Genomic DNA, 72089 nt, shown 5'->3' with positions numbered 1-72089 from the left:
ATCTGATAAGTCGGGAAAAAGGTCCTCTTCTTCAAGTGCATAATCGGAGCCATTAAAAAAGTTGTCTAAAGTTTCATCTCCGGATCCGAAGGTGGTTGGGCCCGAGAAACCTGCTACCTCTGCTTCTACTGTGTTGGGGCCAATGGAAATTTATTTGTGGAGTCAGTCCCCAGAATTGGAACTGGTTTCTCCAACTTTGAGATCTCCTTTACTACAGTCTACTAGATCTCCTGCTCTCTCCTCTCGATCCTCCAGAAGCCTGTCTGATGATGATGTGGATTGTGTGTGGTACAGAGGCTATTAAGGACACCAGCACTCACCAAACTGTTGTTGGATCCAACCCAGAGGGCTTCGGAACCAACCAAGCCTACCCCTTCACCATCAATTCTTCCTCCAATCCGATCTCCCACTTCAGAGCCAGAATGTCTAGAACTGATCATAGTGGAACCGTCGCAACTGAGACCCATCCCAGGATCTTAGGGTCCGACTTCTGCTTCAAAATCCTCAGTTCCTTCCTTCAAGGAGTCTAGGAGCCAATGCTGTCTGGTCGGGTCAGGGGAGGAGAGTCGGACTGGACAATTGTTGGATCCAAATGTGCTTCTCGGGGCTTTGGCACGGATGAGCTCAGCTGCTACATCAGTCTTGGAGCCACCCCCTTGGTTCCAGGGATGCCCTCTGGTTCTTTAGAGCAGGGCATTTCCTCAAATCAGGGGAGGGGGGCATTCGAGGTAATGAGGAGAGTGCTGTCTCCACAGACAGGTCCACTGTCAGGTCCGGACATTCTTCCCCCAAAGGCACAGGTGTCTGTCTCGGCACCACAGCATCCACAGAGACGCAGAGACCCTAGGCCTCAGGATGCCAAAACCTCTCCAGAATACCCTTATGAAGAGGTCCCTCAGAAGAGAATATGCAAGAGGAAGCATTTAGACTCCCCAGAGGAGTCCATCACATCCGATACAGACCTTGATGAGCTGGAAGGGTCCCCATGGTTGCCCTTTGAGGATGCCTCCTCCGCAGATATCCTGAAAATACTTAAACAGAGTGGCAGCTGGAAGCCCATCAGTGCTTCTGAGGAAGAGTCTGTATATCTGAAGGCTTTTGGGTCTCACCCTTATGCCACTCTCCGCCTTTCTACAAACTGATGGACCTAGTTTGTCAAAAGGAGTGGGAGTCTCCAGACTCAGTGGAGCCTGTTCCTCAGAGGCCAAACAAATTCATCATGTCTCCTACAGACAAGACTTTTCTTACAAAAGGGGTCCCAGTAGATGCTTTGGTGGTGGCAGTGGCCACCAAAAAGGAACTTTCAGAGACATCCTTTTCTGTCCATCCGCCGAACAGGGAGTCTTGTATGACGGACAGATTACGAAAAGTATATCTTTTCTTCAGCGACTTTTCCACTTAGATGGCTGAATTTCCCCCACCCACTTTACCAGACTTCAGAGAGCTCTCCTAAAGGAACTAGGAGATACTCTCCAAGTTCAGTAGCTTAAGGGGTATCAAAGAAAGGTTTCCTCTCAGCTCGCCACCTTAAATTCAGTGGTCAACTCCTGCATGAGACTCATTTCTTATGCAGCAGATGGAGCAAGTAGGGCAGCAGGTTCAGGAATTTCCCTAAGGAGACATTCCTGGATGCCCCTGTGTGATTTTGCGGAGCCCTTTAAATCTTCTTTTGTTAACGCTCCTTTCGACAGCTCGTCCCTGTTTGGGCCAAAAGTCAAGGATACACTAACCAGTTGTGAACAAGAAGAAAAAGCTCTCTCTGCTGTAGGAGTCTGTTTTTCCCTACCTTCTAGACTTTATCCAAAAGGTCAAAAGGGAGGAAAAATGTGGTTCCGAAAAATTCCTGCGAGTTTTCCAGGGCACACATGGTGATTCTTCTCCCAGGGGCAGAGGGGGGAAGCAAAATTGGAAGACGCTGGCCACACAGCAGATGGTGTCCTCAAAATCAGGGTGACAGGGAATCTTTCCTTGGTAAGTCCTTCCAGAACTCCTGAAAGGAGGCCCACCTGTCTGTCTCTGGAGGCAATTGGTGGTCACTTATCTTTGTACCCAGAAGCCTGGCTAAACATAACAAAAGACAGGTGGGTACAAAGCATCATTTCCAGAGGTTACTCCATACCCTTTTCTTTCCCTGTCGCAAACATAAAAAACATCCCGGATGTTCCACCCAGTCAAAGGGAACAGGCAACTTTAGAAATTCAAAAGTTGCTAGAAAAAAAGAGTCATCCAGATAGTCCCTGCAGACCAAATAGGATCTGGAACTTAGTCAAGGTTCTTTTTATTTCTAAAGAAAACAGAGGACTGGAGACCCATCCTGGAGCTCTGCAAATTAAACGAGTCAGTAAGAAAGTCAAAGTTCCAGATGGTAACACTGCAGTTGATACTCCCTTTTCTGGGACAAGATGTGCTCTATAGACCTCCATGATGAGTACTACCACATGAAGTTGAACAGGCAATCCAGGAGTCATTTGTGCTTTCAGCTGGGAGCCAGTCACTACCAGTTTTGAGCTCTGCCCTTTGGTCTCACTACAGCCCCCAGAGTGTTCATTAAGTGTATGGAAGTAGTCATGGCTCACTTGAGATGCCTAGGATTCCAAATGTTTCTGTACTTAGACAACTTGCTCCTCACTGCCACCACCAAGCATCTACTAACAAAAGTGAGAGACACCACCTTGCAGCTCTGCTCTCACCTAGGAATCACAATAAATTACAAAATATGTGCCTTGTTGCCATCTCAGTGTATTATTTTTATAAGAGCAGATCTAGATACAACAAAAATGATGGCAAAACATCCCCCCGAAAGAGTTCAAGTCCTGCAACATCAAGTCAAAAACCTATTTTCTGTGAATTGAAATTCTTGACCTGGAAAACAGCCTTCTTAACAGCAATCACTTTAGCAAGGCGAGTTTCAGAAATTCAAGCCCTCTCTATCAAACCTCCATACTTAAATCTTCGACCAAACCCTTCTTTTCTTCCTAAAGTGGCTTCCGTGACTAATCTTAATCAATCCATTGAGTTGCCTGTATTCTTTCCTCAATTTTCAAACAAGGCAGAATTTAAATTTCATCAATTGGATGTACACAGACAGTTAAGTTTCTATCTGCACAGAACAAAAGATATCCGGAAGTCTGATCAAATATTTGTCTCCTTTTCAGAAAACAAAATTGGGTCCCCGGTCTCCAAGATCACCATATCCAGATGGATATCTAGTTGCATCTCTTTCACCTACCAAGCAGGAGGAAAAGATCTGCCATTTCCGGTCAAGGCGGACTCTACTCGGGCTGTTTCTACATCTACAGCTTATCAAGCCAGATTGTCAATGGATGATATATGTGCTGCAGCTACTTGGGCTTCTCCTCACACATTTGTTTCTCATTACAAATTGGACGTGGTTTCTAGGGGCAGGTCATCCTTTGGCTCCACAGTACTCAGGAGTATTTTCCTATGAGCCACCCAGGATGTAGGTGCTAGGGACGCTGTCCCACAGGTAAGAATGTAGGCAAGATAGGACTACATAACATCAGGAAGTTATGTACTCACCATAACGTTCAATGTATGTAGTCCATCTCGCCTCACATTCTTACTTACCCTCCCATCTTCCCCCCTTCCTGGAGGATCTGGAGGTTAGGTTTTTATTTACAGAGTTCCCTTTACTTTAGCTTATTCTTTTTATCTGGATGTTGTGTATGCATGGGGTATGAATGAGTATTGCAGAAAACTAGATCTGGGAATATGGAGCAGTGCACCATGGGATACCTGCTTAGCCCAGCCAATAGAAGACTTCAAGCTAGAAAAGTTTGGCCGAGTCGGAGCCGATATTCGGCTCCGAACCCACGGGTAAGAATGTGAGGCGAGATGGACTACATACATCGAACGTTATGGTGAGTACATAACTTCCTGTTTTGTTGGGGTTCAAAATAAGTTGAGAATTATTTACTTAAGCTTCTACTGCAGTGAAAGATTGTCGAGTAAATGATTGTGGATGGCATAGAGAAGTAATTGCAACAGATAAATAGACAAAATATATTAGAGGTCAGAAAATCTCACAAAGTCTCAGGTAAAAGGAAAAATAAAATGCAGCTGAGTCAAGAGGAAATTCAGTAAATACAGTCCCTTAAGACATACTTATAAATGTTACTGCAAATCACAAAAAGTAATAAAAACATAAAATTAGTAGCAATTATGGTACCATCCGGACACAAGGTTAAAAGCTGCAAATCTTTCAGACGACAGGTATCTCTTTTCCACTTCCTTGTCAGAGCCTTCATGTTTAAGTTCTTAGAAGCAATCTACCCTCCTCTCCCGCATCTCTGGTCCTTCAAGTATTAAATATGATATCAGCCATAATTACTGTAGTCTCTCATCCCAGATTTCAGATGAGAGTATAGCAGTGGATCTTCAACATCCAATTATCTCACGTTCTATGCCCTGTTAATCTTCTTATGTCTGTTGTCAGTGTGCAGGCAATATCCACTTTGGTAAATTTATTTGCCCTTTGTACCAGCAGGATGACCTTTCATTCTACCCCTCCTGTTTGGACACAGTTACTACAGCACCTCCTTTTTGGGGTGGGAGGGAATTTTGAGGGGAGAACAGTCCAACAGATTTGGTCTCAACAAGAGGCCCATCTTCACACCAGTGTACTTGAGGTTAATACAGTCCTCCTACCATTGCATGATCTACAGGAATTACAAAATATTACAAAATTAATATTTACTATGTTTATTATGACTTATAAAATACAGTTTAAGCTCTGTAATCTAATGAACACTACCACTGTAAAGATCTGGCGGTGCTGAACAGTTTGCATTTACATTTCTTTAGTAACCATTATAGGCTTCAGAGATATAAGCATTTGTATGAAATGTGAGGCTGTAACTTGATTATCAAAAGCTGCAGATGCCATCATCGGAATTAAGAGTACAAATCTCCAGGGCTCCACTGGAGTGAACAAGTTAAAGTACCTCTTCTGGAAAACATTGATGTGATGTTGTCCTGTCTCGCCTTCATTCTAAAATGGGTTGGTTTCAGAACCGATCCTCGGTTCCGACTCAGCCTTATACAAAAGCTTGAGGTCTTCTAATAGCTCATGTCCTAGGAAAGTTCCCAGATCTCATTTGGCGCTAAACAAGATTGGGTGCTCTCCTACTGGCTCTGGCTAAGTAGAATTTTCTTACTATACTTTTCTCAAATTTGGTAGTGTTTTCTGATTATCCTTTTGTAATTAATATTTGAGTGAATTGTCTGCATTTCCATTTCTCCCTTGAGTTATTGTTGCTGTTGGGTGTCGTTTTTTCTCGCAAGGCCCTTTTTTTCCCTATCCCTGCTTTAGAAACCATTTTAGTTAGAGGGCTTTCCCCTTCGTACTTTCTCCTTCCTCCTTAACTCTAGGCAGATTTGTTTAATTTAGAGAACTGACTTTGCCCGTTTTAATTAGAGGGCTTTTTTCCACGAGTGTTTTTGGCTGTTTATTACTTTAAAAAAAAAGTTAAATTAATGCTAGTATATATATATATATTATATATATATATATACACACACACACACACACACACACACACACACACACACACACTCACATATATATATATATATATATATATATATATATATATATATATATATATATATACACACACACACACACACACACACACACACACACACACATATATATATATACTTTTCTGTAGTTATTAGCTACTGTTGTTATTTATAGTTAGAATGTCTAAGGATCCCAAGAAAACTAAATCCTCTGGGTTCAAGAGATGTTTGAAATGTAGTCAGAAAATGTCGCTGACTGATGGTTACACCATTTGTATGTACTGTCTCGGAGCAGTTCACTTCCAGGAGTGATGTGCCATCTGTCACTCCTTTAGCCATAGGGTTCTGCTTGAAAGAAAGAATAAACTTTTATTGAGAGGTTTGTTGAAGACCACCTTTGCTGAAGCAATTAAGGAAGCTCAGGGTACTTCAAAATTGGCCAGATCCCCTTCTCTAAGATCTGATAAGTTGGGAAAAAGGTCCTCTTCTTCAAGTGCATAATCGGAGCCATTAAAAAAGTTGTCTAAAGTTTCATCTCCGGACCACGAAGGCGAAACCTGCTACCTGTGCTTCTACTGTGTCGGGGCCGATGGAAATTTATTTGTGGAGTCAGTACCCAGAATTGGAACTGCTTTCTCCAACTTTGAGATCTCCTTTACTACAGTCTACTAGATCTCCTGCTCTCTCCTCTTGATCCTCCACGAGCCTGTCTGATGATGATGTGGATTGTGTGTGGTACAGAGGCTATTAAGGACACCAGTGCTCAGTAAACTGTTGTTGGATCCAACCCAGAGGGCTTCAGAACCAACCAAGCCTACCCTTTCACCATCAATTCTTCCTCCAATCTGATCTCGGACTTCAGAGCCAGAATGTCTAGAACTGATCATAGTGGAACCATCGTAACTGAGACCCATCCCAGGATCTTAGGGTCTGACATCTGCTTCGACATCCTCGGTTCCTTCTGAACTCGAGGAGTCTAGGAGCCAATGCTGTCCAGTCGGGTCAGGGGAGGAGAGTTGGATTGGACAGTTGTTGGATCCAAACGTGCTTCCCGGGGCATTGGCATGGATGAGCTCAGCTCCGACATCAGTCTTGGAGCCACCCCCTTGGTTCTGGGGATGCCCTCTGGTTCTTTAGAGCCAGGAGTTTCCTCAAATCAGGGGAGGGGGGCATTTGAGGTGATGAGGAGAGTGCTGTCTCCACAGACAGGTCCACTGTCAGGTCCGGACATTCTTCCCCCAAAGGCACCGGTGTCTGTCTCGGCACCACAGCATCCACAGAGACGCAGAGGCCCTAGGCCTCAGGATGCCCCTTGCCCAACCCCCTTCTTCCAAAACCTCTCCAGAATACCCTTCTGAAGAGGTCCCTCGGAAGAGACTATACAAGAGGAAGCATTTAGACTCCTCAGAGGAGTCCATCACATCCGATACAGATCTTGATGAGCTGGAAGGGTCCCCACGGTTGCCCTCTGAGGATGCCTCCTTCGCAGACATCCTGGAAATACTTAAACAGAGAGGCAGCTGGAAGCCCATCAACCCTTCTGAGGAAGAGTCTGTATATCTGAGGGCTTTTGGGTCTCACCCTTATGCCACTCTCCACCTTTCTACAAACTGATGGACCTAGTTTGTCGAAAGGAGTGGGAGTCTCCAGACTCAGTGGAGCCTGTTCCTCGGAGGTGAAACAAATTCATCATGTCTCCTACAGACAAGACTTTTCTTACAAAAGGGGTCTGAGTAGATGCTTTGGTGGTGGCAGTGGCCACCAAAAAGGAACTTTCAGAGACATCCTCTTCTGTCCATCTGCCGAACAAGGAGTCTTGTATGATGGACAGATTACGAAAAGTATATCTTTTCTTCAGCTACTTTTCCACTTAGATGGCTGAATTTCCCTCACCCATTTTACCAGACTTCAGAGAGATCTCCTAAAGGAGCTAGGAGATACTCTCCAAGTTCAGTAGCTTAATGGGTATCAAAGAAAGGTTTCCTCTCAGCTCTCCACCTTAAATTCAAGGGTCAACTCCTGCATGAGACTCATTTTTTTATGCAGCAGATGGAGCAAGTAGGGCAGCAGGTTCAGGAATTTCCCTAAGGAGACATTTCTGGATGCCCCTGTGTGACTTTGTGGAGCCCTTTAAATCTTCTTTTGTTAATGCTCCTTTCGACAGCTCGTCCCTGTTTGGGCCAAAAGTCAAGGACACACTAACCAGGTGTGAACAAGAAGAAAAAGCTCTCTCTGCCATAGGAGTCCATTTTTCCCTACCTTCTAGATTTTATCCAAAAGGTCAAAAGGGAGGAAAAATGTGGTTCTGAAAAATCCCAGAGAGTTTTCCAGGACACACATGGTGATTCTTCTCCAAGGGGCAGAGGGGGAAGCAATAATGGAAGACGCTGGCCACACGGCAGATGGTGTCCTCAAAATCAGGGTGACAGGGAATCTTTCCTTGGTAAGTCCTTCCAGAACTCCTGAAAGGAGGCCCACCTGTCTGTCTCTGGAGGCAGTTGGGAGTTGCTTATCTTTGTACCCAGAAGCCTGGCTAAAAATAACAAAAGACAGGTGGGTTTAAAGCATCATTTCCAGAGGTTACTCCATACCCTTTTCTTTCCTTGTCGCAAACATAAAAAACATTCCGGGTGTTCCACCCAGTCAAAGTGAACAGGCAAGTCTAGATAGTCAAAGTTGCTAGAAAAAAAGAGTCATCCAGACTGTCCCCGCAGACCAAAATAAGATCTGGAACTTACTCAGGGTTCTTTTTATTTCTAAAGAAAACAGAGGACTGGAGACCCATCCTGGAGCTCTGCAAATTAAATGAGTCAGTAAGAAAGTCAAAGTTCTGGATGGTAACACTGCAGTTGATACTCCCTTTTCTGGGACAAGATGTGCTCTATAAACCTCCATGATGCGTACTACCACATGATGTTGAACAGGCAATCCAGGAGTCATTTGTGCTTTCATCTGGGAGCCAGTCACTACCAGTTTCGAGCTCTGCCCTTTGGTCTCACTACAGCCCTCAGAGTGTTCATTAAGTGTATGGAAGTAGTCACGGCTCACTTGAGATGCCTAGGATTCCAAATGTTTCTGTACTTAGATGACTTGCTCCTCACCGCCACCACCAAGCATCTACTAACAAAAGTGAGAGACACCACCTTGCAGCTCTGCTCTCACCTAGGAATCACAATAAATTACAAAAGATGTGCCTTGTTGCCATCTCAGTGTATTATTTTTATAAGAGCAGATCTAGATACAACAAAAATGATGGCAAAACATCCCCCCGAAAGAGTTCAAGTCCTACAACATCAAGTCAAAAACCTATTTTCTAAGAAAAAAGTACAAGCGAGAACAGTCCTCAAAATCTTGGGGACCATGGCAGCAGCAATAAACTTGATTCCATTAATGCATCTGCATGTGAGAATGCTGCAGTGGCTAGTGTTCACTTAGTGGTCCATGCAGGAACTACCCATGTCCTACCAAATTATGATAACAGAATCTTGCAAGATAGACCTTCGTTGGTGGCATCATTCCACTCATGTGACATTATGTCAACCCGTTGTTCTTCCACAATGTTTAGCCACAGTGACCACAGATGCTTCACAGATAGGGTGGGGGGCATTATCTGGGAAGCACACTCCAAAACACTTAGCAGGATCAAGAGGCCCATTTGCACATCAGTGTACTAGAAATGAGGGTGGTGCTTCTAGCGTTGCAAGCATTCCAAGACTCTCTTCTGCTAGGAAGTATTGCAATACAGACAGACAACATGTCAGTTGTGTGGTACATAAACAAACAAGGAGGAACCAGGTCTTACTCCCTTTGTCTGGAGGCCCTGAGTGTATGGCAGTGGGCAACTTCCTCCCAACGCTTTCTGGTAGCAACACACATCCTGGGAAAATCCAACATGATAATAGACAAACTCAGCAGAACGATTCTGATGCCTCATGAGTGGTCCCTAAAACAAGATGTAGCGGAGATGATATTCACCAAATGAAGCCAGCCTTGCTGTGACCTTTTAGCCATGTCCATGAATGCCAAATGCAGCAGCTATCTTGCCCTTATCCCCCCTCCGGGGGAGTCACCAAGGGATGCACTTGTACACGATTGGCCCTCGGGTCTCCTCTACTCCTTCCTTCCATTTTCGTTGATACCGAAAGTTCTTCAGAAAGCCAGTTCCTTGGGAAGGAATTTGATACTCGTCGCCCCATACTGGCCTCATCATATCTGGTTCCCCCTTTTTTGGCCTCATCTCCAGAAGGAGCCGTGGATTCTAGACCCAGTTCCAGATCTTCTGACTCATGTATCAAGGATGCTCCACCCCTCCCTTCAAGCACTCAAATTGACAGTTTGGCTTCTTCAATTCCAAACATAGCCAGGCTCCCTGACCTTTCTCCATCAGTGAAACATATCATGATCTTGTCTTATAAGGCTTCAACTAGGAAGTTATATATGAGTAAATGGAAAAGATTTTCTTCTTGGGCTTTGAATAATCACATTGACCCCTTCTCTGTCCCAGTACCTTCCATTCTTAGCAAAGCTATTTAATGAAGGCACAGCTGCAGCCACCATTCAAGTTCAGTTAGTAGCGGTATCTAATTTCCATCTAGGTGAATCAGGGCCAAATGTGATGTCCCACAGATTTTGCAAGGCTTTTCTTAAAGGCACTATTTTATTAAGACCACCTATTAAAGCCCCTCCAGCAGCATGGGACCTGAATTTTGTTTTACCCCATTTGATTCTTTCCCCATTTGAAACTGCATCATCCTGTGACCTAAAGTATTTGACTTGGAAGACGATTCTTTTGATAGCCATCACTTCTGTTAGAAGAGTTTCAGAGCTACAAGCATTATCTATAAAGCCCTCTACATGCTTTTCCACAAAGAGAGTATCCCTAAGAACAAACCCATCCTTCCTACACAAAGTATGCTCAGAGTCTAATTTTTATCAATCCATAGAACTACCATTTTTTTCCCAACTGTGGCAAAAAGGTAGAATATATGCTACACCAACTAGATGTACATAGACAATTATGTTTCTACTTACATAGGATAAAAGACTTCAGAAAATCTGACCAATTATTTGTATCATTTTCAGACTCTAAGAAAGGTGCTTCTGTGTCAAAAGTCACAATTTCAAAATGGCTGCCAGATTGTATTACCTTTACTTACAAATCTCAAAACAAAGAACTCTGCTATAAAGTAAAAGGTCATTTTACAAGAGCCATAACAACCTCTTCTGCCTTTCGGGCTAGACTACCAATTGACGCCATTTGTGTGGCAGCAACATGGGCAAGAATTCATACCTTTATCACTCATTACAAAGTGGATTTGGTCTCCAGGAAGAGGGCCTCTTTTGGGTCCACTGTTCTTAAGAATTTTTTCCCTTGAGCCCCCCAAGAAAGATGGTGCTAGGGGCAGTTAAGTATGAAGGCGAGATAGAACAAGATCACATAAAGAAGTTATGTACTCACAATAACGTTCCATGTGTGTTGTCCATCTCGCCTTTATTCTTACATCCCACCTTCCTTCCTCCAACCTTGGGCTCCTGGAGGACCCAGTGGATACAATTAGTAATTAACTGCAGACCTTCTTCATTGCTCCATTAGGTATGCCATAGTTTTTATTTGGTACCTATTGTTATATCAGCAAACAAGATCTGGGGAGCTTTCCTAGGGCATGATGGGACAGGGTTTTCAGCCACTGGCTAGTAGAAGACCTCAAGCTTTTGTATAAGGCCGAGTCGGAACCAAGGATCGTTTCTGAACCAAGCCAGTTAAGAATGAAGGAGAGATGGTCAACACACATGGTGAGTACATAACTTCTTTTTTCTGGTCTTCATAATGTTGGCAAGGAGGATTCCAGAATTACATGCTCTCTCCTGAAACCCCCCCTGGCCATTTTTTTTCACAATGATAAAAGTTTTCTCAGATCCAACATTTCCTTTTTACCCAAGGCCACTTCTGAATCAGCCTTGAATCAGAATATCCACCTTCCAGTATTTTTCCTAACTATTCCAATGAAAGAGAGTTTCTACTTCACTCTTTAGATGTTGCTAGACAACTTCACTTTTACCTACACTGTACTAAGGTCCACTGCACAAACATCCATTTACATCCTACTCCTCCATTAAGTTGGAATCCAAGCTTTCCAAGATTACTGTGCTCAGATGACTTTTAGATTACATTACACACGTTTATTCCATCAGCAACAAAAAATCCTGTTTTCAAACCCTACAATGCTTTCTGTGAGGTCCATTTCAACTTCCATGGCTTTCTTCAAAAATTCCTCAATTGACATTTGTGCTGCAGCAGCATGGTCATCAATGCATGCTATTACATCTCATTTGGCTCCACCATCCTCAAGGGCATTCTGTCATGATGCTACAGTGTAAGGAAGTTATGTACTTACCATAATGCTGGATCTTCTTTGACCTACTCCATTCACCATGACATTCCTCCCACCTTCCCCCTCCCAGCTGTCACTTCCAGACTTCTAGACAGATCTGATACACATAAGCCTGAAGGCTACACTCCTGTTATTTCTATGGCTAATCTGTCACCAGCATATTATTATTCAGGGGTCAGACAGTTTGAGGGGCTTAGTGGACTTAGGTGCATTGTGGGAAACAGAAGATCAAATATTGGACTGAGCGAAAATAGCTGAAGATGTTGCTGGTTTGGAGTGAGATAATAAAGGTCCTGTATTATGTTAAGTACATAATTTGCATTTCTTTTGTATGAGTCTCTTAGATCACAGTAAACAAACATTTAGCATGTTCTGTCTCAGTAAGAGTTAAGATCTTCCTACACAAGACATATGCATTCTGTCCACAATCACATCCTCATGTGAAGATGCTGTTTTGTGTATCCCTGTGGCTAGAGTTTGGAGCAAGTTACCAGATTTTAGGATATTATTTAACTGATTACATCTGAGTGACACTTCCAGGTGCACCTGCAGTTAATTCCTACTGACGTCTCTAGGCGTCAAATATTACTTGTTTATATATGCATCAATAATTCTAAAACCATGCTATGTACAAGATTTTTAAAAAATCATCTTAAAAGTTGCACAATGGCAAACGCAACTGCATTAATATTTGACCTCTGCCTAGTGCAAGTAAATAAATATTAACTGTTGTTTTATGATATTAATTTACATAAATATAATTTTCACATTTTTCTAAATATCTCAACAACCAAGTAACACAGACATAATTCCTTAGCCTCCTATAAATGCTCTCAGTTAGAGGAATAAAATGCTGCTGACAGTATGTGTGTAATTTGAGGGGTTGCTGAGATATTGTAAGTTGTTTATAAAATATTGCAAATGTAATAGTTACTTTGTTTACTGTGGCTTATAAAATTCAGTTTAAGACCCAGAACCTAAAGAATGCTACTACTATAAAGGTAGTTTGCTGCAGAGTTTGTCGTTTATACTTCTTTCATAACCACTATGATTCCAGAGATATGAACATTTGTTTGAAATGTGAGGGCATAATTTGATTTGGCCAAAAGGCTCCACCCATTTGGAGGTTACAGGGCAAATTTCCTGAGCTTCACTGGAGTGAATGAGTTAAGCCAAAACAAGTTGTTTTAGATGTGTACTTAGTAGTTAACTAGTTAAAGTTCACCTTACTGTGCAGAGATGCCGTGAGTTCACTCTGTTACATGAGAAATATTTTATCAGCTGAATCCACTAAACTCCCAGACCTCCAAATGTTGTGGTATCTTAACATTTCCTCCATATTTCTCATTAGAGTAGGATTCCTTGATCACTTACCTGTTTTTTTTTTCTGCTCATCTGGTCAGAGTATATTGGGAAAAATATGCTAAGGATGAAGCTACCAGGTAGCAGGAAAAGAGAAAGGCCTAAGATAAGGTTTATGGATGTGGTGAGAGAGGACATGCAGGTGGTTGGTGTGACAGAGAAAGATGCAGAGGACAGGAAGAAATGGAAACAGATGATCCGCTGTGATGACCTATAATGGGAACAGCTGAAAGAAGATGATGATCTGGTCATTACTGCAGCTATCCACACAAGTTGAACCTGCTGTCTTGTTATGTGATATGGTAACTTTATCTGAGTATTTGTTAGCCTTTTTTTCTGTACAGTCCTACTTCTAGCACTTTACCTTTATATATGTCTTAATGCACATGTTATCTAGTGCATACTACATATTGTCCAGCTGTATATAGTACAGATGGTTTGTCTTAGTCTGTAATAAAGTAATTAACTTTGTCTTCATCAGTAGATTAACTTGTCATTGTGATGTACTGCCCTTCACTATTAACTGAACTTATCTGTTATATGGAATATGTTATATGGAAAATAAATGTTATCTGTAATTTTATCTAATTTATATATTCTAATTGTAACAGTGGTGCCTTTCTCCCAAGGCATCTCCTGAAAATGGTCTTATAGCTCAGCTGGCCAACCTGGTACCAAAGTGTAAGTAAGCATAAAACAGTAGTATACTGTAATAACATTCAGAGCAGGATTGGCAATACTTAGATTAAGAGCTGAAATAGATTTTTCACCTTGTCCATACGTGTTGTGTACCTTAACTTTTTAAAAGTGCTCTAGAATTACTGTAATTTCGGCTTCATTATTGCCTCATACTTATTCATTTGCTGGCTGTATATCTTAATGCTGTTTTCCTCCTTCACAGGTCACTGTTCATCTTTAACTTTAACTGATGATGTTAAGTTGTTCTATCATGCCGTTCATTCTTACTGATGGGTTTGGAGCCGATCCTCGGCTCCAACTCAGTCAACTGCAAAAGCTTGAGGTCTTCAACCAGCTCGAGGCCAACTCCCTATCCCATGATGCACCTTGATATTCCCCCAAATCTCATTTGCTGCTGCAACTTGATCGGACCACCAGCACTGGCCAGTGAATAACTTTACATCTGATGTTGTTAATCTTCATTCATTCCTTACTGATGGGTTATCGGTTCCATCCTCAGAACTGAGCCAGCCTTATACCAAGCTCATGTCAGCCAAAAACTCTCAAGCCAAGATCCTACCCACAATGCTCTGCTCACTGTTACCTCAGATCTTGTTTGCCCCATTGCTGTACAGCCATGTCAAGCCATTCTCTCTCATCTAAATGAACAATTTTTTGAAGTCTTTCTATTATTAGTGTTTAGAAAGTTTTCAGTTTGTTACTATCTCTATCCTCCTACCCTATTGCAACTGTGAGACACTCTCCCTATAGTATTTTTCCTTTTCTTACCTTTGTTTTACCTTTCAGGTAATTCTCCATTACCATCATTGGTAATTCTTCTTCTCTCCCTTTCTTACCCTTCTGGGTAGTTTTCTTAACCTCTTAGTATTGTCATACTTCTTCTTCATACACAATGTCAGATAAGAAAAGTAGTGTTGGTTTCAAACAATGTACGGAATGCGGCCGTAAGTTGCCACTTTCTGATGGCCATGATTTATGTGTTTATTGCCTGAATGTTTCCCACCTCACAGTGGACCCCCCGTGTGGGATTTGTAGAAATTGTTCGACTAGAACTCTCAATGAAAGGAAAACTCCTTTCTGCAAGGCTATGTCTGGGTTGGAGGGCTCACCCTTTCCTTCTAAACCCCATAAGAGGCGCTCTTTTTCTTCCTCCTCAAGGTCGCTCACTTCATCTCCCTCTGGAGATTGCAAGGAGTTGACTCACAAAAAGGTAAACATTTTGAGCGGGCGCTGCCATCTGTGGTCCTTTTGGCCCCAGTCTCGGCACCGCCCCGGTTGATTCTCACTCCAGCTATGTCTTCCTTATCACCACCGGCACCGGAGTTCCCGGTGTACACACTTATGGCTCCAAAAGTTTCATTGCAGCCCTTTTCGGCACCGCTGACATTGGTGCAGACCCTCTTGGCACCGTCTCTATAGGTACAGTCTCCTTCAGCACCATTGATGCAGACTCCTTCTGCTCTGTCCTTGCTGATGCTGTCAGCTTCTGGGATACTGCCCTCTATGGTGCAGACACCTTCGGCACTGACATGCTGCTCGGTGCAGTCACTTTCGGCACCATCGTTACCAGTGCAGACACCTTCTTCAATGGCACCGTATTCTTCATTTGCCACACTGCCCTTCACGGTGCAGACACCCTCAATGCCTATGGTGCTGCCAACACCATTCTCCTCGGTGCAGACACCCTCGATTCCGGGCTTTGCACCACACAAACTTACAAGGACTAAGTACTCTCCTTCCTTTAATCCATTTGTGTGAAGCCAGTACAGCCCCTTTTTAGACAGGCCAGAATCGCCATTAGGTCTCTCTATGAGGTTGACCAGGAGCCTCTCAGAACAGGATGTGTTGCAATTTGTCGACCAGTTGCTTGTAGCCAGGGGACTCTCTCAACTGTCTAAAGCTGTGCTGCCTCTTGCAGGTGACTGTATTTCTCCACAGACTCCAACTTACACTCCTCCTTCGACTTCCAGGGAAGCATTGAAGCCCCTTACTCCGACAGCAGCTTCCCTTCCTTTGACACCAACAGTGGATCTCACTTTGGAGCCGGAGTGGTCCTTATGGCCCTCAGTGCACTGGACACTGGGCCCTTCCCAGGCTAGTGGCTGTGTCATGGGGGTAGGTATTCTTGGTTCCACGCCAATTTTTTCTATGTCACCCTCCAGGAATCCTCCTTCCCTCATGCTCCACAGTCCTCTTGAGACTCCTGGTCTGGGGGTTGGCTCGTTGGAGCTGGGTGTGACCCTGGTTCTGAGGTTGGCATGCTCATTTCCAGGCTCCCATCCCTCTTCGGGTGGTCCGGCTTTCCAGGCCATGGAGAGGGCACTTGCCTCTGCTGGCAAAACCTCCTGGTTGGAGTCCTTGCCCTCCCCCCCATGCCGCAACTGTTACAAGCCACAACTACCTCAGGTTACTCCCCCTCAGGAGATCCCTCCTTGCAATCTTCCCCAGAGATCCCCACTGAGGAAGTCCCTTGTAAGGCTTCATGCAAAAGGAATCACATGGACTCCATTGAGGAGTCTCTGACCGAAGATACAGACTTTGATGATGGGGAAGGGTCCCCATGGTCACCCTCTGATGAGGTGTCCGGTGACATCCTTGAGATTCTAAGACAGAGGGGTGAATGGAAGTCCTCCAACCCTTCCTCAGAGGAATCCGTATTCCTACAGGTCTTTCATGCCTGGCCCCCCCTACCTCCTGGGTTACCCCACCGGCCAATGAGCTTGTCCTGCTCATCGTCCAGCATGCATGGAAGGCTCCTGACACCTTGGAAGCTATACCTCAGAGGCCTGACAAGATTTTATCTCCCCCTGCTGAACATCTTCATTAGTCCAAATGTCTTCCAGTAGATGCCATGGTGGTGGCAGTTGCAACCAAAAATGACTTGGCAGAAGAGAGCCAGACTGTCCATCTTCCCAACAAGGAGTCCTGAGTGATAGACAGACATGGGAAGCATGTGTTTGCTTCATTGACCTTCGCTGTAAGGTCCTTGAACTACTTGGCACACTTTATAAGGCTCCAGAGGAACCTTATCAACCAACTCTCTGAAACCTTGGCAGGAGCTGTTTCTGATGAGGTGTACAACAATGTAGCTTCTCAGATAGCGACCATGAAATAGATATCCAATTCTTCCATGTGCCTCATTTCACACGCAATGGAAGGAGCATCTAGAGTGGCAGGCGCAGGCATAGTCATGAGACGTCATGCCTGGATGCGCCTTTGTGACTTTGCAGACTCCTTTAAGGCTTCCTTTATGAACACCCCTATCGAGGCCAGTTCATTGTTTGGTCCTAAGGCTAAAGATATGCTGGCAAAGTGTGAACAAGATGGTAAGACCCTGTCTGCCATTGGTGTCTAGCACTCCATCTCTGAACGATTCTACTCCAGAAATTAGAGGAGTGGGAAGATGTGGCACAGAAAATCACAGGGCTCTTTCCATGATGCACATGCTGAGTTCTCCTCTAGGGGCAGAGGGGGAAACTCTAATTCTTTCTCTGGGCAACCCTGCCAGCGCTCCTGAAGCGTTGCCTGACTGCTCACCTCTAGAAGTGGTCGGGGGTTGTTTTTCCTTGTACCCCACTGCCTGACGAACCATGACCACTGATTCTTGGGTACAACAGATAATATCCAGAGGCTACTGCATTCCCTTACATCTCTGTCCAACTTCATCCAGAGACTTACCCGACATTCCACCCAGTCAAAGGGAAGCATCAGCACACGAAATCCAAAAGCTGCTACAAAAAAGAGTCATCCAAATGGTCCCCCCAGACCAGATAAGATCTGTTTTTTACTCAAGGTTCTTGTTAGTGCCAAAAAAGACAGGGGACTGGAGACCAATTCTGGATCTCAGCACACTAAACAAATTTGTAAAAACAGAGAAATTCTGGATGGTCACGGTTCAGTCTATCCTTCCTCTTCTGGAAGAAGACAATTGGATGTGCTCTGTAGATCTTCAAGAAGTGTATTACCATATAAAATTGGCCAAGCGCTCAAGAAGATACCTCCACTTCCACATAGGAGCCAGTCACTACCAATTTTGAGCATTGCCCTTCGGTCTCTCTACAGCCCCCAGAGTGTTCACCAAATGCACGGCAGTGGTTATCACTCACCTGCGACTTCAAGGATTCTGGGTGTTTCCATACCTAGACGACTGGCTCCTGACCACCCCCACCAAGCATCTACTGGAAGAAGCCCTAGACTACACTCTTCTCACAGCTCAGCACCTGGAAATCACTGTAAACTACCCTGGCACAATCTTTAGAATTCATTAGAGTTCTGTTTAACACGAGGAATTATACAGCATCTATTCCGGATCACAGACTTCAAAGAATAAGACAACAGGTTCAGCCGCTGAGCTGTCACCACAAATCCTCTGCTCGGTCCATACTCCAACTCTTGGAGTAGATGGCAGCCTCAATTAGCATTGTTCCTCTGGCCAGGTTCCACTAGAGTCTTCTTCAGTGGCTACTTTTCACTCAGTGGTACTCTCTACAACATCCTTTGTATTTTCAGATAAGTGTAACTCAGAGATGCAAGCAAGATTTGTTCCGGTGGACATCTCATATCCCCAACAATGGTCTCGCTCCTTCAGTCCCCATCAGCCAAAAGCCACAGTGACGATGGACACCTTCCTGATGGTGTGGGGGGGGGCTATGTCAGGGAAACTCAGTCCAAGGCAACTGGTCAGAGAAAGAGGACAATTTGCATATCAATGTCCTGGGACTGAGGGCGGTGCTATTAGCATTGCAAGCATTCCACTCAATCCTTCCATCAGGGACTATTGCAATCAAATCAGACAACATGTCAGTAGTCTGGTACATCAACAAGCAAGGGAGCACCAGATCATATCTGTTATGCTGAGAGGCCTTGAGAATTTGGCAATGGGCAATAGCTTCCAAGTGCTTTCTAATTACACCGCACATTCCCGGGAGCTCCAACGTGATAGCGGAAAAATTGAGGAGGTGCATTTTACAACCTCACAAGTGGTCCCTCAATCCTGTGATAGCGGCAAAACTTTTAACCACTGGGGCCAGCCTTGCTGCGATCTATTCGCCTCCCCAATCAACTACAAGTGCAGCAACTACTTTGCCCTGATCCCCCCTCGGGGACAGTCACAGAGAGATGCTCTAGTCCATGCTTGACCCTCAGGTCTGCTTTATGCTTATCCTTCTCTACCCCTCATCTCCCAATTTCTGAAGAAAGCACAGCAGTTGAAGAGCAAAGTGATCCTCATTGCTCCATATTGGCCTCATCAAGTTTGGTTCCCCTTCATCTGACCTCACCTGCTAGATCAAGCATGGATTCTCAATCCAACTCCGATGTTAATCTCCTATCTGCAGGGTCTGACCCACCCCAATCTAACAAACCTGAAGCTGACAGCTTGGTTTCTCCACTTCCAATGATTGCCAGGCAGGATAACCTCTCCTCCCCAGTGCACAATATTCTTATTGCATCTCATAAATCATCCACCAGGCTAATCTATCTCAACAAATGGAAAAGGTTTACATTATGGGCAGCAAACAAACAATTGGACCCCTTCTCAGCCCCAGTTTCAGTGGTATTAGATTACTTATCAGATCTTTTTCAATCTGGGGTATCAGCCTCTACTATTCATGTTCATTTAGCTGCCATTTCTAATTTCCACATTGGCTTCCAGGACTCCTCACTTATGTCACACAGACTCTGTAAGACTTTCTTGAAGGAAGTTTTTCACCTAAAACCTCACTTTAGAGAACCAGTACAACCTTGGGATTTGGCCTTGGTTTTACAAGCCATAACAGCTCCCCCCTTTGAACCTGCATCTTCATGTGATTTAAAATACCTCTCTTTGAAAACTTTGTTTCTGGTTACAATCACATCGGCCAGACATCTGTCAGAGCTTCAAGCTTTATGCATCAAACGCACCTACCTTATTTTCCATAAGGATAGAGTCTCACTGAGAACTAATGCTTCCTTTTTACCGAAAATGGTGTCAGAGCAGTCTATCAACCAGTCTTTTGACCTCCCAGTATTTCTTCCTAATCATTCTAACAAGGGAGAGTATTGCCTGCACTCCCTAGATGTTCACAGGCAAATACATTTTTATTTGGACAGAGCAAAATCTACCCGTAAATCAGACCAACTATTTCTGGCCTTTTCTGGACCAAGGCTAGGTTGTCATGTCTCAAAAGTTACATTGGGGTCATGGTTGAGAAACTGCATTACTTTCATCTACAACAAGAATATCATCACCTTGCCTCACAAAGTGAAAGCCCATTCTACCAGATCAATGGCAACTTCAGCAGCTTTCCATGCTAGGGCTTCCCTCAATGACATTTGCTCAGCTGTGACTTGGGCCAAACCCCATACTTTTATTCTTCATTACAAATTGGATTTGGCCTCCAGAGGAAGAGCTTCTTTTGGTTCCATGGTGCTCAGGAATGTCCTTCCATGAGGGCTGCCCAGGGATACAGGTAGCTGGGGACTCTGTCCCATCAGTAAGGAATGAATGAAGATTAACATCAGATAAAGAAGTTATGTCTTACCTTAACGTTCCATCTGTGTTGTTGATCATTCATTCATTACTCCCCACCCTCCGTTCCCCTCTAAATGTTCCTGGTGGATCTCATATGCTCCTTTTTCCATTATTGTAGGTCTGCTATGACCAGAGGTAGCCTCTACTTATATCTATCAACTTGCAAACTAGATCTGAGGTAACAGGAAGGAGGATATTGGCTCGAGAGTTTTTGGCTGATGTGAGTTTGGTATAAGGCCTGCTTGGTTCTGAGGATGGAACCAATAACCCATCAGTAATGAATGAACGAAGATCAACAACACAGATGGAACATTATGGTAAGACATAACTTCTTTTTTTTCTCATAAACAACTGTTAAAATAGCTTAGTTTGTTACTTAGTGATTTAGAAATATAGTTAGATTAGAGTGTTAAGTCTATACTTACATTATATAGATAATATAGTTAGTTATTAGGGCCATCATTTTTAGTCTTTTTTTCTCCCTATCTCTATCTCAGTTAGTTAAATTGCTGAGAAATTAGTGGCCATGTTTTATGCCTTTTTTCCTCTTTATCTTTAGTATCATACTGAAAGTGTGTTTGTATTAAATTACAGCCCTTCTTTTTCACAGGGCACATAGTTATCTTATACTAATATTAAAATTAGATGTTAGTGGCCGTGTTATGTCTCCGTACCTATAGCATTACATTGTGTGTGTGTGTGTGTGTGTGTGTGTGTGTGTGTGTGTGTGTGTGTGTGTGTGTGTGTGTGTGTGTTATCTATTAAATTACAGCCCTTCTTTTTTTACAGAGCAGATAGTTTCTCTTGGCTAAAAATTTACATTAGTAGCTAATTTTCTCAGAGCCTTTTTTGTCTCAAGGCTTTACTAGTTGGTTTAGTGTGCATATTACTGTTAGAGCCCTCTTATTTATAGGGCATGTTTGCTGTGATTTAGTATAGTTAGTATTTGCCTTTTGTACCTTTAAAAATATGTCTCAGCAGGAGAAGGAAAAAGCCAAGTCTGGCTTCAAAAAATGCCCAAGATGTGGGCAAACGATGTCTATAACCGATGGACATACTGAATGTGTCTACTGTTTGGGTGAGGTACACCTGCAGGAAAGCTGTGCTATATGCCACTCCTTTAGCTCCAGAGTGCTGTATGAGAGGAAAAGAAAACTCATGGATAAGGGTCTGTTGAAATCCTCTTTCCAAGAGTCGCTGGATAAGTCAGACTAGCACTCCAAAAAGCCTTCGGAACCAACAGAGTCCATCTACTTTGAAATCAGCTTCTAGTAAAGCTTCAACATTAGTTCCACAGCCTTCAGAACCGACTGTCGTTATGGCTAGGAGCCAGTCCCTGACCTTGGTGCCGGTATCTCCTACATTATAGTCTCCCATATTACAATCGGTGGCTTTGTCACATTCTTCACGGGCCTCAGGTAGACTGTCTGATTTGGATGTGGACCGTGTGGTGAGGAAGCTTCTACAGATACCAGCGCTGGCAAAAATTTTATCTGCACTGTCCCTGGGGGCTTTGGAGCTGACCTTAGTTCCTCCAACATCTTCCATTCCTCCTCTGATCTGCATGGAAGTTTCGGAGGTGGAGAGCGCGGAACTGATGATTGTGAAACTCTCGGGACTGACACCACTGATTTCTTCGGCGCCGAACCGAAGGATTTCAGAGCTGTCACTCACTGGTTGGGTCTGGGGAGGATAGTAGGACTGACTTGTCAGTGCTGACTTTACCTCTTGGGCGTTCGTCTCGAGTGAGTTCGGCCCTGACCTCTGGCTCAGAGCCCTCTGTACTGGCACAGACAGTTTCCATCAAATCTTCGGATCCAAGGGATTCCTCTCATCGGGACCGGGGGGCCTTCGAGGCTATGAGGAGGGGTTTGTCTGCCCGATGACCACTCCATCAGTTCAAACAACTCCATCCCTGAAAACACTGGTGTCTGCCTCTTCATCACATGCTCCATTGAAGCGTAGAGATCTTGAGCCTCAGGAAGCCCCATTGGGTGAGCCATGTTATTCCGAGACCTCTCCAGAAGCTCCCACTGAAGAAGTGCCTAGGAAGAGACTTTGCAAGAAGAAGCATCTGGACTCCCCACAGGAGTCAGTCACTTCAGATACTGACTTGGATGAGTCAGAAGGGTTCCCCACGGTCCCCCACAGAAGATATCTCCTTTGCAGATATTTTAGAAATTCTTAAACAGAGGGCTGTCTGGAAATCCCTTAACCCTTCTGATGATGAGTCAGTCCTCCTGAAGGCTTTTGGATCTCAGCCCTCCACCTGTTGGGTGTCACCACCCTTTGATGAGTTGCTTGAATTACTCACTCAAAGGGCATGGGAGTCCCCAGACACCATGGAGCCTGTACTCAGGATGCCTAACAAATTTATAACTAGCCTTCAAGACAGACCTTATCTTACTAAAGCAGAACCTGTTGATGCTATGGTGGTAGCAGCAGCCACCGAGAAGGAATTATCAGAGACTTCTTCATCTGTTCATCCTTCTAATAGAGAATCCAGGATTATGGACAGATACAGGAAGCATATGTTTAGTTCAGCGGCCTTTGTCCTTCGATCACTGAACTACCTCACACATTTTGCTAGATTACAAAGGGATCTCCTGAAGGAGCTATGAGACACCCTGCAGGGTTCAGTAGCTGTGGAGGTTTTGGACAAGGTAACTTCCCAGCTCTCCACTCTTAATTCGATAGTGAACTCATCCATGCATCTCTGTTGTCATATGCAGCAGATGGTATGAGCAGAGCAGCAGGTACAGGAATCGTTCTCAGGAGACATTCCTGGATGCGCTTATGTTCCTTTGTGGAACCCTTTAAGTCTTCCTTCATTAACACCCCATTTTATGGTTCGTCCCTTTTTGTACCAAAGGTAAAGGAAACACTTACCAGGAGTGAAAAAGATGGAAAGACCTTGTCTGCCGTTGGAGTATGTTTTTCTACCCTGAATAGACCTTACCCCAAAGGGAGGGGAGGTGGAAAGATATGGTTCCATAAATCTCAAGGATCTTTCCAGAACACTCATGGTGAAACCCCCTCTAGAGGCAGAGGAGGAGGTAATAATGGAAGACGTCACCCACACGGCAGAGGGGGTCCGCAGAACCAGGGGGACAGAGATCAGTTCTTTGGCAAGTCCTATCAGCACTCCTGAAAGGAGGCCCAACTGTTCATCTCTGGAGGCAGTTGGGGGATGCCTATCTTTGTACCTAATATGCCTGGCTAAAAATAACAAAAGACAGCTGGGTACAAAGCATAATATCCAGAGGATACTCAATTCCCTTTACCACTCCACCCACCTCTCGTAAAGAAAATCCCAGACATTCCACCCAGTCATAGGGACAAGCAGCCTTAGAGGTCCAAAGGTTGCTGAAGAAAAGAGTCATCCAGGCAGTCCCAGCAGACCAGAGAGGTTCCTCACTGCCACCACCAAGCATCAACTTATTCAGACGAGAGACACAACCTTAAATCTCTGCAATCAATTGGGGATTGCCATCAACTCAAAAAAATCTGCCTTATCGCCATCGCAACAGACCATCTTTATAGCAGCAGAACTAAACACAGTTTCAATGATATTAAGTCTGCCTCCAGAAAGAGTTTGTCTCTTACAAAAACAAATATTAGACCTGCTTCCAGGAAAAAAAACCCAGTCTCAATGGTACTCAAATTGCTAGGATCAATGGCGGCAGCAATCATTGCCATTCCCCTCGCTCGAATGCACATGCAAGTTCTACAGTGGCTGCTAGTCTCTCAATGGTCCTTTCAGGAACTCCCAGTGTCACACCAAATCATCATAATGAATACGTGCAAGAAGGACCTTCAATGGTGGCTGACATCTGAACAGGTAACTCGTGGCCGTCCATTCGTTCTACCTAATCCCATAGCCACGGTGACCACGGACGCTTCCTCCATAGTTTGTGGGGTATTATCAGGGGGGATCAGCCCAAGGCACGTGGAAAAAACATGACACTCATCTGCATATAAATGTTCTAGAGATGAGAGTGGTACTTCTAGCATTGCAGTCCTTTCAAGGCTCTCTATCTCCGGGAACAATTCTAATTCAGACAGACAACATGTCAGTGGCCTGGTACATAAACAAACAAGGAGGATCTAAATCTTACCCCCTGTGTCGAGAGGCCATGAGAGTATGGCGGTGGACAATCTCCACCCAGTGTTTTCTGATAGCAACACACATCCCGGGGAAATCCAATGTGATAGCAGACAAGCTAAGCAGGGCAATTCTTCTGCCTCATGAGTGGTCCCTAAAGAAACAAGCAGCGGAACAGATATTCCACAGGTGAGGCCAGCCTTGCTGCAATCTCTTTGCAACCCCAACAAACATGAAATAAAGCAGCTACTTTGCCCTGATTCCCCCCGCCAGGGGATGCCCCAAGGGAGGCACTGGTGCACAAGTGGCCCCTGGGTCTCTTTTATGCCTTTCCCCCCTTCCCTCTGATTCCCAAAGTATTACAGAAAACAAAATATCTGGGAAGGACCATGATCTTAATAGCCCCTTACTGGCCTTGGCAAATTTGATTTCCCTTTCTCCAGCCTCATCTCTTGGAAGAACCCTGGATCCTGGATCCAGTTCCGGATCTGTTGACCCATTCATCAGGGGCTCTCCATCCTTCTCTTGATTCCCTCAAACTGATAGCTTGGCTGCTCCAATTCCCACAATAGCCAGGATTTACAACCTCTCAGTGGAGGCCCAACATATTATAACATCCTCTCATAAATCATCCACCAGAAAGTTATGTCTTAGCAAATGGAAGAGATTTTCTGTATGGGCATCTCAGAATGATGTTGATCCTTGCTTAGCTCTAATCCTATCTATTTTGGAATTTCTGACTAAACTTTTCAATGAAGGAGCTGCTGCAAGCTACCATCAGAGTTCAATTAGCAGCAATCTCAAACTTTTATCTTGGCTTCCAAGGCTCCAATGTCATGTCACATCAACTCACTACAGCCTTTCTTAAAGGTACCATTCATTTGAGACCACCAATCAGAGCTCCAGCCATTCCACGGAATCTAAATTTTGTTCTCTCCAGAATTATATTACCTCCTTTTGAACCAGTCTCATCCTGTCTTTTGAGATTCCTTTCATGGAAGACTATATTTTTGATAGCCATTACTTCTGCTCAGAGGATTTCTGAGTTCCAGGCCTTGATCCTCAAACCTCCTTATCTGATTTTCCATAATGACAGAGTTCGCTCAAAACTAATCCATCCTTTTTACCTAAAGTATGCTCAGAGACAAACCTTAACCAATCCATTGAGTTGCCCGTTTTCTTTCCTAAATACACAAATAGGATGGAACACATGCTGCACAAACTTGATGTTCATAGACAACTCTGATTTTATCTAGATAGAACGAAACAACTGAGATCAACGGATCAGCTCTTTGTTTCTTTTTAAGAGTCAAAAAAGGGGTGCCCCATTGAAAAAAGTTACCTTGTCAAGATGGCTATCAGATTGCATTTCCTTCATTTATAGTTCAGAGAATGCTCCCTTACAACAGAAAATAAAGGCCCACTCTATTAGAGCTGTTTCAACCTCATTAGCCTTTTCTGCAAGGTTACCATTAGATTCTATTTGTGCAGCAGCTACCTGGTCAAGACCTCATACTTTTATCATTCATTACAAAGTAGACAAGGCATCCAGGGACAGGACCTCCTTTGGTTCCACTGTTCTGAGGAATATTCTTTCATGAGCCACCCGAGAAAGATGATGCTTGGGAAGCTACCCATCAGTAAGAATGAACGACGAAATAGAACAACTTCACATAAAGAAGTTATGTACTCACCATAACGTTCCATGTGAGTTGTTCATCTCATCTTCATTCTTACGTCCCACCCTCCAACCCCCATCCAGTCTACGTCCCCTTTCTTATATAGTGCATTGTCTCTTATCCAGCTCTCAGAGTGGCATAGTAATACTAGTAGGTAGTCAGTTGGCAGCAAACAAGATCTGAGGGAAGATCAAGGTGCATCATGGGATGGTGAGTTGGCCTCGAGCTGTTTGAAGACCTTGAGCTTTTGCAGTTGGCTGAGTTGGAGTCAAGGATCGGCTCCAAACCCATCAGTAAGAATGAAGGCGAGATGAACAACTCATATGAAACATTATGGTGAGTACATAACTTCTTTTTTGTTTAATCTCTGCCAAGTAAATTATGATTCATTTATTGATGTCAGTTGTAATATTTCATCTGACCACTTCTCAGTTTGTCCTGATTGATATCATACCATTTACATGACATCCAAGTAGGTGGCTAATTGCATTTGCCCAAAAAACACATTAATCAAATCAGATTACTGGCTTCAGTATTTATATCTTTCCTTAAGGTGAAATAGTTCCCAAGTAGATTATATCAAGTCTGCAGCTACTAGGGCAAAACTCCACACAGGCAATAGAGGGTTTACCCCCACAGAAAAAGACAGTCTTGAAAAGTCAGTCATTTTCTTTTGTTTGCTTGATTAATTTTTGAGCTATCTGCTTTCAATGAACTGGCATGGACCTGTATTGAATCATATGGACGTGAGTTTTACTAGAAAGTAGGACTATGTTAAAATAAAAAAAAAAATGCCTGCTGTTTGAATAATTTATCTAAACCTTACAAATGAGTATTTGTTTAGATAACGTGCCTGTCTGAATACTTTATCTAAACTAAGAAACACCTCTTTAGATAACATACATTTTTGAAATGACAGCATACATTTCTTCTGCTTTTCTTACAACTTGTAAGTTCCTGAGTTAAAATGAAAATGATACAAAAAGTCTGAAAGAGGAAGAGGACTTAAAGTGTTAATATGACTGAAGGACTGGATTTAACTAAAAGTCAGATGTATGTGAACCGCATTTAGGCTACTTTGCAATTATGGTATCTAAAGACAGAAGTATGAAATTATGCTGAGAAAGACGATTATTAAGTGGCAAAATATAGTTAAAAGGAGGTTTTACAAGCACCTTTCATATCAAGTTTTTTGAAGGACCCATGCTTCAAATGCAGCAATTCTTTGCAGAAAGATGAGAACTAGGAGAGCCCAGACATTATGGGATACATATCTTTATACCTTATGCTCAAATAAAGTATTCTTTTTGCATCATCTGATAGCCTGCTTTATCCATTTCAAGGTCAGAAGTGAGCTATAGCCACTCATGGTACTCAGTGAGTGCAAGACAGGAAACTATTCCCAGAGAAAATGCCCATCTGTTATAAGATACATGTACCACATATACATACACACACAAATGCAAACAAACATTCATACTTGGCATGCAGAGCTACAGGCAAAATGGAAGATTGACTGTTCATCTATGACATATCTTTGGGAATTATGGGGAAACCAGAGAAACCAGTGAAAACTAGGAGGAGGTGCAGTCTCCACAGAAGGTAAGCCTGCCAAGAACCAATCTAGGGGACCATGTGACATCAGACAGCAATGCTAACTGCTGGGCCACCATTCCACATCTGAAGCAATGTATTGCCTCAGAATACATCTTACAATATTACATTATTCCTTACCATATCATCAGTATATTGTTATATTCATTTTAATATGCAAAAAAAAAAACACTAGGCAAGAGTATATGTTTTCTGACATGACACAGTAGCTTTGATCTGGTTATGCGACTTGCTCAACCACTTAGTATGTAGACTTAATAAATCAAAGACAGATATAAAGGATATAACTTATTAGCAGCGTATAGATTTTACAAATTTTGACACAATGCTAGACATAATTCAACATATTAACTAACCATAAAGGTGCAACAATTAGTAAACCAGCACAAACATGGATATTTGTAAATATTTTGTCATACATTTTTGTTTAAGCATCTGCTGTGACTTTGAGTGGGAAATGACAAAAGCGCAGAGAAAGTAGTGCTACAATTAAGAATGGCTAGCAAGTGGCACTGGCATATAGCTTTTTTCACATTGACTCTAGTCTTTTGTGATTATTAACCTTGCCCTTTATGATTATAACTGAAAAAGCAAGACTGCTTCAGAAGCACAATAAGGGTTATACAAAATGTAGCCACTGGAGAACCACTAGAGAAATATTTTACTGCAGTTTCATTTTTATACCTTTTGAAATGTCAGCATTATCTTTTTATTAGCTATGTACTCTTCAGTATGGTTAAACTCTAAACTTGAAACTGGTTATTAGAACTATATACTTCACTAATAGTTTATACAACAACTCATTTGTTGACCTTATTTGGCTGTACATCTCTAGCATTCTACTGCTTTATGCAGGGATGCACTTGTCTCATAGCCTGAAGAAGTGGTAGAGTGGGCTTTCCAAGTCAAAAGAGCATTTAGATCAAATTACACCTCATTTAATCTTACATAAAGCATTGGAAGTGCACTGACAATTAATATGCTTATAGTTGAGTTAACCTCTGAAAAGTGCATTAACCTTTAATTCCATGGACTTTTTTAGCACTGACTTATTTCTGGGATGCTTACTGTAGCAAAGCCTGTATAATCCATTTTGACTTTGCATCCAGCTGCAAGTGCGCAGATGCACTTAGAGAGAACCACGCAGAAGTCCAAAATAAGCAATTTGCACATCTAGTATCTGTAAAATAGCATGGGTCACTTGTCATCTGTGAGCTACCATTTTATAGCCACCCACCTTTCTATAAGTCACCCCCTGCCTTTCTGGGGGATGGGTACTGAACTAGTCTGGTGATTGGTGCTTTTCATCCTTAATGACTAGATTTCATTAGTGACCGCAAGGAATGTGGAGATTATCATATAATGTAGAGATTACCACATTCTGTTATGGTAAACTCCAGGCAGGAAAAAACACTGGTTTATTAAATCACTGCTCAGCCCATTTTCTGCTATACTTGGCTCTAAAGCAACCATTAAAGTCTCATTTGATGTTGGAGAAGGTACCAAAAATGGAAGGTATAGAGAGGGGGAAGTTGTAGTGGCATATAAACAAGCATAAATGTAGACAAGACAGACAGGGGTGGTAATGATATAAAATGTAGGGAAACCAGTGGACAGTCAGAGAGGGAGAGGGAGAGAGTGTGGTGTGATTACCTGGTGATGAGAAAGATGGGACACAAAACAAGGTGGGGAGAATGACACATAAGATAGGGGAATTCCTGTATGGGGGATGGTGCAGGATGCATGGCAGATGCCAGACTAGCCCAGAGGCTAACTTACACAGACATTAGTCACTTCAGTGGCTGATGTGTTCTGCAAACTCCATCTCCAATGGCCCGATGGTTGGAGTCTAGTCATGTGACTCAACCAGCTGTACCAGAAGGTGCTCCATAGTGGTGAAGCACTCATCCACCTATCAGTGCACCTAAAAAGACACCACCCTCCATAACTGCTGAGACACGATCACAGGGGAGCTATTCTAGACCACTATTTGAAAAAGGCCTCCACCATCCCTCCTAAGAAGTAGCCTTAGTGGCCACCAGTGAGTACTTCAGGTCACCATCAGCAGGGTAACCTCCATCCCCTGCTGAATGGTGGGTGTGGTGATCACTGTCGGTTCAGTGTCATAGGTAATGGCCAGCACAGCCTGAGGTGATAGTTGCCACTCCTCTGCTACACCCCATAAGGGGATCTGCGAAAGGAAGAAGAAAAAAGCACATTATTTATTTACTGACATTTCTTGACAGGGAAAGTCCACTGGGTCAGAAACCCATTTTCAGTGGAGGCCTGGGAGAAAAGCTTCACAAAAAATGAATACAGAGTACACAAATTTAACAAAAAAAATGGTATTTCACAGGAATAGAAGTAGCATATTACAATACATATATTAAAATGCATAGAAATATTACAGTACATTTCAAAGTTTACACTAATGCAAAAAAATGCACAACAATGTACAAGACAGACATTCAGTTGCCATCCAGTATAGAATATAATTTATGATATTTCACCTACATTAAGTAAGGGACAGGTTTAATGTGGTTGTTTGTTTTTCAGGGTCAAGTGGGGTTATTGAGGTAATGACATTTTAATGCTGATTTAAAAGTTTTTAAAGAATTCAATTTGAATTATGTAGAAGGGTAAGGTATTCCATAATTTAACAATGCTATGGGAGTTTAGACTTTGTCCAGCTCTTTTGTTGGGTTTGGTTACATTTAAAACCTGTTTGCTGGAGGATCTAAGAGTTCAGGTTGGAATATAAGTTTGTAGGATGGAGCGGAGTGCTGGGCAGGTTGGGTTTAAAAATTAGTTGTGTGCTAGAGTCAGTTAGGTATAATTGAGGTAGTCAGAAAATTAGAGCCACCTCAATTCTCAAATTGCTTGGCAATGGTGTGAGTGGTTAGGCTTTCCTGAGGCAAATGTAGCTATTTTATACTAGCATGAAAGAAGAAGAAGATACTAGGAGATTTGCAGTTTATTGCTAAGAGATCAGTAAAGGTTAGTAAAAATGGCACTTCCATATAGGAGGAAAGGGATTAGTAAGGTACTGGCCAATTTTGTTTTGGTGTGGTTGTCTAGGTAGAGTTTATGATGGTAAAGTTTGCCTAGTTTGAAGTGAGTTTTCTTTACTGTGTTGAGAATATGTGGCTCAAAGGTGAGTTTATTGTTAATTGTTATGCCTAATAATTTTGCCGTCTTCATAATTTCAATTTCTGTGTTATCTTGTGAAAAGATTTTGAAATCTATATCTGGTGGTTTTGTAGAGAAAAGTTTGTTTTTTGGGGGTTTAACAATAGATGTGCACTATTTAGTCAGGTTTCTATGGCTGTGAATGCATTTTGTGTAACTGTAAGGGGTTTGAGAAATTATTGGTGGTTGATATGATGGTAGAATCATTGGCGTATTGGATGAGTCTACCTTGTTGAGAGGCTTTGTGAAGCTCGATGATGAATGTATTAAAAATGAGGGGACCTAGAATGGATCTTTGTAAGACTCCTATGTTGTTTGTCTGATATTCGGATTGTTCATTATGCCATCTGACTGATTGTTCCCAATTGTTTAGGTAAGAGGACAACCAAGTAAGAGAACTGGGGGCGCATCCTAGCTTTGCTAGTTGGTTTAGCAGTTTAATATGTGGAACTGTGTTGAAAGCCTTTGATAGAGCCAGTAAGATTACTGAAGTAGGCAGACCAGCATCAATGGCTTTGTCTACAGTATCAGTGAAACAGGGAAGGGCTGTGATAGTGCTGTGAGCAGGATGGAAACCATGCTGGGTTGGGACAAGAACATAATTTTCAGAGAGGTATTTAAGTAGTTGAGTCTGTACACATTTTTAAGATTTTTGAGAATGGAGAGTATAGAGACAGGCTGATAGTTAGAGGTCATGTAGTGGAGTTTAATAGATTTTTTCCACAATTGGGGGACATAACATTCTGAGATGGAGCAATTTATAAGAGTGCTAACTGGATATGTGATCGCATTTGCTGCATGTTATAAATACTCGGGAGGTAGATTATCAGCAGAAAGAGAGCAGGGTTTTAATTCGGTTAGAAGTCTGAATATAAGAGAGGTTGGTACTGGTTGAATAGTAAAAGAAGGAGTTGTGTAAGAATTGATAGACGTGTCTGAGGAAGGGAGGCTGGTGTTGTCATGCATAGAACTATTTGTGTCCTGGGAGTTTAAGTTTATGTTTGTTGATATATATATCTAATATATCTATATAGATATAAATATATATATATATCTAATATATCTATATAGATATAAATATACATTGTGTGCCATCTCTGGCATGGTCTAAGGCTGTGGATGTGAGTCCTCAGCCATGGTTCCAATACCTATCACCTGTAACACAAAACAGTGGCATCATTATAAATGGCCTTCCACCTGTTTGCATGCCAATTGTATATACTAGCATCTGCACTTGCCTGTGTTTACACTTACCTACCAGATGACCTGTTGGCATATTTTAGATGTGCAATATTTGTGTCTCATGAGAACTGCCTGAATGGCACATGAATTAATTGCTCCTGGGACTTCAGAGAAAAGGCCAGTGGTATAAAATGCTCACACAGTGTTGGTTTTCTGTTCTGCTATCCTTGGGAACTATATATATTCATTCACATGCTGCAGCATAACTTTCAGAAACTGATGTAGGATGCTTACAATATTCCTAATGTGTTCCCTTAGGTCACTGAATGGACACTGTAGCTAGGATGGTTAAAACTAAACATACCTTAAAGTCTACTCATTTGGCAAGTTTGTGCACCCCCCTTAATTCCACGTGAGTGAAAAAACTCATCAAGCTCCCTTATGATCTCTCTGTCCTCACAGAAGTGGTCCAAGGTCTGCTTCTCAGTGAAGTGCTGAGAGGTTAGGCATTCACAGTATCATATTTGTTGGCACAGAAGGCACTGGCTCTGAGAGCGGCCAGCAACAAAGGTATTACAATACATAACACCTATAGGGCTGTTGCTGTCACAAGCATTGTTGTGTCCTGTATGCCTGCAGTTCCTGGTGTTCAGAACAGGTGAACACTGTGGTGCAACATGCCTGATTTATAATTCTCTGAATCAATCCATGCAATTTGATGATGTAATTTGCATAATTGTAATGCTTCTTTTGCAAGTGGAATCCTAGTTCTGTATTACTATGTAGTAATTTCCATACACTGCATACCATTCTCATTTTACCTTAGCACAGTCATGCTAGGTGTTTCTCTGAATTACCTCCTCCCTCCACGTCACTGCTTACTGCATACATTTTTGCAAAGCTATGAACTGTTTGTGAATACCAGTCAGTGTGTCTTCTCTGTGTGTGGGTAGCAGTAGGTTCCTTTCTTATCCGTTACTCTATATGTTTAATACGTATATTGTGCTGATTTACATATTACCCAACAGGATTATCCTAATGTATAAATATTTTAAATCTACAGACATTTGTTAAACTGTATCTATTTGATTTCTTACCTCTCATCTGTTAAGAATTATACATATGTTTTTGGGTATATTTCCTGTACTGAGCCTGAAATAGATTTACTTGGATCAGTGCTCTACCATAGTAAACAAATTAAGATAAATATATAAAGAAAGAAGCAAACCTTTTTTAACACTGTATTGTAACAGGTACCATTGTCCATAGTTACTCCATGTGATAACCATGCTTTTACTGTGTTTCCTTGGTACTAAACTCATTGAAGCTTTGGCTGCATGAAACAAACCAACTGAAGCTTCAGATAGATGAAACTACCAATAAAATATTTTTTGTAAGGGGAAATGTTCCCTTCACCTCCATTCCATACTCGTTATCTAAATCAGAGGTGGATCCAGCACTAGGCGACACAGGCAATTGCCCAGGGCCCTATCGCTGGGGGGCAACTCTGGTCAGGAGGCTTCAATAATTTCAAATTAAAAAAAATAAATAAATAACAATAAAAATGAAACTTTTGCTTCCGAGTATGGAATGTGTTTGTGGCAGGCCTTCTCCTTTAAGGAGGACCATGCATGCACAGCATGCAAGCCAACGTGGATGTAAACACATTCCGCACTTGCGTATTGAATCTAAACTAGCTGTTCCTCTGAGAGAGAGGGTGTGTGTGTGTGTGTATGTTGCTGTGTAAGAGAGTAGGTGTGTGTGGAATTTAAACTAGCCAGTTGTTGCTATGTGAAAGAGAAGGTGTGTGTGTGTGTGTGTGTGTGTGTGTGTGTGTGTGTGTGTGTGTGTGTGGGTGTGTGAGAGGAGAGAAAAGGTGTGTGTGTGTGTGTGTGTGTGTGTGTGTGTGTGTGTGTGTGTGTGTGTGTGTGTGTGTGTGTGTGTGTGTGTGTGTGTGTTGCTATGTGAGAGAAGATAGGTGTGCAGGTGTGTGTGTGTGTGTGTTAACATACCTCTCAACTGTCCAGATTTAGCCTCATAGTTTTGGTCTGTTTCTCAAAATTTGTTGTTTTCTGGCAAATCACGGAGGACTGGATTCACTAAATAATGACGTGTATGAGCTTCAGATTTTATATCCTTCAGAAAATGCATGCTAACAAAAATCCTGTTATTCTAGTACATTTCTAAGTTGAAAGAGCAGTATTTAAAATCTGTCCTTATTTTTGGGCATCATATCCCCATTATTTTGCAGTTTGTCCAGATTTCTTGCACTAAGAGGTTGAAAGATATGCATACCTCTCAACTGTCTAGATTTTTGCAGAATGTCCTGATTTATGCCAACATATTTTTTGCCTATTCCACATAAAATTTGTGTTTTTCTGGCAAATTACTGAGAATTGAAATAACTAAATAATGCCTTACATTTGAGTTTCAGGCTTCATTTCCTTCAGAAAAGGCATGATAAGATAAATGCTGTTATTCTAGCAACTTTCTAAGTAAATAAAAGCAATATTTAAAATCTGTACCTATTTTGGGGCTTTTGTCCCCCATTATTTTAGGCTTTGCCCTCTTATACTAAGAGGTTGAGAGATATGGAGGTATGTTATGTAATGCCCTAGTTAGGGGAGGACAGGTTAGTCAATTAACTTGATCAGGCTTGACTCTGTAACTTGGTTACAGGAGACAAGAGCCTGAATCCTCTACACCAACTCCAAACTGGTGAAGGACTTGTGAGCTTCAGTGGGGAAAACAGCCCGAATCCTCTACTCTAGGGTTACCATATTTGGTTATACGAAAAAGAGGACAAAAAAATATGTGCTGGTATTATACCACCACATATTTTTTCATCCTCTTATGGTTGCCAGATTCTTGACTGGCCGAGTCGGGACAAAAGGTCTTTCACACTAGGTGAAGACAAAAAAAAAGGGCATTAGTCTTTAATGCGGAACGTTGCAGTTCCGCATTAAGGACAAGTAGCTCCGTGTATGGCGATTTTTGATTGGCCCGTATACGAGCCAATCAAACACTTGCACAGCGAATCCTCTTCTGTTCAATGTGGAACATCAAGCAGTTCCGCATTGAGCAGAGCTCCATTTTTTTATTTCTTTTGATTGGCTGATATACCAGTATACTGGCCAATCAAAAAACAAAAAACAAAGCGGAGGCTGATTTGCCGGGACTGTAACTGGCAGTGCAGGACTCGGGATCGGACTGCCGATCCTGGGATAATCCCGCTGAAATAGGGACTTTTGTTTTTTGAAAATTCTGCGATTTGTCGCAGAATTTTCAAAAAACGCCTGGACAGGAGCCCAAAAAGAGGACGTGTCTGGGGAAATCCGGACGTATGGTAACCCTACTCTACACCAACTACTAGACTGTTGAAGGAATTGTGAGTTTGAGTTTCAGTACATTTCCAGGGAATTATGAGTATCAGTGCATTTGCAAAGGATTATGAATTTTGGTTCATTTTCATGGAATTGTGTGTTTCAAGGGAAAAGAAGTTTACTGTTGCTCTTGCTGAGTCTGTTTTCAGTGGTGCAACTGACTGTTTTGTTTAGCAAATGGCAGCCATTCTTTGTGCTGAAGAATTTGAAAGTAGTGTTAGTAGCATAATTGCCTTTGGTGCAGAAGGCTGTGGATTCTACTCCCTCACCATGTAGAATGAGTGCTGGTATTGCTATGCCCTTTCAATTACTGATTATTGATGCATTTTAAGGGAGGATAGGGGCTCTACACTCCTAAGTGTGCCCTCCTTTGTATGAGATGCCTAGTAACTATGAACATGTTGTCAGTGTTTCAGTCATTCATATTGCAATATTATCAGGTTAGCAATTTTTTGTTTAATTTAACATAGGCAATTAATTCTTCAATGGCAGCAAGTACTGAATTTGTAGATGAAGCACTGAAATGTAAAGTTGTTTGGTAGTAGCAACCTCTTCATTAGTTACAGATCTCTTTAATGTGGAATTATTTGGATGATTTTTACTTCAACAGAGATTGTGCTTATTGACTGCTATTGGTGGATTGTAATGACAGAAGTCTAAGTGGCCTTTTATGTTTGAAATTTTCTGAAATGGGTAGCTTTCTCCTTATTGGTTCATACATTTTGTTTCATTGCTTACTGGAAGAGTGTTCAAAACTACAAATTAAAACAAAACACTCTAACAAGTGGTGCTGATTATAAAGGAATATAATTTAATATAATCAGGAAGGTGAATCAAAGAACACATACATGTATGCAATGCATGACTATAAAATGTGTGCAAGGAGCCTATGGTTTGAAAACAGCCCAAAGGTAAACTTAATCCTCCACTGGCCAGATGCATTTTCTTTGAATGTGGGTTTTAATGCTGTTTCAATGAATGTGAGTTTCAAGGGCAGAGAAGTTTACCACTCTTCTGTTTTCATCGAGAGACTGTATTGTTTGTTTAGCAAATTGATATGAGTGTTTGTGCTATTCTGTTTCAGTATCTGTAATAATTGCAGAGGTAAATAAGAAAACAGTATAAGTATGCACACTGACAGATTTGAATAGTATTTATGGTAATGGAGGAGAAATAGCCAAGTAATGGAACATTGGAATGGCTGGGGAGCGGGCTGCTGCGGGGGAGGGGGATGGTAGGTTGTTGCTGCAGGAGGGACTGCTGTGTGGGGCCCTGCTCTATTAGCCTGCCTAGGGCCTATATGACCATGATCCATCTCTGATCTAAATATATATAAAGTCTACAATCACACAACTGTGGAAAAAATAGAAAAGCTCAAACACTTTGAAATATTCCAGGCACATATGCAGAAAACACAACAACAGCGATTTCCTATGAAAAAAAATATTGTGGATTTCTAAAGCAGGGGAAATGCATCAATGAGCTGAATCTCATCCATTTTACAATCCACCAAATTTAGCAATGCCTAGTAATAGATATAAGGAATTTTACTAAATCTTGGTGATCGTGACTATATTTGGTTGATATAGGTCAGAGAAAGCTTTTAAATATAGAGGACTGCAATATGGCCTCCGATAATAGCGCACTTGTTATGTATTTGAAATATGGATGCCAAGAAATTCACATTGCGAGTGAAGCTTGAAAAGTGAATCTTAACATTCATGTAGAGTTCACATATAACTAGTGTGTTATTATCGGAGAGACTCAATCATAATCCTCTATATTTAAGAGGAAACAATGACTTATATCCTGAAACAAGGACGTCAAGTACGTTAGTGTATAATATTTCCTTGTTTAATCTCACTCCAGTACATCTGAGTGTATTGGAAAAGGGGCTGTCTTTTATACCAGCTGTAAAGACAGACATGTTCTATAGTCCTATCTCACCTTCATTCTTACATATGGGTCCTCGGCTCCAACTCAGCCTATTACAAAGCTCAAAGTCTCTTAGTTGGCTCATGGCTAGGTAGGTATCCCATAGTGCACTAGTACAATCCCCAAATCTTGTTTGCCGCGTCTACCAGTTCAGAAGTGCTTCTTGCTTGGCCGTGGCTATGTTCAAACTTTTTGTCTTTGTTATCACTTTACTGTTTCTACAGCTAATTATCGTAATATTAGATAGTGTTTAGAAGTGTTAGAAGTGTTTAGAAGTGTTTTTTTTGCCCTTTAATTAGTTAGTTTGTAGAGAACTTGTTGGCCATTGGCCCTTGTTGTTCTCCATTTGGTATCCTGTGTGCTAGCTTTTATTAACATTGATATTTCATAGGTCCACATTTTGTTAGGACCTTGTTTTCTCGCTTTATTCCATATATATATATATATATATATATATATATATATATATATATATATATTGTGTGCAGTGTCTTTTGCTAGTTTTTGATACAGGTTAATTCTCTGTAGGTCCACGTTTATATTAGGGCCTTTGTTTTCTAATTTTTAGAAATTTAAAGCTTGTGTGCAGTGTTGTTTGTTTGATACTTTGCCTGCTACTGAATTTTCTGGTCTTTCTACGACTTAGCCTATCCAGCTAGGTCCATTTAAGTTAGAAGACCTAGTCCTCTGCTATTTTTCATATTTTCTACAGGGTTAGGCCCATTTAAGTTAGAGGACCTAGTCCTCTTTACTCTCTCTTTCTGTGTGTGTGCTTGTTAGGGCTAGGCCCGTTTAAGTTAGAGGACCTAGTCCTCGTTGTGCTTGTTGTGTACCTGTTAGGTCTAGGCCCATTTAAATTAGAGGACCGTGTTTCTCCCCTTCTTTATATAGCTGTTAAAACATGTCTAAAGAGTCCAAAGACCACAAACCTTCAGGTTTCAAAAAATGCATAAAGTGCTCCCAGAAGATGTCAATTACAGACGACCATAGTAATTGTGTATATTGTCTTGGTGCCATTCATTTGCAGGAAACTTGTTTATTCTGCCATTCCTTTAGCTCCAGAGTTCTTCAGGAGCAGAAGAACAAGTTAATTTTGAAAGGACTCCTCAAGCCTTCCTTTGAGGAAGACTTAGCGAGTTCTTCTTCCTCATCTAAGTCACATTCATCCAAAAAAGAGAAGGTCAAGTCAGCCAAGAGGCATTCTCTGGCTCCAAGTAGTGTATCAGAACCTCCTCAGAAACAATCAAAACTTGATAAGACTTTTACCTACTTGGCTCCACTGTCCTCGGAACTGGTTGAGGTTGTCAATGTTGGCACTGCAGTGTCAGCCCCAAGCCTTTCAGAGCTGACTTCTGAAAAATTACATCGGAGCTAGTCCAGAGATCCTTTGCCAGTCTCCCCAACCTTAAGATCTCCAATTTTACAGACATCCAGATCGCCTACCCTGTCATCCAGATCCTCCAAGAGCTTGTCAGAGGAAGATGTGGAGAGAGTAGTGCTTAGACTCCTGAAGTCATCTGCTTTGCCCAAATTGTTGTTAGCTCTGACCCAGTCGGTTCTAGAGCCACCTGAGTCCATCCTCCCTGTTGTGGTTCCTCCTCTGAGCCGAGTCAGGCCTTCAGAGCCAGTGTTTTCGCTGCCACTTGCTGTGGAACCCTCGGTTCCAGCTCCCCTCGTGGCTGTCTCAGAGCCGAGTTCAGCTCCAACACCTTCGGCCCTGTCCGTGATGTCTGGCAGCCGAAGCTCACTGGTCGGTCCCGACAGGGGGACTTGGACCCGAACCTCTTCGGTTCTGAGTCTCCCTCTCGGTGCATCGGCTAGGGTGAGCTCGGACTGTACATCCATCTTGGAGCTGGTAGCTGTGGAGCCGCTGACTACCTCTGTTTCTTCGGAGCTGGGGCTGTCTTCAGAGCTGGAGAAATCTGCTTTTGAGATGATGAGGAGTGTGCTGTCTCGCTCATGAGCAAGGGTACCGACACTCTTCCCCTCAAGCACCAACCTCGGTCTCAGCACCTACTCTGTCTCTCAACAGCAGAGACCCACAGCCTCAGAAGCCCCTGTTGGGTGGCCCCCAGTCTTCTGAGACCTCCCCAGAGTACCCTTCTGAGGAGCCCCCCTAGGAAGAGAACATGCAAGAGGTAGCATGTAGACTCCCCAGATGAGTCCATCACTTCAGGCACTGACCTCGTGGAGTCAGAAGGGTCCCCCAAGTCATGCTCTGGTGATGTCTCCTTTGTAGACATCTTAAAGATCCTAAAGAAGAGGCAGCTGGCCCACTGTCACCCCTTCTGATGAGGAGTCAGTGTACCTGAAGGCTTTTCAGTCTCAGCCTTCAGCCTCTTAGGTGTCTGCACCTTTCGATGAACTCTTAGACCTGGTTAGTCGGAAGGTGTGGGAGACACCTGATGCCATGGAGCCAGTTCCAAGAAGACCCAATAAATTTCTTTCTGCCCTAAAAGAGAAAGATTGTTTTGTCCAAGGGCGTGCCTGTAGATACCATGGTGATGGCGATGGTCACTAAGAAGGAGCTAGCGGAGACTTCTTCATCTGTCCATCTGCTGAATAAGGAGTCTTGATGATGGATAGACATGGGAAGTGTATCTTTTCTTCAGCGTTTTTTACTCTCAGATCGCTGAACTATCTCACACATTTTACTAGGCTTCAGAGAGATCTCCTCAAGGAGTTAGGATATGCTCTTCAATGTATATCGACTGAAGGAGTACCTGAGAAGGTGTCTGCCCAGTTGTCTACCTTAAATTCCATTGTGAACTCCTCCATGAGGCTGATCTCCTCTTCAGCCAATGGAGCAAGCAGGGCAGCAGGTTCAGGAGTTTCTCTTAGGAGACACTCCTGGATGTACTTGCGTAATTTTGCGGAGCCTTTCAAGTCTACCTTTACCAATACCCCCTTTGACGGTTCTTCATTGTTTGGACCTAAGGTAAAAGATACACTCACCAGGTGCGAACAAGAAGGGAAAACTCTCTCTGCCGTGGGAGTATGTTTTACCGTCCCCACTAGACCATATCCCAAAGGTCAGAGAGGTGGTAAAATATGGTTCAAGAAGTTCCAGAGATTTTTCCCGGATGCACAGGGTGACTCCTCCTTCAAAGGCAGAGGAGGAGGAGCTAATAATAGATGTCACCCTCGAGGCAGGGCGGTCTGCAAAACCAGGGTGGCCGCAATTCATTTCGAAGCCGTCCCTGTCAATGCTCCTGCTGTGGGGTCCGGATGTGCTTCCCTGGAGCCAGTTGGGGGTCGCCTATCTTTGTATCCAGAAGCCTGGCTAAACATCACCCAAGACAAATGGGTACAAAGAATAATAACCAGAGATTACTCCATACCCTTTTCTCTTCCTACCCACACTCCCAAGAAGATCCCAGATGTTCCACCCAATCACAGGGATCAAGCAACTATAGAAGTGCAAAAGTTGCTTGCAAAGAGAGTCATCCAAACCATCCTCCCAGACCAGATAGGATTCGGAACTTACTCCAGATTCTTTTTAGTGCCAAAACTTGCAGGAGACTGGAGGCCCATCTTGCACCTCAGCAAACTAAACAAATCATTAAAGAAGGCCAAGTTCCAGATGGTGACACTGCAGTCTATACTCCTTCTGTTAAGAAAAGACAATTGGATGTGCTCAATTGACCTCCAAGATGCGTACTACCATATAAAAATGGACAGAGCATCGAGGAGTCACTCACGCTTCCAGCTGGAAGCCAGTTACTACCAATTTCATGCTCTGCTCTTTGGTCTCACCACAGACCCCAGGGTGTTCAACAAATGTATGGCAGTAGTGGCAGCTCACCTGAGATGTCGAGGATTCTAAGTGTTTCCGTACCTGGATGACTGGCTCCTGACTGCCACCACCAGGCATCTACTCCTACAAACCAGAGATGCCACCATCCAGCTTTGTTCCCAGCTGGGGATTACAATAAATTGGGAAAAGTCTGCCTTATCACCCTCTCAATTTGTGACTTTTATAGGCGCAGAAATAGACACAGTCAGCTGCAGAAAGAATTCAAAACCTCAGACAACAAATTCTCAGTTTACTTCCTCTACAGTACATCAAGGCAAAGACAGTGCTGAAACTCTTAGGGACCATGGCCTCCACCATAACATTAGTCCCTATAGCCAGATTACATATGTGAATTCCCCAGTGGCTTCTATCTTCCCAGTGGTCTTTTCAACAACTGCCTCTATCTCACCATTTCATCAAAACAGAGTCTTGCAAAAAGGACCTTCGTTGGTGGATTCAACCTGACCAGCTGACAATAGGCACTCCATTCCTTCCTTGCCAACCTGTTGCTACTGTGACCACAGATGCCTCACAGATAAGGTGGGGGGGTATTATCTAGGCAAGACTGTCCAAGGCACATGGCAAGATCATGAGGCTCACCTGCATATCAGTGTCCTAGAGATGAGAGCAATGTTCCTAGCATTGCAAGCACTTCACAACTTTCTTCCTCTAGGGACGATAGCAATCCAATCAGACAACATGTCAGTGGTATGGTATCTCAACAAGCAAGGAGGAACTAGATCTTACCCCCTTTGTCGAGAGGCCTGTCATGTCTGGAAGTGGGCAATTTCTTTCCAATGCTTTCTAGTGGCAACCCATATCCCAGGGACAACCAATGTGATAGCCGACAAGCTCAACAGGGCAGTCTTGATGCCTCACGAGTGGTCTCTGAATCAGGAAATAGCATAACAGATCTTCCGCAAATGGGGACAGCCTTGCTGCAATCTCTTCGCCAGTCCAATCAACTCCAAATGCAGCAGCTACTTCTCCCTTATCCCCCCTCCTGGGGAGTCACCGAGAGAGGCACTTGTTCATGATTGGCCCCTGGGACTCCTTTATGCTTCCTCTCCCTTTCCTCTCATATCCAAAGTGATTCAGAAAGCAAAATTATTGGGAAGCAAAATGATTCTCATCACTCCTTACTGGCCTCATCAGATTTGGTTCCCCTTTCTTGGGCCTCATCTACTGGATGATCCATGGACTCTGGACCCAGTGCCAGATCTTTTGACACACATGTCAGGCTCCCTTCACCCCTGCCTCCACACCTTCAACTTGACAGCATCGCTGCTCCACTTCCATCCCTAGTCAGGTTTCATGATTTTTCACCTGCTGTGATCTACATCCTTACGTCTTCGCATAAACCTTCCACTGGAAGTTATACACCAGCAAATGGAGAAGGTTTTCTATCTGGGCTAAAGAAAAGAATGTGGATCCTTACACAGCATCCATCCCTATAGTTTTAGAATTTTTGTCTGAACTTTTCCATCAGGGATCTGCTGCTGCCACAATTACGGTCCAATTGGCAGTGATATCTAATTTTCATTTGGGACAACATGAATCTAACCTGATGTCCCACAGATTGCGTAAAACCTTCCTTAAAGGCACTACTATGCTGAGACCACTCTTTCAGGAACCGGTATCTCCCTGGGATCTAAACTTTGTTCTGTCCAAACTAACTTCCCCGCCCTTTGAATCTGCACATTTGTGCCTATTGAAGTTTCTGTCCTGGAAGACCTTGTTTCTAGTAACCATCACATCAGCTACACAAGTATCAGAGTTACAAGCACTGTCTATTAAGCCTCCTTATTTGATTTTCCACAAAGATAGAGTTTCCCTTCATACAAATCCTTCATTTATCCCTAAAGTTTGCTCTCACACTAATTTGAACCAAACCATAGAATTACCTGTGTTTTTCTCTAATCATTCTAACACTGCAGAATACAAATTTCATCAACTGGATGTTCAAAGGCAGTTACGGTTCTACCTTCACAGGACTAAGGAATTCAGAAAGTCAGACCAATTGTTTGTATCCTTTTCTGAATCTAGAATAGATCTGCCAGTCTCTAAAGTGGCTCTATCTAATTGGATTTCGAGCTGTATTTCCTTCATTTACTCCTCCAATGGAAAACCTCTACCGTTCAAGATTAAGGCTCATTCTACATGATCCCAGTCTACATCTGCTGCCTTCCAAGCTAGAGTTCCAATTGACAGTATCTGTGCAGCAGCAAACTGGGCTACCCCTCACACCTTTATTACTCATTACAAATTGGATCTGACCTCAAGGGGTAGAGCCTCCTTTGGTTCCACGGTACTCAGGAGTATTTTCCCGTGAGCCACCCAAGAATAAGGTGCTAGGGACGCTGTCCCATATATAAGAATGAAGGCAAGATAGGACTACAGAACATAAAGAAAATATGTACTCACCATAACGTCCCATGTTTGTAGTCCATCTCGCTCTTCATTCTTATGAATCCACCCACTTACCCCCCTCCTGGATGGATCTGGAGACAGGATAATCTTACCTTGGTTGGGTGGAGACCTTTCGTTATTGTTGTTCTTTCTGGATAACCTTAGTTCTGCCTTTCTATAGTTTAGCAGCAAACAAGATCTGGGGATTTTACTAGTGCACTATGGTGCCTATAGTGCCTACCTAGCCACGAGCCAGCTAAGAGACTTTGAGCTTTGTAATAGGCCGAGTCAGAGCCGAACCCATATGTAAGAATGAAGGGCAAGATGGACTACAAACATGGAATGCTATGGTACATAACTTCTTTTTTTGTGATGTGGTTTTGGGTCTGCGGATGTTTGCCAGGGATGTTATGTTAAAATCATTGTTTCCCAATAATTCTACCTGGTGTACAAAGTATAAGAAATCCAGTTCTTTTAACCCACCATTGCAGTCAGCCTTGGAATCTTTTTTTCATGTATGTGAGGCTGATTTACAACATGAGATGCAATGCTCAAAAAAAAGAGGTGTTTTTTATAATCTGACTAAAGGACAGCACATAGCTTTAGCTGAATTACAATCCACGAACACTATACGCATCCATCTAGCAGATAAAGGAGAAGTGTTAGTTGTAATGGATATGCAATTTTATATAGACAATATGTACAATTATTTGGCTGATGTTACCACTTATACTCGTATAGCTTCATCAAGGGTTACATCCATTATTAAATCTGTTCACAGACAGCTTTACAATTATTGATGTCTGACTTAGTGTCATATGAGCTATACCAATATTTTACTGTGGAGAATATGACAATACCAACAACAAATGGCCTCCTTAAGACACATAAGAATGCTTTGGAGCCACATATGAGGCCGATTGTTGCTGGTCAAGGGTGGTTAACTGAGACACTATCTATATACATAAAAGATAAATTAAGACCTGTTCTTCAGAAAGCACCATCTGTGTTAAGAGACACAGAAGATTTTTTTAATAAGTTTTATGGAAGTGTTCAAACCCTTGATGACTGTTCTAACTTGCTTTTTGTTACGATGGACGTTACTACACTTTTTACTGTTATACCTAATGATTTTGGGTTTAAGACTGTTAGACGTTTTTTGCATAAGAACAGTGATTATACACATAATACACATAATCAGATTGTGTTGATCTGTGCTTTATTGGAGATGGTGTTAGAAAATAATGTTTTTCTTTTTAATGGTGATTATTATTTGCAAATTCTTGGTCTAGCTATGGGCGCAGCATGGGCCAATAGCTACGTGAATATGGTGATGGCCTTTTGGGAAGCAGAGTATGTTTTTGCTACCAATAACATATACAGAAAATATGGTATGTTATAATAGATTTGTGAACAATGTGTTTGCTTTATGGCATGGCCCTTCTGAACAATTGAATTCCTTTGTTAATGATCTTAATAATAGTACTGATTTTCTTAAATTTAATGTTTGTGTTTCTAGTGCCGGTACTGATTTCTTAGATGTTCACATTTTTAAGAAGTGCAGCGGCGGTATGGAAACAGAAATGTTGGAAAAATAGTAAGATAAATAGAACTAACATGCACCCCGGTTACACATATCATAATGTGTTAAAAGAGCAGTTCTTATGAACTTCGAGGTTGCATACTGATGAAGTTAAGCTGAATGAAAGGTATGAATCTCTCAGTGTTGAGCTTTATGAGAAAGGTTATGTATTTAAAGAGGTTGATGATACTTTGAATCAAGTTAGAATACTACAAACAGCACAAGGGAGACCATTCTGTTTTGATAAGGTGGATAATTTTGTTAATAGACTGAATCAGACTAGTAACTAGTAAATGCCTATGGATTGGTTTTACATATTCTAATGATACCCATGATGTCTGTAATATTATTAAAAGGAACTGGCCATTACTGATGGCCGATGAAGGAGTTAGAAAAGTTGTAGGAATGCAACTTAGTTTTTATTTTAAGAATGCAAAACGTTTAAAGCTAAGGTTGTGCTATAAGAGTGATGTTTTGATTGAGCCACGGAATTTGTCAGTAAGGAATGGTACTCATCCCTGTCGCGGCTGTAAAGCTTGTAGTTTTATTTCTGAAGTTCCTTATTTTGTGCATCCCAGTACTAACATTAAGTATGAATTTAATTTTTATTCAGATTATAAAAGTAGGCGTTTAGTATGTGTGGCAACCTGTAAGAATTGCTTTTGTTTTTATGTGGGGGTGACCAACCAGAGTTTGAATGAGAAGGTCTTAGAACATATAGGTGAAATTATAAGAGATGTTAGTACCAAAACTTTGAACAAACACATAAAGTCCCATGTTAGACATCGTTTTTTTATTTAAGGTGTCACAGTGGACATACAAGAATGGTAGAGGTGGTTGTATGAAAAATAAGACAGAGAATAATGATGGATTATGACTCTGCAGGCTGATAGAGGCTATGGCCTGAATGAAAATACATCACTTGCCCCTTTCTTGAAAGCACGTAAGGTTAGGCATTAATTGGTAGATATAACAACTTGTTGCTATAATGATTAATTGTTTTATTAATGTCACTTGTTTTTTAAGCAGAGGATTGAATTTAAGTGTGTTTTTTATGATTATGTTGGGCTGAAGAAGTACTTATGCATGAAAGCCCTTACCGTGTTAAATAAATAATTGTTAGTTTTAGTTCAGCTGTGCTGGTCATTTTTGTTTTTTACTTATTGCTTTTGTGTGGCAGCAATAAGTTTTACAGCTTTCAAAGTTGTTTTAGCTTCTCAGTATTGTTTTATGGTAGCCACGGTGAGTCATTTAGTATGAGCATAGAGCATAACAGCTGAAAGCCAAACATAACGCAACTTATTGATGTCAGAGAGGTACATAACAAAGTTGCCTTCTTCACGATTTACGAGGATAGTCAGCTCAGTCCTTGAACTACAATCAGTTTGTTATACATTGTATATTTATACATAAGGATGTGCTTGAGCCCCATGGATGACACACATACTGTCTTGTTGGAGGATTAGTGAAGTAACTAGCTTGGTCAGCAGTACACGCATCAGACTAATTTGGGGTTTGGGGAATATTTCCTGAGACAAACAGTAGTACAGTTCAAAGGAGGCTGCATCACTGAGCTAATGTCATTGGAAGACAGATTTATATTTGAGCTTACGTTTAGGGTACCTGGGCCTAATGTGACCAATTCCTATCATAAAAAGAGGTGCTGTATAAGTACTAGTATTAAGAGAAATCATAGTCCACAAATCAACATGAGACAATCACAAGGTGTCTGCAGTAGGAATGATGGCTGATGTTATTAGGTAGGATGAAACAAGCCCAAGTGCCCATATGGTTTAGTAAGGAAAAGGAGAACCTGTGATGTATAAAAGCAAACCTGAGCAAAACTGGAGGCGGTACAGACATTTAGCCATGATTTCCTAAGGGTTGTAGTACCAGGAAGGATAAGTGGACAGGATATAGTAACTTGGGGGAATTGACTAACTGAGCATAGTGAAGATGAGGTAGTTTAAAGAAGGTGACTGAGAAGAGCGAAGATGAGATAGTTTAATTAAAGAAAGTGGGGTTTTTGTACTATATGATAAATGTAGATTATAAAACTCAGAATCAGAGTAAGCGGTTTAGCAGGAATCAGACCACACGTTAAGCAGCTGACAGGTAAAAGTGAAGATACAAGTGGTCTTAACTGCCAGCAAATAAAAAGAAGGGGTGAAAATCAGAATGCAACTCATAAAGGTGTTTAGGGAAAAAATAAATATCAAAAAATGAAATGGAATACAGATGAGATGAAAGTGAGGAAGGTGGTGACTGGACAATAAGTAATCTTATCTAACTGGCAGGTAGTCTAGGACTGAGGTTAGAATAGCTGTGTTATTAGTGTGATTTGGCTCAAGTAACCACTTTTTTTTTAAATTTCATGTGTGTGTGTGTGTGTGTGTGTGTGTGTGTGTGTGTGTGTGTGTGTGTGCGTGCTTGTGTGTTATGTATTTGAGACATGGATGCCAAGAAATTCAAGTTGTGAAGCTTTATAACATGGATATATATATATAGATACAGATATTTGCAAGTATACACATAGACGCACACACACACACACACACACACACACACACACACACACACACACACACACACACACACACACGACCAGAATTGCAAGCACAAAATCCCCTTGCACTTGTGATAGTCACAAAACCCATACAGACCCACATATACACAAGCACATAACCAAACATGCAAAAATACAAACAAAGATAATAACAAAAACGGATTTATGTGAGCTTCACCATCCCATACTACCACGCGCATATGTGTGTGTGTGTGTGTGTGTGTGTGTGTGTATATATATATATGTGTGTGTGTGTGTGTGTGTGTGTGTGTATATATATATATGTATGTGTGTGTGTGTGTGTGTGTGTGTGTGTGTGTGTGTGTGTGTGTGTGTGTGTGTGTGTGTGTGTGTGTATATATATATATATATATGTATATGTGTGTGTGTGTGTGTGTGTGTGTATATATATATATATATATATATATATATATATATGTGTGTGTGTGTGTGTGTGTGTGTGTGTATATATATATATATATATATATATATATGTGTGTGTGTGTGTGTATGTGTGTGTGTGTGTGTGTGTGTGTATATATATATATATATATATATATATATATATATATATATATATATATATATATATACATATATATATATATGTGTGTGTGTGTGTGTGTGTGTATATATATATATATATATATATATATGTGTGTGTGTGTGTGTGTGTGTGTGTGTGTGTGTGTGTGTGTGTGTGTATATATATGTGTGTGTGTGTGTGTGTGTGTGTGTGTGTGTGTGTGTGTGTGTGTGTGTGTGTATATATATATATATATATATATATATATATATATATATATGTGTGTGTGTGTGTGTGTGTGTGTGTATATATATATATATATATATATATATATATATATATATATATATATATATATATATAAAATCTCCATGCTGTGTAGTCAGCCTAAGTTAGTAAAAGCCATTCCTGCAATCAAGTTGATCATTTAAATATGCAACCAAATTTGCTTTTTCAATTCACAACTGAATATCTGAATGTTTGTCTAAAAACACTACACCCATATGTTTACATCTCGTGTAAAAAAACTGTACTCCTGCACTACCCCTGAATAATTTAGAACATGCCCCCATCCTAATTACTCTCTTTCCAGTGATCCATGAATACAAGCTATCTTCTGTCTACATTCTACCAATACCCTTACCTGACTTTCTATTGCTCCTAAGAACATTTTAAATTTTAATTATGTTTTTCTCCCTGGAATTGACTACCTGAAACCATGCCTTTAATTTAGTGCAATTGTTAATCATTGTCTATATTTTTCAGTTATGTGTAAAACATGATGTTTTGCAAACCTATGTATTATTATGTATAATACTTATGATGCTTTTCATTCCACGGTGGTGCAGCGGTCGCGTTGTTGCTTCACAGCAAGAGACTCTCCCGTTCGAGGGGAGTGCCTTCTGTGTGGAGTCTGCATGTCCTCTCCGCGGTTGGGTGGGCGTTCGAAAAACATGCGTAAATGGGCGTGTCTTAGTTGAAGGTTGAATGTCGAGCTGGCACCTTGGCATTCGTGAAAATCTATTGCCAATCTTTAGCGGACCGGAGTTCCGCTGTGGCGACCCCTAACCGGGAAAAGCTGAAAGACAACAACAACAACTTATGATGCTTTTCAAATACATGTCTAATTATGAGCGAAACCTATAATGCTCTACTAATCTATGTCTTCTTGTTAACCTAATATGGTGTATGCAGCTTTTCTCCTCGGGCCTCTGCTGAAAACGGGCTACTAGTCCAGTCGGACCTTCCCAGTAAACAAATGTAAAATAAATAAAATTAAAAAAATTAGATACTTAGTGTCACATTAGATTTTCATGCTCCATATCTGTCCATTTCAACATACCTACCCACCTGTCCCTTTCTATCTAGGTATGACCATTTTACCTAAAATCTTTATTCTCTGTAGTGAGTAGAGCTACTGTTAAAGTGAATGGACATGAATCCTGAAGACCTAACATTATGGTAAGTACATAACTTTCATTTATTTTTCTTTCATTCTGGTTATTTGGTCTACTGTACCAGAGGTACCTACTAACATTATTTTGATATGATTTCTTATCTTTAAGTGCAAACTTATTTTTGATGATGTCAGCAACTTAGAAATGACCATATTTATGCTGGACTGATCCTGAAAACATTTTGAAAAAGTAGAAATCAATTGCATTGATCTTTATAATATATGTGGACTTTTCGAATAGAGCCATTTTCCTGTACTATATATTATTAAAGAATGATAAAATGATTGATACATGTACAGTGTTTACTACCATTTTCACAAAGTGTGGCATACATCTTAGGTATCATAAGGGGTCCAAAACAAACAAAAAACATAGTTCTTTCTCTTGAATTGCAGTGTGCAGCACTGCATATTAACTGCTATAGTACAATATACTCCTTCTGCCTTACTACTGACATTCTCCTCCTCAACCCAGCTTCAGACGTGTGCACACAATATGAAGTTTTCTGAGTGTGTGTGTGTGTGTGTGTGTGTGTGTGTGTGTGTGTGTGTCCATTTGGGAAATGCAAACAAACGATAATATATAATTAGCTTAATGCTTCCTATGACACAAAGAAGAAGAAGCTCCATTTCAGCGATTGAATGATGCTATATTTAGATAGCTAATGTTCTAATGGCAAATGGCACTTCATGCTGCATTCCATCACAACGGCATGATATTGCAGTACAATATTTCATTCATTTGTTTTTAAGACAAGTAAACTGGACTAATGGTTAAAATGGACTAATGGCCCTTTTTAGGCATTGTTACATAATGGCAGAAAAAATTACAGTCAATGGAAGAAGAGCACATACAGGAGACAGAGCAACATATCAAAGAAAATAGATATTGTTTGAACCACCAGGGTAACAGGTCACATATTCAATAACAGTGGTTGACAGGCATCTTGACCAAGAAATTAAATGCAAAGGATCTTCAGCACCCTGATACAACTGCACACAGTACTTGTCAGTCTGGTTTTAAAATTAGTATGTGAACTCTGTATAGTCACGGGCAGAGAGTTTAACATTCTGGGACCGCTGTAAGAGGTAACTTTGGTGAATCAATCTTATGTACAGCTAAAGCATTGGAAGGGGAAATGACAGGTGATAGATGAGCAGAGAATGATAGCTGAATAATGCAATTCCCCTCACCCACTTTTACACTTTTACACTTAATCCTGTAGATTTTTGCACGTTATTATGGATCTCTGTCAACATTTAGATCTTGATCTCTTTCTCGTCTTGTACCGCTGTTCCCACTCTTCTACAACTGGTGCAACTGATGCACCCTAACTACTTCCAATACCGCAGTCCCCCTTTTTTTCTTTCTTCTTCTCTGATAACTGCTACTATGTCACATTCACCTAGATACATAGTCCGTGTTGAATCTGTTATCACTATGTTTCAGATACTATTTGTGCTCACAAAGTGTTTGCTGCAATCTCTTTGTATGTTTTTCTCCTACTAAATATGGGTGCTTACATGTTATCGCAACCAGATTTTTGTGATAATAACAGTTGCTTCCCAGTGTGGAAATGTAACCTATAATGGTGTGACAATAACAGACAATGGGTTTTCTTTTACTCTGAAGGATTTCGGCAGGGTTATCAATAAAAAATGAGTAAGTTAATGTCGCTGTTTAGGTATGCACTTTATCACCAGCATGTCATGTACCTCTCAGTGAAGTGCATACACGCTTCAACTGTCAGGGCTGCTATTTTACTCATTGCAATTGCTCACCAGTTTTCCCCACATAAAAAGGCACAGACACAGGAATTATGCTTTTGCTTCACTTTTTAATTTGAACAAATTTTAAACATAGGTTCAGGTTCAAACATTGCAGCAATGACGGGAAGAAGTGCAGCATCAGCCAGTAACATGTTTTCCGTACTGTTGTTAGTAGGTTTAATCAGGAAACAGTAATCAGCCATCAACATCATCCACCCTCAGCGAAAGAAAAGCGGCTCACGAAAAACACCCTGTAACCGTCTAACATTTAAATATCTGAAGGCCAAGGATTGGTGCCTTTCCTAGTTTATGTGTCAAGATTTTCAGTAAAGCTGCTAAGAAACTGTCCCCGCTTGGGAACCAATACCCATAGTTTTACACAAAATGAAAGATACAGTCAAAGTCAGTTCCTGAATAAACCTATTAAGACCACTTTGGGAAACAGCTTGATGATACGATTCTTCCTATCGTTTCTGGCATGTAGCATGCTTTTTCAATGTGACCTTATCATATGTTTAGACATTATTAAAAATAAAACTTTAACTAAAACCATCCTTCATGTCTTTGTGTGCTTGCCTTCTCTTTAGGATTCCTTCCACTCAGTGAAAAGAATCCGTTTGTCAGTACGGTAGCAGGCATAATAATTCAAGCGTGCGTGTGTAATGCTTGCAAAAACAGGAAGAGGGTTTTCTGAAATGTTTCTTTTCCCCCAATCTAATGCAAAGTTATTCCACAGCAGTAAACACTATGAATACCACCTTGCAGTGTTTCATGGCCTTGTCTCTACTGATGTATGCAAAATTCTCAACCGCAAAAATCTGGTTGCAATAATATGTAAGTACCTAAATATGTTTTAGAAACGTTACTCCCTAGGCCTCTGCTGAAAAGGGGTCTTGCATGACCCAGTTGGAGCTTTCCAGTAACCAAATGAAAGTAAATAAAATAAATACATAAATAAATAAATGCATTTTGTGTTTTAGAAAGGAACCCAGTGTGGGACAGTGCTCCAAATAAAGAGCTTTGTAGACAAGACAGCAAAAGGTACCAAGAGCTCTATGTGCAATTGGTAGGACTTCAACTTATTTTTTTTTTTAATTTCTCCAAATCTTTGGATTTCTAATACCATGATGGGAATGGACCCCATTCCTAAGTCAAAGTACGATTAAAATTCATGAAATTAGTATTGTTTCACTCTTTGATGTTAGCCAAAAGTGTTCTTTGCAGCACACGCAATGTGCCCAGTAATGACTCCTTCTGCAATTCGTACAGTGTTACATGAGTTGGTAACATATCTCAATACAATTGTAAATTCTTTTTTATAAGACCAGTTGTAAATTCTTTTTTATAAGACCAGTTGTTCCTACTACAATTGGAACTGTCTGGGTATCTTTCTTCCACATGGCTCTTGTTTCTGCCTGCAGATCGAGGTATTTTATGAATTTGTCTCTCTCTGTACACAAGACACTGTAGTCAGTAGGTGTGGCGATTTCAATGATCAATGCTACTTTTGTCTTCTTTTCTTGGACCACTATATCTGGTTTTCTAGCATCTATCTTTTGGACTGTTGGTATTGGGTGATCCCATGTGATGTAAACTTCATCATTTTCTATGATTCTCTGTGGCTCATGTTTCCAGTGCTTTTCAGCCACTTCGATACCATAATGTTTGCACAATCTCCAGTGTAACAATCTCGCCACATTATTATGCCTTTCAGTATACAGTCCCTCTGCCATTAGAGAGTCACAACCAGCAATAAGGTGTGTGACTGTTTCCAATTCGGTTCCACAAAACCTATATATGTCTGTTTCTCCCACATGTTCAATGGACTTAGTAAACCAGTGTGTACATAGCCCACTGTCTTGGGCTGCCAATATTAACCTTTCATTTCTTGATGTAAATTCACCTCTCCTTAACCATTCCTGCATTCCTGCATTAGTTCTTGGTCAACATGAGGCTATTCCAGACGTTTTCTATACTTGCAACTGTATTTATGTTTTTTCCACATTTCTTGCCTTCTCATCTGGTCCTTCACCTTATATTCTTTCTTTGTCATCTGGTTCTTCACCTTATATTCTTTCTTATGGCAAGGGTAATCTGATGTTTTTTCAGGCAAGGACATTGCAGTACAAATCTACAAATCTTACTTAATAGGACATGAAGCACCACAACAAAAAGCCATTTCATCTTCTCAATAAACACAACAACCTGGATCAACCTGGATCAAAACGAAAGTATAAATCCAACTGCTGCTTAAATTGCAAAGAAATATGTTATATATGCTTTAAGTTGTCCATGTCACCTGTATTACATAGGGGAGACAAAATGAAAGTTTTGTGTCAGATTCATGGAGCATATGAGAGATATAAAAAATTCTAAAGAAGATAAAATAATTGCTTCACATTTTAAAATGTACCATAATAGTGATGTTAATTTCTTGCATGGCACTATCTTAGAGCAAATTGTGTGTATAGAAGGTAATGAAAATATATTAAAAGTTATTATATAAGGAAAGTATTTATATTTTACAATATATGACTTTGGTTACTAATGGTTTGAACAATGTATTAAACTGGAAGTGTTTGCTTTAAAATAGGAACCTATTTTCTTTGATTGTTTAATTGATTAATTGAATGTAATTTATATTGTAATATAAAAGCCATGGTTTTTGCAGTTCTTTTTATTCCTCGAAGGTGGCAACACTGAGGCGCTAGAATAAAGTGAGTTTATTAAAAGGACATGAAGCCTGTTGCAGTTGGTGTAAGAACCAAAAGTGACTAATGGAATGCTATATACTGCATGACAGGATGAAGTGTTCCTTTTTCAATGCTACCTCTGACACTGTAGGATATATGTGCAGTTTTGTGACATACTGCCAGCATAGCCTTAAGTTTAGTAACCATGTCATCAGTATGGGTTCCATGGATGAGCTATCAGTGAAGTCAAACGTCAAGATATTTAAAATGTAACTAATTTAAAGAAGAAAATCCTGAACAAATGAATGAGTGGGTAACATAAAAACTGTAAGTAATCAAAAAAGTAATATAACCAGTCAACACTGCGACGTGCCTGAACAGGGCAATTAATTTTAATTGCATTACAGATGTGTAACTCTGAGAATGATGAGATAATTAATGGAGGAAAAACATAAACAAGCAAAACGTGATTGCAATATTGAGAATGGCCTTGTCACAGATGTTTAACTACATAGAGCATGAGAGCTAGGGAACACTGGAAAGTGGGACAGAATGCACATGACAAGCATGCAAACAGAGTTGGTGCAAAGTAACCACTGCTGCTCAGAGTTCTGCAAGCATCAAATTAACATGTAAACATCTTTTGTAAAACATATAGTAAAATCAGAAAGCAAAACAAAAGGGTGATCAAACTCACAACACAAGGTTATATGCCAAGAGTGAATGTCTGATGGTGGATGAAAGTATGCATGATCCTACTACTTTTGTCTGGTAGTTTTCTTCTTCTGGGAAGGGTGCACCAGAGTACAGTGCTATATTAAGGTAGTAATCTACCCAATCCTATTCCCAGTGAATAAAGTACAAAAGATCAGTTAAAAAACTCTTCTTGCTTAGTAGTGACCTTACTTAGTGGTACTAGGACTCAACAACATTCTAAGTCATGGGCAGTGACTTCAACACAAGATTGTCAATATTCTAGATTGCACGAGGGTACCCACAAGGCAGAAAAACCCTGAGGCAGAGAGTCATATCCCATACCATCCTGGCTCACCTCATATTAATTGCCAACAAAATAAAAGATATAATGGGCTGCAAACAGTTGGGGGTAACTCTTTCAGTATGCTACTGCTGTGGCAAGAGACACCATTTACACACAGGACAGTGCCAGCAATTTTTTTTCTCAGACTCATTGAGTGCTGTGAGCTGTTAGGCCTAAACCTGTTGCTGCAATATCAGACTCAGGTGCCCAGTTGTGTAGCATAGAGGTGGGTGGAGCTAAGGATTAATTAGCAAATGCTCAGCTGTGGGAGAGTATGAAGTTCACAGGTTAATGGTCTTGATCTTTGAATAATGATGTCCTTTTGTGCTCAAAGACCAGAGGGGACAAAAAAAACATATTACAGGAGCACTTTGTTCTCTTTTTCTGTTTTATGAATTATGTTTCAAAAGTGCCTTTCTGAGCATGCTACAGATTTGACATGGGGTGTAAGGGGCAGGGGTGTGTAAACTGGAGTGAGTATTATCTTAAGTGATTGCTCTGCTCTGTGAGCTCCCTGGTTTGTGTAATTCATTAGTCCAATGTGTGGATTTTCTATACACTGAAGACTTCCTTGACTGACTCAGTGATTTGCATAGTCAGACTATTAACAGCTTTGATGGAAGTCTATGATATAAATTAGTAAATACATTCTGCTGTCCTTTTCCATTTAGTTTCCTTTTTCCTTTTTTAATTTTGATGCAAGGGTGACTTTTTAGATTTCTTACTATAGTCAGTGCAATATATTGTTAGTGTATTATATGATACGTTCTTCAAAACAGAAATGTAACCACAGTATCTGCTAACTAGTCAGCTGTCTTGGTCTTGGACTTATGGTAATGTTGTATGACTTGCTCTATTTCATTTTTTTTCTATTTACAATAATAATAACAAATAATGGAAATACCAAAAGCATGTTACAACTGTTTCATACCTCTTGTTCATGTATGCCAATGACAGGCAGCATCATATTTCATATTCCGTTATTGTAAACTAGCCCCTGTGATTGGAGTGCAGTTCTAGTAGCTTGGTAGGGACCCCTGCTTTTACACAAAAATAGTTATTTTTCTGAGTGTACTAAACAGTGCTTTGTCAACATTTTAATGCATTTGTATTTTTCTACATCAAATTATCACTATCTGACTTTTTCCCCACTCCCCTGCCCTCCCCTAGTACTTCTATGGCTGTCTTCTCTGACCCTAGATATATGCCCTTCACTGAGTGGGCCTCGTCTCCACTGGGAGAGCTTTGGTGGTTACTAATGCCTAGCATATGGATGTGAGGACTCAGGGGGAGCTAATAAATGTGTATCAGAAACTCTCATTCTGCCGTGGCAAGTCAGAATCTATAGGTAGTAGGGGCTGACATCCAGTTATGATATTAAGTGAGCATAGCATATGTATCCCCACATTGTGTATGAGATGAACTGCTGTACCTCTTATTCTCAATTTACATCTGTAGCGTTTGAGGTCTCTGGTCTCCACCAGAGGTCGTACATGTAGTGCTTAACCCCAATCGCTCTCCTTGGGATAACAGAGATGGTCATTCTGGACAAAGCCAAACATAATGGGTGGGGGGCAAAAACAGGGACATTTTTAAATATTACTCTATTTCACTTAAAAAGTTAAGAGAGCATTTTGCATCAACATGCATTTTGTGAACAGCAAGAAGTATAAAACTCTTACTGTCTAGCATCATTGACTGTCTTTACCAGAAGAATTAAACATTTTACTAGAGACAGGGAAAAACATGAGGCAAAATTAGGGACATTACGGAATATCTGAAACAGTTGAAATTTGTCACCTATTGGTGAGACAAAAGCACATAAAAGGAAAAAATATCTGACTTAGGTGAAAGTTGCAACCTTTTATCTGACCAGTTGGGCAATGTGCCTTTAATGACACGCACCGGCTTCATAGTGTTTACAAATCTCAAAATGTATGTACTCTGTTGTATATGGAAAACAGGGAAACAATGAGTACCATTAATTTAGCTGTCTGCTGAATGCCCACTCCTCCATTTACAGAATAAAGTTGTTTGCATTTAGATGACTATAGTTAAAAAAGTTCCATCCACCATTATCAGCTGTTATCCTGTAAATTCTGTGCACTAGTCAGTGTAAGTACTACCATGTCAAATTCCTTGTCCTCAGACAACTAATAGGACTTGTCATTTCATAAAGAGGAAGAGAGCAATGTTGAACTCTTTGACACTGGTAATGGAATTGGGCAGGAATGGTTGCCTCAGTGTCGACATCTGGCAGTCCTCTGACTTGGACCACGTTTGGATGACAACTGCTACTTTGTTCATCTAGGCCTCTAATGCACTTTTGCATACATTTATATGATGGTTGGAGGATGTTGAGGTCCTAGTTTTTTTTATTGTTGTTGATATTGTTTTTGAGACACTGAACCTAGTGAATTCATGGATATAGTGACAGCCCACTGTTATTAGGAGTTCATGTTTATTATCCATGTGTCCTGACACTGCTCTGCCACAGTAATAATTTATCAGATTCTGACTGCATCACCAGTAGACCTTTCTTTCTCTCTCTTTTTTTTTATTCTACATGTAATATATTTAGCCCCATATTTGAGGTGGGGTTTTCCTTTGTCAAGATATATTTGATCTGTCATATAGACTGCCTTCCATGTTTTCATCCTTTAACAAAGGATGAACACAGCCTCATTGTAAAACACACACACACACACACACACACACACACACACACACACACACACACACACACACACACACACACACGCACACACACACACACACACACACCCTGATATATGGCCATTGGAGTGGTTACAATAGATAAAATGTGTAAGTCACTTATTTGGCCATTGTTTGTTTCCATAATTTACATGGGGAGACTACAACTACATACATTCCTGTTAGGATTGCTGACTTTTATACTGTGTGTCTTTCAAGTCCTTCACTAAACAGCTTTGTGCTTTCTGCAGCTACTGTTTTACTTTGACCGCACATCAGAGCTTTAACATATAATCACATATTGCTGGTTTGCACATACTATTCATAATGCTTTGAAGAGAATAAATTACATGTTTAAAGCTGAAGACAGACTCATGCTTTGCCAAAAAATACAAATAGCAACAACAGTTAAAGCTAATTTTATCCATGAATTGCAGTTTATCATCTCAAACTGCTACATAGGGGATAGGAGAAAACTAGAAATTAATGTGCGTGGAAACACAGACAACTAGAAATTAATGTGTGTGGAAACACAGACCGCATGATTTTAAAACCACAATATGACAAGGCTGCACCATAATGTGAAACAGAAAGAAAGAAAGAAAGAAAGAAAGAAAGAAAGAAAGAAAGAAAGAAAGAAAGAGACACTGACTATAGTATACCATGCAAGAAAAAAGACTTTTTGCAATGGTCAATGATCATGCTGTTTGAACTATGACCTCATAGACAAAAAGTCATTTCAATGGGGCATCTAGAGCTCTTTGTGACTTTTATGGGCTATTTCTTTCAAGATTCCCTTTCTGAACATGCTCCAGCTTTTACATGAGGGAACTTAGGCAGGGGTTCATGATCCAGGCAATGAGTACCTCTCAAGTTGCTGTTCTGCTCTGAGAGTTCCCTTGTCTGACTCATTTATCAGTCCAGATTCTTAACTTCCTCTTTACTGAAGGTTTATTTCACCAGTTCAGTGATTTGCATAATTAGGCTATCATCTTTTAACAACTTTGGTGGAAATATATACCATATATATTATTATACCATGACTTCTGAAACGCGTAACTGATTTTGGCCAAGCAGCGGTATTATCGAAATTTTAAGTGGGAAAAAAGGTCGTCCGTCACGGACTTTTTTCCATTAGTATAACTCTACTTTTAACACTGTTCGCTATAGTTAAAATTGTAACATAGACAGTCTTTAAAAAAAATAGATCTCTGTCTCTTATTTTAACTTAGAAGCTGTCTCTAGCCCGCTGCTTGCTTGAACAATTAGACAGGTTTTAGGTAAAATAGCAACGGAGAAAGCAAGATCTCCGCTGCTTTTGTTTTAAATAATGTCATATAATAATAAATATAACATTTTTGGGGTGGGTAAATGTTGTGATCACTGGTTTGTTTTGTTGACAGACTTCGCCTCGACCAAACCACGCCAACGGTGGTAACCCCAGCATTACCCACACCCAGGCCACAATATTAGCCTATAATAAATATGTTTTGCTATCCATTTTCATCATTTTCCATTTATTTTAAATTTGATGAAAAACTGACTTTATTATTATTTTGTACTTATGTCTTCCTCCATTAGATACAAGCAGATTGCCTACTACAGTTTCTGTAACCTGTTATTTTTTTTCACCACAGTTTTGTATTGTACTTGTTAAAAGGGATGCAGTCACAATGCATACTAACTTAATTCAACTGATTCTTTGTTACCTGTTGGTAATATCATTTTATGACTTGCTGCTCTTGACATGAAGTCTGCTTACAACAATAGGAACAAATAGTGCTAGTACCAAAAGGTAGCATTTTACAACTCCGACATACTTCCTGTCTATGTATGCCAATGACAGTTGACATTATTATTCAAGTGGTCTTATTTAAACTGTACCTTGCATGTGGCTTACAGCTCTTATAGCTTGCCAGGTGCATCTACTGTCATGCAGAAATATTTATTCTTGCTTGCAGTATCAAGTACGTGCTATGGCAACATTTTTAATGAACCCTTCCTATTCTGTATCTAACCACCAGTAAACATCTGGCTTGTTTTCCCACTCTCATGCTATCCCTGAGACCTTATATAGCTCTGTTCTGGTGAAACTGGATATATGTTTTTTTTTAAACAAGAAACATCTTTATTAAATTGACATGTATGACAAAGACAATCCTTACATTTATATAAATGTAAACAAACCATATTGACATAATTTTAGTTGCAAACATTATATATCAGTTATAATCTGTCTAGTGATTGTCAGTCAGGCATTACAGACCTCATTCATATCTTACCTTCTTTTAAACCTCATTTCTCCTGTGCATGTATTGTTCCCACAATTCCCATTTTTTCTATGTAATTTGCTCCTACCCTTTTCTAAAGATCCTGATTCCAGTTTTTTTTTTTTTTTTTTTTTTTTTTTTATTAAACAGCTTTATTGAATTATCACTTGTGACACAGGCAAAATTACATTCATACAAAAGTAATCAATCTGTATTAACAAGTTCACATTTACAAACCTTATACTTCACATATATTGCTATATATCATATAACCTTAGCAGCATTATATAAATTATTCAGTTCCTGCCCTTGAATCATCTTTTTTAAACCATCACTTATGACATAGGCAATCATACATTTATATAAATGAAAACAAACCACACAGACATGATCGTAGTTGCCAGCATTTTACATCACAAAGCATACCGACACAGTCCCATTTGCAAACGTTATACATCACTTATAATCTACCCGATCATTTGCAGTCAAACAATACATAGCTCATTTAAGTCCTGCCTTCTTTAAACCTTATTCCTCCCCATATGTGTTGTTCCCACAATTCCCATTTTTTCATATGTAGTTTGCTCCTACCCTTTTCTGAAGATCTCTATTCCAGTTGTTTTATATCTGTTACTATATTCAGTACTTGTACTATAGTTGATTTAGATTTTAATTTCCATTTTCTAGTAATTGCTTTTTTGGCAGTCACCATAACTAGACACAGCAAAGCCTTACTATGTCTAGGCAATTCCAATTCTGTATCATAGCTCAGAAAAATTATCTCCCTCATCACACCAATCTGCCCACAAAGCATCTCTGACAGTCCATCTGGCAGGGAATCCTTAAAGTCCACCAACTCACCACACTCCCAGAAAATATGTTCCCAATTACCTCTTTCTTCCCAATCACACCTACAACATTTGCTGTCTACCTGAGTAAAAACTTCTCTGGAGTCTACTTTGGGTATAACAATATCTATGTAAACATTTCCAAGCAAAAATCCTAAATCTTCCAGATTTTGTTGCATATTTGGGAGGCATGTATATATCCTCCCATTGTTTCTTTGTGAATTGCTTATCCAGTCTCTCAACCCAGTGCATTCTATCCTCCTCTGATTGATTCTTATAGTTATCATGCAATATTTTATATATCTACTAATTATTCTTTTTTTAATGGCAGCTTCCTTTCTAGAGTCTACTGAAAACTCTACCAATGCTGGTCTTTTGTTTAGGACCCCCTATTTCTTTCTGTTTGCCTATACTCTGATATCAATCCTTGATAGGGAAGGCAGTATGTAACCAGCAGTCCAAATAAATGCTTGGTGTCTTCCCATTCTATCATCTTTCCCTCTCTAGTTATTCGCTCCCAATACCTTGGTTTCTCTGCCAGTTTTTTCAAATAAATTCCAGCCCCATCTTGCCTATTCTTTATCCCTAATTGCAGTCATCCCTATTGGCAGAACCTTCTTTCTCTATTCCAGTGTTGGCTTAGTTCTTAGGATACTTTCTGTTATGATATAGATATAATATTCTATATGATTATTCTTATTCTCCTTAAAGGCCTGCATCCAAAATCCTAGTCTCTCCTTATTTCTTGAGCTTCTCCCCTGTTTCATCATCATCACTTTCCACTCTGAATTATAGTTTTCTGCTTGTGCTTTGTACAGGAGCCTTGATTGTGTAGCTCTGAAATACCCTTTCAAATCAGGTAATCCCAATCCGCCCTGATCTACTGGAAGAATCAGCTTATCCCACTTGACTGTTGCTGTCTTTTCCTCACAGATAGAATCCTTCAGCTTTTTATTGATTGTTTTCCACAACTTCTCCTCTGACCTGTGTATAAAACTAAAAGGGCTACAAACATTTTAACTGCTTGTATCTTGCTATCCATATCCATATAACAGATCTTCCAATTTCTCAGTTTTTTGTATTATCTTTTGTTTAGTCACTTCCCACATATCTTTAGCTGCCACACCAGAATCTTTTTTAATCCATACTCTTGTACATTATTTTATCATATCTCTATAAATATAGATATTGCTGAACCAATTTGTGTGTGGATAAATAATTTTCAGCTATTGCCTTTGTTTTAGCTTCATTAATTTTGTATCCCAAAAAGAAGTGAAACTGCCTCAAAATGTTGATCCCTCATCTATCCTGCTAATCAACCTTCTAATTTTATCTGGGAATGTAAATGCTTCCACTGACCTTCCAACTTACTCTGCCAAATGCTTTCTCTGCATCAAGACCCACTAACAACAATGGTATTTGCTTATATTCTGCTTCCCTCTGGATCATCAATGTTCTGCTAATTTTGTCAAATGCCTCCCATCAACAATCATCTTAATCCATATCTATCAATTTTGGCATCACCTTTGCCATTCTTTTAGCCATTACAGACATGAACACTTTATAGTCATGATTTAGGAATGAAGCGAGCCTGTGTGAAGCTGGGTCTGATGGATCTTTACCCTCTTTAGGTATTACAGCCAGCACTGCTTTCTTCCAGGATGTTGGTACTTCTCCACCTCTTAAAATACTGTTAAACAAAACTTTTTAGATCTTTATCAGTTTTCCCCCTAGCTTCCAAACATTCACAGAAATAACATCTATTCCATGGAATTTTCCTGTGGATTGGTTATACATCACCATTTTTATCTCATCTCCTCCTATCCTATTAGTAATTGCGACTCATGTACGTCTACCTCTCACCTTGGCATATTTAATTTTTTCATAAACATTTTCATGTGTACTTTTTCTTAATTTTCATATATCTCTGCTTTATACAGACTTTCATAAAATTTCTGAAATATTTCTAGTACCTCTACAGGATATCTTGTTATCTTCCTTGTTATAGGCTCCCTAAGCTTAATGAGAACCCTTTCTACTTTCTGTTGCCTTAATTGTTGTGCTAATAATTTTTGCGCTCTGGAGTAATTATCAAAAAACAGTTGCTTAACACCAATCTTTCTAAACTCATGCATATTATCGAGACCATCCCTTATTTTCTGTTTAACATTCTGAAATTGCTTCTCTTCTTGTTCTGTGAGATTCCCCCTATTCTGCAATACATTAACATTTGTCAGTCCCTCTGACTAATTATTGTTACTTCTTGACCATATCATTCTATCTTTTATTTCCATACTATTTTTAAACTCCACTTTAATTTTATCCCACTCCCTAGCTATATTTTCAGAAGAAATTCCTATCTTCTCTAATAACTCCCAAAAAAGTTCTACTACCCATTTCTTAAATTCCTCTCTTTTCATCAGATAGGTGGGAAAGCGATGGTGTCTCATTTTTATTTAATTACACTGCATTTTTATTTTAGTTATTACTGGCTCATGATCTAAAATAGTTATTGGATGCATATCCAAACTTTCAGTTAAATACACATGTTCCTGTAAAATGTAAGTTCTGTGTAGTGTAGCCCAGTTTTTGTATCCTGGGGAATAATATATAAAGTCACTAAGAACTTCTACTGAATTCATATTTTCATGTCAAATAATTTCATAAACATCTTCAAAAATTTACCCTCCTTTGTTATATTTTCCCCTCTGGGTCCCCCAGACAGATCTTCACTGCTGCAAATCAAATTCCAGTCCCCACCTATAAGTATTATTCCCTGCTGAAAGCTAATTATTTTCCCCAGAATTTTCTTAAGCTCCATTATAACAGTTTTAGGTAGAATATAAATACATGCCAGTGTAATCCCCCTCCCCTTCCAGTAGCCCTTAATACTACAAATCTACCATTATTATCTTTTTTATGCTGTTTTATCACTATTGGAGCTACTTTTGCAAGTAATGTAAGTACCCATTGTTTTCTTTGTCCCAGGTATTCCACTGAATAACTTTCCTGAAAACTTTTGTTTCATCAAAATTCACATGTTCATTTCTTTCCAAATGTGTCTCCTGTAGCATAGCTATTTGCACTCATAGGATCATAGAATCATAGGCGGTTACTAGGCTATTGGCCCTGAGGCCCTTATAAGCCTAGCCAAGAGTTTAGCCCATGTTAAGACAAGTCAGCACCCAAAGCCCCCCGTCCAGCAGGGACACAGGTTGAATCCCAGGGGTGTATTTTCTGTTTCCCATCCAGTTATCCAGGTTGCGCTTGAAAAGGGATAATGAGGTACTCTGCTTAACATGGAGAGGGAGTCAATTCCACAGATGGGGGAGTCTTTGGGACACAAATCTGTCCTGCCAATAAGTCCTAATGATATCACAGACCAAGTTGAGGTCGCACTTACAGGTTGCTCGAGTGAAGCTTTCCCATCAAGGCGGGGTCTGAGATTGCTTTATATGTCAAACAGAGGTCACCCCTAAGGAGTCTGAATGAAACTGAGTAGAGGGATAGGGCTTTTAGCCTATCTGTGTAGGGTATATGTTTGAGGCCCTGGATTCTCCTGGTGTGGAACCTCTGTGGTGTTTCCAGCTGCTGCATGTGCTTTGCGAGATACATGCTGAAGGGGGTATTGTACTCAATAATTAGCCTTATAAGAGAAGAATACAGGGATGTCATGACCTCTTTGTCCCTGGATGAGATACCCTTACTTATGAGGTGGGCCATGTAGATAGCTTTCCATACAATGGAAGCAACATGGTGGTCAAAAGTCAGGTTGCTATCAACCTGGGTGCCCAATTCCCTCACTAACGATTGTGTACTCAGACCATTGTTATGTGATAATATGTGGGGATGTCACTCTCTCCAAAGGGGATGATGATGCATTTTTTGGCATTCAACTTGAGGCCATGTTTCTGGCACCATTCATTTGTTTGGGTGAGACCCTCTTGGAGGACGTCCATATCACTTGGGGAATTGATGACTGCGCCCAGCTTACAGTCATCTGCAAACTTGGTCAGCCATAGTTCACTGGTTTTGGCCTGCACCTCAGAGAAATATATCCCAAATAACAGAGGCCCCAAGACTGACCCCTTGGGTATGCTGCTTGTTACGGGTCGACTGCTTGAGGTGGCTTCACCTAACTTGATTAGGTGGGTTCTATCAGTGAGCCAGTTTGCTACATTTTTAATCAAGTTTACTACTCTTTCTTTTTTGCATATATTTTTGTGACTATTTACATTTAAAGATAATATAGAAAGTGTCATTATATTAAAAAAGTTATTATTCCCACCTTTTATGTGTAACAGCTTTTTTGTTAAGTATCTAGTTCCAGCTTTTGTGTTACATGCATACAGTAATGTTTGTCAGGTTGATCTTTTATGCAGTTGTTTCTTGACATATTCATTTGAGCCTATGTCACATCTTACAAAACTTTTTGTTTCATTGAAAGCCCTCAGAAAATACACCCCCAATGCACCTCTAAAACCTATTAACTTGATACTAACAAACAAAATTATGTGCATCTTTAGATATTGAAGATTTATGATCCTAATAGAAACAATTGTCCCAACTGACAGCCACACTCACGCAATTGGGTTAACCTAAAAGGAAGGTTATCCATGCTGAGACACGTTACAACCTGTGCTTCTAAGTGCTGTCTGTTTTTTGTCTTCTCCTTATTGCTCTCCCAGATTGGGAAAGCACTCCTAGCCATTGAAAGAAAGCAATTAAAAGAACTATTCTGTTTTTGTTGCTCTTTTTTCAGATTGTCTCCATGGAGACATGACAGCCAGATACAGAGTTGCTTCTACAAGCATTTATTTATTTGCTAGAAGAAAGCTTTACTATACTGAATATTCTTTTTTTTTATTTATTTGCTTTCTCTTAAAAGTCAGGGTTAATAATCCAGTCATTCCCCTATGCAAGAATGAGTAATAGCACATAAAGGTTGCTTGTATCATGCTCTTTCAACCAGATTTTTATTCCTTTTTTACTTTGCAGTGTCTACATTTCTTAAAACTGAACAAGGAGAAAGAGACAATAAAGAAAAAACAGGGGCACCTGTTTACTGTAGTATCCCCATTACACTTGAAAATAACTGAGAAAGCTTTACTTTATAACATTCAGATTATGCTATGCATTATAAAAATTCTACTGTTAAGAACAAAATGTTGTTTTACTTACAGTTATCTCTCTCTCTCCTCCTCTTTTTTTACAAAGTGTTCTTCAAGACATTAATGACATAAAGTAGGACATATGCTTTAGTTTCCCGTATAAGTTTAACAAAATCAAAAAGACCAGTATTTTCAGGTTTTCTTGTTCTGTCATGTTTCACAAATATAATTAATGCTTTGTAATCTCACATGTATTTGTCAATTTCCGAGTTGCTGGTTTTATACCTTTTTATCTTTGTCTCACAAATCCAGTCTCTGCTTCATTTCCAACATGCTGTCAGTTCTTCTAGTCAACTCCTGTGCTTTTTTCTGTCTCTCAAGCATTTGCTGTTGAAACATTGGAAAAGGTTTCGCTTGCACAGTCTCTCTGTGGTCTTTATTACCAGAAGAACAACAGGCAGAATCTTATTTTGCTTCACAGCTCACTTTTTTCTTGGACAAACTTTTTTATTTCTTGCTTAGCATGTTCTGCGTCATAAAATGATTTTGTCCCTCCAGAAAAGAATATTCTGAAAGTAGCTGACTACAGCACTTTGAATCTCATGCCTGCTTCTCAACATTCCCTGATTACTGTAATAAATGTAATCCTCTTCTGTGTGGTGTACAATGAGTAATCATTTTCCACAAACACTCTACTGTCTCCCACTTTTAGTACGTTGTCCTTCTGCCACAGTTTTGTCAGAATCCACTTCTTCTGCTGGTAAGATCACATCTTTACTATTAAAGGTCTAGGTTGCTTTCTCATGGCGAGGTTTGGAGCCTACGCAAAATGTGCCTTTTTAGTTAACAACTCCTGCCGTGGAATACCAGTACAGTTGCTTATTTGTGCTTTCATAAAATTAATACAGTCTGTTCCTTCCAACTTCTCTGCTACAGCAGAAAATCTCAAGTTTTCCCTATATGCTTTTCCCTATGTGCTCTGTCCTCTAATTCTATTATTTTTGAAACATCTCTTCTTGAGCAGTCTCATATTCAGCAAGCATTTTCTTCATTTTGACATCTGATTTTTTGTTTTATCACCTCATCTGAATATCTGTTTAAAGTTTCTTCAGTTTTTCCAGCCTTTTCTTATTTGAGTTGATACACTGCATCAGTGTTTTGTCTATTTTAATCAGCTCTGAGTACATTTGACTTATTTTTTCCTCTAGGTTACTGGAAATCATGTCTTGCACTAAAGCTGGACCTTACATTGCTTGTTTCTGAACAGCTGCAGAGTTCTTCCCAGTCATTGTTTTTTCTTTACCTTTTGTGCTTGATTTTCTTTCAGGTTGTCTGAATTTCTTTTTTGGTGGTATCCAGGCAGTGCACTTTCTAGCCAGTTAATGAAATTTACTCAGAAGCATGAGTTTTCTGTCTCTCTCTTATGAGTTTCAGTTCTCACACTGGGAAAGCTGAAATTAAACTGTTACTCAATGTGCAGCCATCTTGGAAGTCAAAACTGGGCATTTGTTGAATTTCAACTCCTCAAATGGTAGGACTTTTGTAGCTAATGATTCCTAGGACCTGGAAGTTAGACTCACTGGAGACTGATGAATATATGTAATAAACCAACACTATGAAGTGGCTGGTCAGAATCCTTAGCTTGGGAGGAGTGACATTCTGTAATATCACAGAACATGACATGTGCACTCTCAATTTGTACTGGATGCTTTGCTACATACCATCTTCTCAGCTTCTGAGGTCATCAGTCTCCACCAGAGATGATACAAGCAGTTACTATCCCCACACCCTACCTAAGGATAGAAGAGATGACCAATAGCCACTTCATCTTATCTGCTCCAGCAGATCCTTCTAGCATCCTAGACTCATCCCCAGCCCTGGGTTGCTGGCAGCACAGATGCCTTGCCTAGTTGTCATTGGCTATATTGGTCCCATTTTTTAAGTATAACAGTACCATTAAAGAGAGGCCAGATCATTTGCAACTGATGTATTCACTAACACTGTATGCATTGCCATGGCAGCTTTAATGCTAAGGATGAGGGGCAAGCTTATTTATGACACTGGAAAACCTACATCATTACTTTATTTATTTTATTTATTTCCAGAGTCTGACTGGACACAGGTCTGTTTTCAGCGGAGGCCCAGGGAGAAAAGCTCCACATTAAGTATTACTTACATTATACAGTTAAAAAACACAGCATTTAAAATATAGACATTAGTCCAGCTGAGGACGCAGGACAAGAATAAAACATAGATGTAAAACAGCTGTAGAACATAGTACAGTTTTAAAATATGGTGACATATACTAAACATGGCTACAAATGTAGTTGAAATTCATCAGTGAACAATTTATACAATCTGTTTTTGAGGTACATAACAGCCATTAGCAGTTGTTGCTACAATACGTTAGTACTTACTTAAAAAAACACCTTTTTTCAGCCCAAGTGAACCAAATGAAAAGCAAAAGCTAAAAACTCTCAGAACTGAAGACAGTGAAAACTGTATTCTTCTCCATTGAATGCTTTTGTCTCTAAAAGATTTTATCAGAACTAGATAGTGGAGTACATACAATAGGAACAACTGTTTGTAGTCACTTATTTTTCTATTGTTTATCTCCATAATTTATGTGGGGAGACTACAATTACATGTATTCCTACAGTGATTACTGTTGGCAGTACTGGCTCTTATACTGTGCATCAGTTTTTTAGTTGAACTTTCTATTTTCAAGTGCTTCATTAAGTAATTTTGTGTTTTCTGCAGCTACTGCTTTGCTTTCTCTTTCCTGACCCCACATTAATCACATATTGCTGGGTTATAATGATCTGATCTGTCATATACACGTTCCTCCATGTCTTCATCCTTCTAGCAGGGACAGAAATACCTTATACATACATACATATATATATATATATATATATATATATATATATATATATATATATATATATATATATACATACATACATATATATATATATATATATATATATATATATATATATATATATATATAGTTTCCTTTTACCTATTTGTCAGTTCTTTGTCTCTATAATTTCTCAGGGAAAATAACAGCCAGAACAAACTTAATCCAGTTCAGTGTTGTGGGGGACTCGGAACCTATCCCAGCACTCAGTGGGTGCAAGACATAGAACCATACCCTAAATAGAGTGCCGACCCATCAGAGGACTCACACCCACACACACACACACACACACACACACACACACACACACACACACACACACACACACACACACACATATCCCCTTACAGGCAACTTGGACAATTGCCAGTTCACTTAATGCAACTGGGGCACCTGGTAAAAACCCACCTGGATTGCACAGAAGGCACGTCAACCAAGAACTGAACTGGGAAGCTACGTGCTGTGAAGCAGCAGTGCTAAATGTTGTGCCATTGTACTATCCACAGTTGTGATTGCATGCACAAAATCACACATAAAACCAAAGTTGTTTAATAAATAAATATAAGCATAAATATCCAGCATATGTCATATTTTAAATGCTTTAAAATTATATGTATTAAGAAAATTGTCATTAAAAGTTTTCCTTAGCAGTAGTTTTCTGCTGATGTTGTCATTTAACTCACAGTGTCTTATAGCATCCAACCTGAGCTACCATGTTCTTTGAGTAACAGTGGGTTTCTTAAATTGCCCCTCTGAAATTTAGCTTAATTTGATGCAATACCCGAGAAGATGAACAAGTGCTGTGTGCACTTTCTACATCATTCAAATGTTGTATACTACAGATGTATAATATCTGAAGTGTTTTGTTCACATAAAACATTCCACATACACATTTAGCCAGATATACAATTCCCTTCCATCCAGTTTCATTCATTATTGGCTTAGACAGATAAAGCCCTGATTACAGTCAAGGTGATCCAAGCCTGGTTAGTGGCTTGGGTACCTGTTGGAGCTGGTGCAGGAGATGGTACGAGTTATGGGGTTTTAAGGTAGAAGGGGGTGTACTTTTGAAGGCATACTAGGGTAATGCTTCCCATGGTGGAGAGTAAAGAAACTTACCCAAAAACCTTGCTTGGTAAGGAGGTGGGGATATTCTGAAGACTAATATCATTTTCAGAAGCAATTGACAGTCTTTTGACCAAGTCCTCTGTATATATTCTCTTTTAAAGCACCATAGTTGGCATATGTAGGAGAGGTAGAGATTAAAGCAAAAGCCTGTTCTACCATGTATAGCACAACTAATGGTGTCTGACTCTTACTTTCATGGGACTGAATTGACAAAAAGTCACTCTCAAAGAAGGGAATGGTATGGTCTGTGGGAAGGCTTGATGGCCAAGGTAGAATAAGACCAAAAAAAAAGAAATGAAATTAGCACGATGTATATACACTATTGCACATATAGAGCAGTCTAACTTCCAACAAAATAGAAAATGAACTTTTTAATGTTGATTAGTAGATATTAACAATCTATTACATATTATAAGCTGTTGTGTAGGGCATGTAAAGAAAAATATTTCTAAAGGACATCTCTTAAGGGTAGTTAGAAATACAAGGAAGAAAGAGAGAAGAAACACAGGTGTGAATGATATAAAACAGTGCTTTTGAAAAAAAAATTAAATTCTGAGTTATAGATCGTCAAGGAAAAACCTTGATGGTACTACATAGCTTTATCCCCACAAAACAGAAGCTAGGTAGTCTTTGTGAAGAGTAAATAGCAGCCTGATATAATTTCTAATCTAAAACTATCAGTAGATAAATTAAAAATATAATTAAGTCAAATCTGGATATTTTGCTGATAATTCAAGATCCTGCTACAGTGGTTGGTCAGCTGCCTTCATCTTCTTACAGAGGAGGAGGCAAATTTTAAAAGAATTATTTAATAGGGGAACAGTAAGAGATGAAAATTATTTGAATCACAGTTCATGTAAATATGCTGGTCAGTCTTAGTTTTATACATCCTGATAGAAGGAAAATGTTTGTTGCATGCAGTAATGTGCCATGCCAGAGGGAATTCTTAGGTGGAACAGGTAGTGCATTTTCCTATTAGAGATATTTGAATTAAATTAGAAAGAGAACTGTTAACACTGGATTAGCAAGATATGATACAGATTGCACATATAGGACTAGTCTCTCTTTTCAAGTAAATTCCAGTCCAAGTTGGGTGTTACATCCACCTCACTTTTTAATTTACTTCAGAAAGAGCAATAATTGTTGGAAAGCTTGCTTCTGTTCTATTTTATTTTATTTTTGAATGATGTGTGTGTGTATGTGTAATATATAAATATAGAATGTGTGTGTGTGTATGTGTAATATATAAATATAGAATGTGTGTGTGTGTGTGTGTGTGTGTGTGTGTGTGTGTGTGTGTGTGTGTGTGTGTGTGTGTGTGTGTGTGTGTGCGTGTGTGTGCGTGTGCGTGTGCGTGTGCGTGTGTGTGTGTGTGTGTGTGTGTGTGTGTGTGTGTGTGTGTGTGTGTGTGTGTGTGTGTGTGTGTGTGTGTGTGTGTGTATGGGTCTACTTTGAAATCCTGATGCCCATATAACCGACGTTCATTTACACAAAACAAAAATAGAGAAAGATAAAATAACCTTATGGCAAATTTTTCCCAGGGTAAGTAAACACTTGCCCAACATGCCCTTTACTCCACTGTAGTGCAATCCCAGAGTTGGGATACAGTATATAGCTGGGGGTGTGGGGGGGCATAGTCCCCCACCTAAGTGAGTTTTACTT

Source organism: Protopterus annectens, chromosome 7.part0 (assembly GCF_019279795.1).
Source record: "Protopterus annectens isolate FY-2018-M chromosome 7.part0, PAN1.0, whole genome shotgun sequence".
NCBI classification, from domain to species: domain Eukaryota; kingdom Metazoa; phylum Chordata; order Ceratodontiformes; family Protopteridae; genus Protopterus; species Protopterus annectens.
The sequence above is the reverse complement of the archived record's forward strand: the minus strand, read 5'-3'. Positions refer to the sequence as shown.